The 72089-nt window shown below is 34.4% G+C and overlaps 4 protein-coding genes, 2 long non-coding RNA genes and 2 other non-coding genes across 14 annotated transcripts; 4 read left to right on the top strand and 4 right to left on the bottom strand.

The window, feature by feature from the left end:
• Nucleotides 1–1434: 1434 nt before the first annotated feature.
• LOC102617441 (uncharacterized) lies at nucleotides 1435–2548 on the bottom strand. Its single transcript, XR_008051266.1, has 3 exons — nucleotides 2294–2548; nucleotides 1634–1791; nucleotides 1435–1513 (listed from the first exon to the last, which is right to left on the bottom strand). It is a non-coding gene; the product is annotated as an uncharacterized LOC102617441 (long non-coding RNA).
• Nucleotides 2549–19408: 16860 nt separating this feature from the next.
• Nucleotides 19409–20848, top strand: LOC102626666 (uncharacterized protein At5g39865). The gene has a single exon (XM_006470787.4). The coding sequence runs from the start codon at nucleotides 19716–19718 to the stop codon at nucleotides 20547–20549; it is 834 nt and encodes a 277-aa protein (XP_006470850.2). The 5' UTR covers nucleotides 19409–19715; the 3' UTR covers nucleotides 20550–20848.
• A 754-nt stretch (nucleotides 20849–21602) lies between these two features.
• LOC127899069 (uncharacterized) lies at nucleotides 21603–26921 on the top strand. 2 transcript variants are annotated; one of them, XR_008050865.1, is made up of 3 exons: nucleotides 21605–22120; nucleotides 26128–26280; nucleotides 26356–26921. It is a non-coding gene; the product is annotated as an uncharacterized LOC127899069 (long non-coding RNA). The 2 variants fall into 2 exon arrangements; XR_008050864.1 differs by having other exon boundaries at nucleotides 21603–22120; nucleotides 26128–26921.
• A 2187-nt stretch (nucleotides 26922–29108) lies between these two features.
• LOC102626368 (probable ADP-ribosylation factor GTPase-activating protein AGD11) lies at nucleotides 29109–37151 on the bottom strand. 3 transcript variants are annotated; one of them, XM_052432127.1, is made up of 10 exons: nucleotides 36903–37151; nucleotides 36754–36803; nucleotides 36518–36659; nucleotides 33775–33859; nucleotides 32729–32804; nucleotides 31541–31704; nucleotides 31232–31457; nucleotides 30728–30844; nucleotides 30517–30612; nucleotides 29109–29676 (listed from the first exon to the last, which is right to left on the bottom strand). In XM_052432127.1, exons 3-10 carry the CDS (start codon nucleotides 36558–36560, stop codon nucleotides 29395–29397), a joined length of 1089 nt encoding a protein of 362 aa, XP_052288087.1. In that variant the 5' UTR covers nucleotides 36561–36659; nucleotides 36754–36803; nucleotides 36903–37151; the 3' UTR covers nucleotides 29109–29394. The 3 variants fall into 3 exon arrangements, with proteins under 3 accessions (XP_052288087.1, XP_015383414.2, XP_006470849.2); XM_015527928.3 differs by lacking the exon at nucleotides 36754–36803; XM_006470786.4 differs by lacking the exon at nucleotides 36903–37151 and having other exon boundaries at nucleotides 36752–36896.
• Nucleotides 37152–39597: 2446 nt separating this feature from the next.
• Nucleotides 39598–42050, bottom strand: LOC127899027 (uncharacterized). 4 transcript variants are annotated; one of them, XR_008050799.1, is made up of 4 exons: nucleotides 40969–42047; nucleotides 40135–40193; nucleotides 39949–40030; nucleotides 39598–39874 (listed from the first exon to the last, which is right to left on the bottom strand). XR_008050799.1 is itself a non-coding variant. In XM_052431679.1 (4 exons), the coding sequence occupies exons 1-4, from the start codon at nucleotides 41918–41920 to the stop codon at nucleotides 39870–39872; spliced, it is 360 nt and encodes a 119-aa protein (XP_052287639.1). In that variant the 5' UTR covers nucleotides 41921–42050; the 3' UTR covers nucleotides 39598–39869. The 4 variants fall into 4 exon arrangements, 1 of the variants encoding a protein (XP_052287639.1); XM_052431679.1 differs by having other exon boundaries at nucleotides 39949–40193; nucleotides 40969–41041; nucleotides 41884–42050; XR_008050797.1 differs by having other exon boundaries at nucleotides 40135–42042.
• A 5276-nt stretch (nucleotides 42051–47326) lies between these two features.
• LOC127899487 (small nucleolar RNA R71) lies at nucleotides 47327–47433 on the top strand. The gene has a single exon (XR_008051364.1). It is a non-coding gene; the product is annotated as a small nucleolar RNA R71 (small nucleolar RNA).
• A 6086-nt stretch (nucleotides 47434–53519) lies between these two features.
• Nucleotides 53520–55120, bottom strand: LOC127899373 (uncharacterized). Its single transcript, XM_052432732.1, has 3 exons — nucleotides 54741–55120; nucleotides 54215–54464; nucleotides 53520–54056 (listed from the first exon to the last, which is right to left on the bottom strand). The coding sequence occupies exons 1-3, from the start codon at nucleotides 55118–55120 to the stop codon at nucleotides 53520–53522; spliced, it is 1167 nt and encodes a 388-aa protein (XP_052288692.1).
• A 13236-nt stretch (nucleotides 55121–68356) lies between these two features.
• LOC112497404 (small nucleolar RNA R71) lies at nucleotides 68357–68463 on the top strand. The gene has a single exon (XR_003064200.2). It is a non-coding gene; the product is annotated as a small nucleolar RNA R71 (small nucleolar RNA).
• The last annotated feature ends 3626 nt before the right edge of the window (nucleotides 68464–72089 follow it).

Here is a 72089-nt window from a genome sequence, read left to right as displayed (position 1 = left end):
AAGACATGCATATATAACATAACCATTTACTAGAATATTCATGGAATAATCCATAGTTCTTAAAATTAATATGCTACACTAAGTATATAGTTGATACAGTAAATTATTTTTCAAACTATTACTCATATGCTCATCATCCAAAATCATTTCTTGGAAGCCTTCAAAGTCTTAAACTAGGATGTCAAACTCAAACCATCACAAAACAAGGATGTCAAACTCAAATCAATCGCAAACCATAGAAATCAATAATCGGGCTAATATTTAAGTTAAATTAGTTCAATTAAAAAGAATAGCTAACAAGCTCCTAACTTTCTGGAGTCAGTCTAATTAGCTGGCGACAGCGACTATAGATAATTTGTATGTGTAGTGTTACTCTATAACTACATGACTAAGGATAAAGAAAGGTATAACGCACTAGCTATGCTGACAATTTCACATGAACTAAGGGCTTTTAATACCAGCGTCACTATGGTTAAAAGATTCTCCTTCACACATAAAACTAATTCGGGACTACCACAAGTAGAACAATTCTAACAACAAAATGCTGCACATTACCAGAGTTATTTCTTTGGGTAACAATTTTATAGAATTTATCTGAAAAGTGAAAAAAGTAGAAATATTCATATCGAATTGTGGAGGTGATAGCTATTCATTAATTTACAACTTAATTAATTGATATGTAACAATCACATAAAACTGTATGCATGAAGTGAATGGAATAAAGAGTTAAAAAAATGCATTTTAATTTCAGAGGTAGTTTCAGCATCCTTTTCAAGCACGTTGTGTGCCCCACAAATGAGACATGTTAACTGTCATTTATAATTCAATGGCATAGAAAGAAGCATCATTTCACAATTGCAATACAGTGTGACAATGGAAATAGTGAGTATTAGAACATTGATTAATGTTGGGGGGCTGAATGCTGCATTTTTAATTATATCTTTCCCTTTTATTGGCATTGTAAAATTTGCACTAACTTCACAAAACACCAACTAGATATACGAACTTTGTGCATGATGAAGTATATTAAGCCAATTTTGCCCAACCCCCTACCTGAAAAAAATGAGTATATTAAGCCAATTTTCATACTCTATGGCCTTCTGATCTATCAGCTTTTGTAAGGTAGGTCTTGTGGGTGTCTCAGGAAAAAAAAAAAAATGTAGGTCTTGTGGGTGCATCAGGAGCAAAAAGGTAGATCTTCTGAGCATTTAATTATTTTCCATTAACTCTCACGTTTAAAGGGAATAGGGATAAATTATTAACTGAACACTTACTAAGAAACTGTACTGAACGTTTGAAGAAAAGATAAATAAATAAAACATGTTATTTTGAGCATTCAGTCATAATACCAACTCACAATGAAGTATGATTTCCTTTTGGAAATTAGACCATTCAAAAGTTTTGTCGAACACCCTGAAAAAAGGAGCCAATACACTTATCTAATATTTGAGATACCACATTATTGCCTCTACCTTCATGCATCATAAACTATCATGCTTTCTGGACTTCCTGTCTAAATATAAAAGTACATTTTAAAGAAGAAACCAATTGCTGTCTCCATTTAAGTATCCAGGCCCAGCCACAAAAAGGTGAAATTATCAAACAACCAAAACAACAGAAAAACTCAAAATACCTGAAATTGATAGGCTTTGTGTCAAACTCAAGAGGTTGCCATACATCAGATATCAATCCAAAAGAGCTTAAATCCTATAACGGGGCAGATAAGCTAATCTGGATGCCATTTTTCCCATGGTCATGACTGGACTTTTTCAATATGCGGCAATAGTTCATCTAACAACACAATAAAGCTTGTCAACTTAAAGATATAAGACCTTAATCTTGTTAAAATAAATCGTAAAATAACTACTCTTATAGAAAAAGGGAAAGGGAAATTTCTTGTGGTTGCACTCATGCAAATAGAATGATCTATTAATCGAATTGGAACTTTCCCAATTATAGAGTTACATGTTTGCAAATATTACTTATGGATAATGACCCACAAAGTAAAACTCAAATATTTCCCTTAACAGTTCTTGATTATGGAAGTATATGACCTCCTTTTATTCCGAAATGAATTAACTTTTAATCATTTTAAGACAGTGTTCAATTATAATTATTTTTCAAAGAAAAAACTGGTCCTGAAGAACTCTAAATGACCATTTACTAAGGCCAAGATACCTTCAGATCCTTGATTGATAATGCATCATATATCTTTCCTCAATCATACAACCACCCAGATCAAAGCATCATATGTTGCTTAAATTCCATAAACTCAACAGAACAGATAACTCACCTCCAGGCGGAATAGGTTTGTGGGAAAAACAATCCCAGCTCCAGCAGAACTTCGAGTTGACTCCAAAAACTTTGGCAAAGAGAAATTCCGTATTCATTCTCTATTAACTTGGCAACGTTCCCAGCACATGCAAAAAGATGTCCATGAATTCCTTTTTCTCTAAACCACCTCAATGGAAGATCAAAAGAAAGATCTGCAAAGGCTGAAACAGCAAGGTCTCATCCAAGAAAATCCATTTCAGAAGCATCAGCATTCTCATCAAGGAATCGCCTCTAACTTGCCTTCTTGGCTCTGCAGGGCCCAATCCCCTTATCTTAAACCCCCACAATGTTGATGGCCTCTCTAAACTCAACATTAAAAACAATAAAATACCCCTAAAAAAAAAGCCCTAATTTTTTGAATCTGACTTTCGAACCCTAACTTTGGCCAAGTTCTTCACAACAATTTCTAGGCTTTTTTCCAAGGGTATTTTAGCTCAAGGATGGCGGCTTATTTTGAAGGTTTACAGCAACGACTTGTGAGGTAGACCATTGTTAGAGAGAGAGGTAGAGAGAGAGAGAGAGAGAGAAGAGAGCTTCGGTTCAAAGAAGAAAGTGGCGGTGGGGATAGATTTTTTGCTCGTCAAAATTTTTAGATTTTAGGTTTCCATGTACACCTCATTAAAACGACATAGTTTCTACTTTCTAGATAATTTAATTTAATTTTTAATAATTATTGTTTATTAAGTAAAAATGCAACTTGTGGTTTGGTGGCTTAATGTTTAAAATTAAAAAGCTAAAGTATAGAAGTCTGCGGTTCGACTCCCAGTGGATACAAAATTAAAATTTTATTTTTTTAATTACTAATACCTTAATGTCACATATTTTTTATACTTAATTTACAGACACTATAGTATTGAAAATTTGTGATACTTATCTGTTAAACACGGAAAATACCCCAAACACATGTAATTACTGATACTTTTTAATTAAGTGTCACAAGATAAGTATCAGTAAAGACCATTTTTCTAGTAGTGATAGTTGCCAATAAATTCAGAAGTAATATGTAAACAACATCAAATCATCTCTTCACTCTCATGTTTCTTAGTATGTAATAACTAATTCCCTAATCATGTTTCATTGACCGAATCATGTCAAAATTATAGATAACATGTTAAAGTAGCAGACATTAGTCCAAAGCCTTGAAGCATTGTTGATGGTTATAAAGACATTGATAAAAACTTTTGCTAGTCCCTAAAGAACTTACATATATGTAATTTCATAATAATAGATCATATATCTTATTGTCTTGTAATTCTATATGTCTCATCTCAGCTTGTTTCCATAGCAACTAAGACCTGCTTGTGTAAGAAAGTTGGTCTTAACTTGAAAACATACTCTAATATTTCTGTATGTGACTATGCTAGTTTAAAGGTACTGAAATAAGGACTTTGTAAAGAACATAGTTATATAAGAATATCTCATGATGATATTTGAAAGATTTGCAGCTTCATAGCCTACAAAATCTCAAATATCAAGCTTGAGACAAGATAACATCTCTTGTCATCCTCTATTAGTGAATAGTGATCTATAATATGTTATATATAGATTCATATTCTAAGGCCACTTTTGATTTTAGCTACAACATCTTATACATCGTAATATCTCTACTTTTATAAATTTGTTATGATACAAACTTTTGTTTAGTTATAATAATATCCAATTACTAGTCTCTAGTTACTTGTGACCATCTGAAGATCATTTAAAATATTCCCAAACAAATAGTTTCTTATACTACCACTAAAATATACTCACAATTATAGCTTCAATGAGATAAAGCTATGCATGTTTATTCTCTTACTAGTTCATGTGATGACGTAAATGCTATATTTAGGTGCGTACTTACCTCATTGTAAATTTTCCTTGTCAAGATCGCCACATTTTTTGAAACAAAGGTGCAAATTTTCTTTTTGATAAAAAGAGGTAGTTTACAGTACCTCAGGGGCGTGTTTGGCACCCCTCATAACTCTGTATTAGAGCATTATATTGTATTAAAATATTATAATTATCATGTTTTACTTTACCAACATTGTAGTAAAATAAGATTTTAATGCAGTAACACCTGCATAAACTAAACTCGTGCAGGAGTTTAAGTTTATTTTATACTGGTTTCGCTTGCAATTAAAAAAGAAAAAGAAAAATTAAAAAATTAGTAGACAACGGCTCCCTAGCACCTCTACCCGAACGATTAAACTATCTTCTGTTAGATTAATTTTATATTAATCTAATATATTTGGGGCCACACATGAAATAAATAAAATGTGTGTGCTATTATTTAATAAGCCAAGAATTAAGTAATCTATTTGAAGTTCATTAAATGGTTAAGGGTATAATTATTGTGGATTAAATGCATAGATACCAGAATTTAATCATCACTTTAATAAGGGGCTGAAGTGATTATTATCATAAATACGTGATTGTTGGGTTTTCTAAAAGAAAACCAATAGTCACGATGTCTATATAAAAGGGGTTATGGTCCCCAATCTCTCTAATCCTCTGTAATTCTCTAATCCTCTCAAAGAGAATTCTAAACTCAAGAGAAAAGAGAAGATTGGAAGTCCATCTCCTAAACTCAAGAACTACTACGAATCACCATGGATTCAGGTACGCTTCCGCTTTCGTATTTCTCAGTAATTTAATCTGGATGTTATGAAGATTTAGAGGATAACATCTTCTCCTCCCTAGTACTTTAAAGCAACGATTGAACCAACACATTTATTTTTGGGCAGTAGCGTCGCTAGTTGAGTAGTTGATCACCTTTGTCAACAATCGAGTCATGCCATTGTCAACTTTGTCACGCTAATTGGCAGCAGTCACGCGCCGATAAGAGTTCATTAATCTGATTAGAGTTCATGATGAGGTTGATGATGATGATGAAGCCACAACAATTAAGATAATGAATATGAGAGTGATTGTGATGAAGAAAAAAGTAAAATCTTATCTTATTATTATTGTATTTTTTAACAATAATAAGAACAAATATTATAATAAATAATAATGATAATGACAATTATTATCAGTATCATTAATAATAAATTTTAATAATTAATCACAAGTATTATAATATATAAATAATAATAATAATGAGAATAATTAGTTAGGGTCTTTTAATACTTTGTAACAATTCATTCTAATTATAGTACAAAAAAATACATCAATAGTGCAATACATTACAAAACCAAACATAATACTATAAATTAATACGTTGCAATTTAGCAATAAATATTGTACAATATTATTATAATATAGTGCTAATATAATACAATATAATACAATACATCTACATTAAATAATACAATATAACTATATTAAAATAATACAATACAACATTATACAATGCAGTGTACCAAATGCACCTTAGAGGAATGCTAAGATCTTTTTTTTTATATAGTATTTTAGTGCTATTTATAGGATATGATTGGCGCCTACTTACTAATATGACAACCTATCAAATTATTGAGCTTGTTACACTAGAATGTAAATAAGATTCTCATAAGCATTATTATAAGGAATACCGACCTTATACTATTATTTTACAAAGTCTTTTAGGAATATAAATCTAATAGTTTGTCAATTTCTATAAGCTTACAATTAACTACTCAAGATATTTTTAGAATTTTTCTAGCATAAATATAATACTTGTGACAGAGCCATAAACTTTTTAAAAAAAATCCAATTAAATTTGGAAACTCTTAAGAGCATCACCAAAAGTCTCTTCAAATAAGATTTTATTACTTATTTGAAGAGCCACATCAATATTTAAAACTCCAAAAGACACTTCAATTAAGATTCTTCAAATAAGAATTAATTCTCTCCCTTCAAATTTGGAGAGTTAATTTCTCCATCTTCAATTTATATTTCATTACTTTTCATTGAAGAAAGAGAGAGAAGTGCTTTAATTGCTATTGACTTTTCCTTTAAAAAACTAATTATATGATTAAAATAATATTAACTTATTTCTATTTGAATTGTCTTTTGGAGAATATCATATTTTTTCACCTTTATATTTGCCACATAAGTAAGCAAATAAGTATTTAAATAGTAAAATTTATATAGGCTTTTGGAGATGCTCTAAAGTACAGACAACTTTGTCTATATTTCTTTTTAAAAAAAAACTATTTTTCAATGATCTTGATAAATTCTTCATTTTTTTTTCAATCTAAATACCATCCATGATAAGTGCATATTTTCTATATATTTTGCTATTAATTTCTCTATCTTTTTCTTGTTTTGGTCTTAAATATTCTAGTTATTTTAGTTAATTTTTAATTTAGTAAATTATATTTTATTGTGTTAATTTTTATCTTAGTTTTATTTATTTTGTTATTTTAGGTATATTATGGAATTAAAGAGAAATTAAATCGGAGCATTTAGGAAAGAAATTTGATTGAAGATTGAGAGACAAAAGTGCACAAGAGATCAAGAATTGAAAGGAATTAGAAAATAAATTTAATTAAAGCTTGTATGGGCCAGGCAAAATTAATATTGCACATGGAGCTAAAATTAGAAAATGGAAGTCAAAAAGAAAGCCAAGCCAATTAACAAGCCAAGCCATCACATGAAAGCAAAATTGTAAAACAAAGATTACAAACCAAAAGTGGCCACGTGAAAGGAAAGAGAATAAAGCCTTTTGGCTTTAGAAAATCATTATTGGCTTATTAATTGAAGCATGAAAGTGGCGGTTTTGGGCTTTGAATTTAATTAGTTCCAGGCAAGGATTTAAAAAAAGCCACAATTGAAGCATATAAATAGGATCAAGTGGAAGCAACACTGGAGAAGAGTCGGCAGTAAGAGACTTTGAGATTGCAGCCGCAAGAAGGAAAAAAAAAACAAGGGAGAAATCGAAAAGGAGTTGAAGAAAAAGGCAGCCGCTTGAATTAATCTCCATGATTGGTTTTGTCAATTCTTTTATTCCCGATTCAATTATGTTAGGCTAGATTTTTATTTGGCTGAGGGTGAATTCAAAACCCCGAATATGTCACATGATTAATTTTTAATTTCTATTATTCAATTTATTTAATTGAGATTGTTTATGTTATTCTATAATTAATGTTTATGATTTTATTCTCGTCTTGTTTGAGTGGCCAATTAGATAGGACTTGAATAAATTCTATTGCTAGATTAAAATTCTTGATCCGTAATTGTCTTGATATTTTAATCATTAGTAGCAGGTTGGAATCAGTGATTTTGATTGGAGAACATAACTTAGGTTAAATAATCCGAACTTGTGTGTTTATTGCCTAGATCAACCTAATATCTTTCTCTGTTTAATGCTTCCATTATCTTAAATTTAAAGAGCTTGTTTTAAATTATTTAATGGTTAGAGATTAGGTGAAGAGCTTATTTTGCCTAACGACACACTAAGAAAAGATTGAAACTAACAGAGTTTATTGTTGTCTACGGTTGATAGTTTCAATATAAATTGATGATAAAATTGATATATTATGTGCATGTTTGGTGGTGGTGAATGATCTTTTAACCAAAGTTTTCATCATTATTATTTCTTTCTCCTTTAATTAGAGTTTTTATTAAATTCTTGTTCATAGTTTTAATTTTTTTTTATTTCTTACTATTTAGTTAAAAATTCATAAACCCCCCTTTTATTTATAATTGGCATTTTCTTTAGTTAGATTAATTTATATTATTATTACTCTTATTTTATTTTAAATGTTGCTTTAGAGTTAAGAATAAATATAACTAGCATAGTCTCTGTGGGATCGATCCTTACTCGATCTGTACTAATTATTTATATTAGTGGTAACGTTTTAAATTTGGTGCACCTTAACGACGCTACCAATCCACAAAAAAAAAAAAAAAGTTATCATCATCTTTGACCCTTAATCATGCAAGTAATGGTTTCTCTAATTATCCGAACCTTATAATAAATAACAGTTTGAAGAAATTTAAAATTCCATTTTCTAAGGAGTGGTACAAACAATATATGTTTAGATCTTTTTAAGCATGCATATTATGCACTTCAAACCTTTGGTAGTAATACCAAATAGTTTCTCTCTCTCTCTCTCTCTCTCTCTCTCTCTCTATATTACTTCCAGTTGATGTAATTTAAAGGTCTATATGTGACGTTGACCATAAATAGTTGTATCAAATAAACCTTCAATTAAGTGAAAGTTATTTTAGTCTACACTTCTTGGGCATAGTCTATAACAAGATTTGTATGTATTATACTTGTGCCTGTCACCTTACGTATATAGAATAGACCGTTTATAATGGTTCAACATTAGGTGACAAGTCCTAAATACGGTTGATTTTTTTTTATAGAATTTATTAATTTAACCATTGCCTTAATCCATAATTCCTTAGCACATTGAGTAAAAGCCTTATGGAAATAAACCTAGCTCTTCACCGCAATATGAAGTAATCATGAAATAATTCTCTTCACTCCACGAAGTTATGGTCTCAAGAGCGAGTGGTGCTCACGAGCATTATTCACAATCTTCTTAAAAATTCAACAATCCTTAACCCATGTGTAATGAACTTCAATGGACTATGACTTTCTCTACGTAAATCCAAATTAACATAGTATGTACTTTAGAAAGCTCTTGAAAAGATCTTTATAATGATTCTAAGATAGCTCAAGAGGATAAAATGTATCAGAAAATATGCTCTTCGAAGGACCATAGGTTTTCTACGCTAAGGTTCATGTTATCTAATTCCCCAAGGCAAATTCTCTCACTACGTTCCATAATTAATGTTTATATAATGGAGCTATTATTTCTATAAAATCATGGGAATTATATTACACCATGATCATATTTCTAAAATAATGAAAAAAAGGCTTTCATAGATTTCAAATATATTAGAACAAAAACAACCCTAAGCAAGCTTTGATACTTCATAATTTATAACACGCTCTACGAATTCAAAAAAAGTTAAATGAATCCATATTTGTACCATGCGAAAGAAGAAGTAGAAAAACCAAGATTGAATTGCCATTCAATTTAGTAAGAAAGCAATCATAAAATCGAAAAGCCTTCTCAAATCACAGTATAAGAACCCTGTGAGTGTATTTGACACATTGTCTCGTATTGCATTATAATGTATTAAGCTATAATGTAATACTATATTTGATGTAATATGCACTGAATTATATAAAATAATATTTTTTATTTTTATATAATATTTTTATTTAAATATTTATATTAAATTAATAATTTAAGATTCATTTATATTTTATTATTATATATATTCAAATAGTAATTTAAAAATTTTATAATTAAAATAAATAATTTTCACCGCCGGCCACCATAAGCCTCTGCTGAGCGCCACGCACTACCACTGATTGTTGTACTTTAGTGTCATCTGAGCTATTGAGAAAATTATTGAAGAAATATGTCTCTCATTTTCTTATTTTTTTTTACAATAGGATTACATAATACATATATAGATTTTAAACTACATAACGTGCAAGAGTAGGAAAGTAAACAACTAACTGCAGATCAAGAAACAAGGAAACAAACTCTATTTAAACAAAACTAAAAGTCTATCCCTATCTTTTTCCTTAAAAATAGGATAGAAAACAAGTGACTTTTCCACACTCCCCCTCAAGCTGGTTCGAAGATATCAATCATTCCCAGCTTACTAGTCAGTGACTTAAAACTTGATTTATGAAGTCCTTTAGTAAAAATATCAGCTAGCTGCTTTGTTGTTGGAACAAAGGTCATGCATCATACAACCACTTTCTATTTTCTCCTTGATAAAATGACAATCCACTTCAACATGTTTAGTTCTATCATGATGAACAAGGTTATGACCAATGTTTATTGCTGCCTTGTTGTCACAATACAACTTCATAGGAACATCAATGATAATCTTCAAGTAGCTTCTTTAACCACAAAAGTTCACAAATACCATGTGCTACTGCTTTAAATTCAGCTTTAGCACTGCTTCTTGCAACCACTGATTGATTCTTACTCCTCGAAGTTACCAAGTTTCCTCCCATAAATGTGCAATACCCTGAAGTTGACCTTTTATCAATAACAGATCCTGCCCAATCTGCATCAATATATACTTCAACTTGCAGATTGTTATTTTTCTTGAATAGCAGGCCTTTTCCTGGAATTTTTTTTTTTTCAGATACTTGAGAACCTTGTAAACAACTTCCAAGTGCTCTTTATATGGAGAGTGTATAAATTGACACTTACTGTAAAGGCTATGTCGGGCCTAGTATGAGACAAGTATATCAACTTACCAATCAACCTTTAGTAACTTTCTCTATCCACTGATTTTCCTTCAGTTGCATATCCCAATTTGTGATAAGGATCAATAAAATTGTCTCCAGGTTTGCATCCTAAAATGCTAGTTTCCTTGAGCAAGTCCAAAGTATATTTCCTTTGAGAAACAAAAATGCCTTTACTAGATCTTGCAATTTCCATGCCCAAAACATATCTTAAGGGTCCAAGATCCTTCATCTCGAATTCTCTAGCAAGAACCTTCTTGAGATTTTCCATTTCTATCACATTGCTTCCAGTCAAGATGATATCATCTACATATACAATGACGATCATAACACTGCCATCAATGAAGTGTTTAAAAAACATAGTATGATCTGCTTGACTCTGTAAATATCCAAAGCTACGAACAGATTTGGTAAATCTATCAAACCAAGCTCAGGAGATTGTTTTAAGCCGTAAAGTGATCTCTTCACCTTGCACACTTTTTCAATACCATATTCACTCTCAAAACCTGGTGGTGGATCCATATATACCTCCTCTTTAAGATCTCTATTAAGAAACGCATTCTTAACATCTAATTGTTGTAGTTGCCATCCTAAGCTTGCTGCAAGAGACAACAAAACCCTAATAGAATTTATCTTTGCCATGAGAGCAAATGTTTCTTGGTAGTATGCCATATGTTTGTGTAAAACCATTTCGATGAGCCTAGCTTTGTACAGCTCAAGTGACCCATTTGCTCTGTATTTAACTGTAAAAACCCACTTGCAACCCACTAGTTTTTTTTCCTTTTGGTAATTTTGTTAACATATATGTATATATGTTAACAAATTTGTCTAGTTCCCAAGTTTTGTTTTTTTCTAGAGCTCTCATCTCTACATACACAACATCTTTCCATTCTGGAATAGAAAGAGCATCCTGTACAGATTTTGGAATTGCTATGATAGATAGGTTAGTTGTAAAAGCTTTAAAAAATGGAGATAATCTATGATATGACACATACTTAGAAATTGGATGAAGAGTACAAGACCTAGTTTCTTTCCGTAGTGTAATTGCAACATCTAGATCATTTATAGTTTCTAAAATAAATTTTGAAATAGGATTAGAGTGAATGTTACTTGTAAGTTCCAAGTTGCCTGTGTTTGGATCCGAGTCTTGGCAATGAGGAGAGGAATGAAGATTTGACCTTTTAGAATTCCGTCATGTGGGGACTTGAAGCTTAGGTTCTGGAACTCTTTCTAATGATTTTCATTATTCGCAGTTGATGGCATTGTAGAATGAACAAGGCACAAGACATAATAGGCATTGAAAGAGATAATTCCCAAAAATGATATTCTTAAGTATGATCCTCCCCCATGAAGAAAAGTTTTAGAAAAGAAAGATCTATTTAAAAAAAATGTGACATCCATTGTGACGAAGAAGTTTTTAGACAATGGATCAAAACATTTATACCCCTTTTGAGTAGGATAATAGCCAAGAAATACACATTTTAAAGCCTTATGATCAAGTTTGCTCCTTTTATATATTTGAACGTGAACAAAAGCAATACACCAAAAAATCTTTGGTGGTAAAGATGTGAAAACCTTAGCGGTAGGATAGGATTCTATGAAAACATTTAATGGAGACTAAAAATTAAAAATTCGGGTAGGCATACGATTTATCAAGTATGATGTTGTGAGAATGGCTTCATCCCAAAACTGTTTTGGCACCTCATTTGTGAACATAAGAGAGCGTGCAACTTTTAACAAGTGTCAATTTTGCCATTCAGCAATACCATTTTGTTGAGGAGTATCTACACAAGAGGATTGGTGCACAATGCCATTTTCCATGAAATAATGACCAAGGGAAGTAGAAAAATATTCTCTCCTATTGTCAATTCTAAAGACTTGGATTTTTGCTTGAAATTGTGTTTGAATCATGGTATGAAAGTTTTTAAAAACGGTTGCAGTTTCTGATTTTTCTTTAAGCAAGTACACCTAACAAACACGAGTGTGGTCATCAATAAAAGTTATGAACCATTTAGCCCCCGAAATGTTTGTAACACGAAAGGGTCCCCAAATATCAATGTGTATGAGAGAAAAAAGGTGCAAATTTTTTATATGGTTGTGAAGGAAAAGATGCATGATGATGTTTGGACAATACGCAAATTTCACACCGAAACAAAAAAGGATTTTCAAAGATAAGGATAGATCATTTTCCTGCTACAGAAGATAGTGAACCGTCAGTAATTTTAATTTTTTGACTACCAAAACATGGAATATATGAAGAAAATAATTTAGAATGGTTGGTCATATGATTGGTTGCTCCTGAATCGATAATCCATAAATCTTTTTTCTCATTAACAACTCCTAAAACGGTGAAATTATTACCTTTCTGGGATGAAGAACTAGAGGATGAAGGATTTATGAGAGATTGTGACTGATTGAGAAGCCTATATAGTTGCTCTAATTGCTCTTTAGTGAAAAGTTGAGATTCGAATTCTCCAGTGTTGGTTGTCGGCTGATTCTCCCCTACAACTTGGAAACCACGACTATGTACATTAGAGAATTTATTATTTTTCAAATTTGGAGGTTTTCCATACAGTTTCCAACATGCATCTTTGGTATGTCTTAGCTTATGGCAATAAATACACCAAACTCTGTCCTTCTCATCACTTTTCTTTAGGTTTTTTGTTCCACCAACCAGTGGAGTTTCTAGTGTAACAAAGATCAAGGTTGAGTTCTCTGCTGAAGAACCTCCCATCATCACATTCTTTCTACTTTCTTCTCTTCTTACATAAGAAAACACTTCCCTTGTAGCAGGAAGAGGTTCGTTGCTAAGTACTCACCCAAAGACTTCATCAAGGTCTGAACTCAAACTTGTTAAGAATTCAAATACACGCTCTTTTTCTAATATCTTCTTGTATTTAGCACTATCAATAGCACATTCCCACTCGCAATCATAATATTGATCTAACCCTTGCTATAAGCCCTTCAAAATATTGTAGTATTTAGTCACTCTTTGACTACCTTGTTTGGTTTCTCGAATTCTGGTTTTCAGATCACAAATTTGAGCAGAGTTTCCCAAATCAGAATAGGTCTCAGTGACAGCATCCCACAAATCCTTTGCTGTTGGTAGAAACAAGTAAGTTTGACCTATTTCTGGTTCCATTGAATTCACTAACCATGACATGATCATTGAGTTGTCAGCATCCCAAGTTTGAAACTTTGGGTCTTCTTCAGTTGGTTCTTTAATTGAACCAGTAAGGTAACTAATCTTCTCTTTACGTCTGATAAACATCTTCATAGATTGGGACCATTAAAGAAAATTTTGACCATTCAATTTATGGGTTGTGATATGAAGTGATGGACTATCATTAGAGACATGACTTGATGGTTGTAGATGCCGTTGCGACTGCTATGAAGATAACTCAGAAGTTTCTTGCTCGTTATTCTTTGACATTGGTATTCAAATAGAATTGAAAACTAAACCTAAGAATCAAAAAGCGCCTCTGATACAATGAGAAAATTATTAAAGAAATATGTATCTCATTTTTTATTTATTTTTTACAATAGGATTACATAATACATATATAGATTCTAAACTATATAACATGCAAGAGTAGGAAAGTAAACAACTAATTGCAGACCAAGAAATAAGGAAACAAACTCTATCTTAAAAAACTGAAATTTTATCCCTATCTTTTCCTTAAAAATAGGATAGAAAACAAGTTACTTTTCCACAACTATATTTTGACAGCTTTAAAATTATTATGTCGAGGCTATGCAATGATGTAACTATTGCAGGCAAAAGAATTTTAATTCCTTATAGATTTATGGTTAAAGTTTCAAATTTCAAATTTATGACCATAAATTCATAGCAATCAAAAGCTTTTTTGCTGCCATTGTGTAGGCCTAACAATAAAAATTCTAATGGTACTAAATTTTAGTGCAAAACATGATGTTATATAGGGACGGTCGACGGCCGACCACCGTTGAACTGTTTTCGATAGTTTATCAACAATAGTGGCGGTATATTTGAGTTTTTAATGTTACATATTTTTATTTAGTATTTATAATTTTAACTAAAGAAATTTGAAAAAAAAAAGAGATACGAATAGTGTGGTATTGACAAGCCCAACCCACCCCTTCGTATTGTTCACCTTATGGTGTATCGTAATACACCACAATGTGAACAAGAAGATTTACCAAACATGAGATACAATCCCATATAATGCTGTGTGCTTAACATACCCTATATACAATGGGGCTAGGATTATAGTATTCATTGGGAAACCATTGCCCAATTCTAAAAATACTTTTAATGGGTGTAGTGAAAGTGCTTATCCAAATAAAAATTTATATTATCCTTAAAAGTAAATTACATTAAGATTATTTTAGTAGTATAAAAAATTATTAAAGGTGGGGTTATTTGAACCCATTAAGGGATGAGGCTATTTAAACCCAACAAAATACTCTATAAACCCACTTATTTATAAAATTTCATGTTACAAAAATACGCATAAAGAAATTTCATATCATAAAAATACTCTTAAAGAAAATTACTAATAAATATAAATATGTTTAAAAAAATGATTATTTTTAACACATACTTCATAATAGACCCTAATTCTACATTCCTCTTTTCTCTCATTGGTATCAAAATCTAAATATCTATTTCAAAACATGATTAATTTTTATTTTTGACTTGATAATTGATTATTTGGTTTCATCACCATGTCCTCAATCAACTTCTTCAGGTAATAAGAATCATGAACAAAAGTATATTTTAATTAAAATATAATCTGGCCTATTATTTTTATTTTTTATTATTTATTTTCATTTTTTATGAGATGACAACTACTTTATTCATGTTTAAATTAAATTTGAGGCTAAGTTATACAATCTAAAGATTCAAGTATTTGGTACAATCTATACATTGCTCAAAAATCAAATCCATAAATTAGGATGGGAAAAGAAATTAGATGATAAACATATTTTAGTGGAAATACAATTGTGAACAAGGGTTAGAAAGCAGAATTCAAATATGAACGCAAACAAAGAAATGGAAAATTAACAATGAATGAAGAAATATTAGGACATTTTTGGTAATTTGAGAGTTTAGTAGGGTAAAATTATTAGTTTCAAATTTTAATAATTGATTTATTGAGAAAATGAGTGCAAAAATAAATTTTATATGTTCAAATAGCTCCACTCCCACTAAATTACTTGGAAAACTCATTTTTTAGTTCAAGATTATATACTCAAATGAAACATATCTTTAAATATGTTTTACATAGACTCTTCTTCTTTAAAATTTTCTTCATCACCCCCATTAATCAAAAGAAGATCCAATAGAAAAAGTTGATTCACCTTCCTTGTTTTTGGGATTATATGCTCGTTAAAGTATATTGATTTATTTTAAAAAAAATATTTGTTGATTAATAAATATTTGAGATACTTTTTCACATATCTTAATTGCATAAGTATTTTGAATAAGGTTATTTTAATCATATTATATATATTTTTGTGATTATCATATGGATTCATAGAATACATAAATACAAGCTATTTTATGATTAAATAAATTGAGTTCACAATTGATAAATAGAGTTGGCATCTCTGTTTATGTTTAGACTGTAATAGATTAGTTAAATGATTTGTTTTAATTATGCATGAATTTATTGGCGTAGTTGCATACATTGAACTAGATCACATATGAGATTTAATTAATCTTGAGATAATTGTCAGACTTATTCATAAGCATTGATTTTATTGCAATCTTAATTTTGAGTTAATTATTGTTTCATGATTATAGTTATTAATCCATTTGAGTTACCAGTGGGCGCAACATACATTTGTAGTCAAGATTACATAATATCTTGGTGGGAGTAGTGAAATTATAAATTAACAATATAGAACTTATACACAAATCTCTTGATGTATTTTTAGTGCTTGATCATAACATTCTCTGGGCAGAGTGCATAAACATAATTAGTATGTTGAAAATGATCATTAAAGAAAACCAGTAAGTATCAAGAAACAAGATATAATTAAATTAATTGGATAGTTGAGATATTAATTTAATTAACGATGTGGTATAAATGATTATTCAATAAAGAAATCATTGTAGTATTGGTTAAATTATTATTCGAGAACATTATCCTAGATAATATACAATTATGGAGGTCAGTTCCAATTTTTTATTAGAGTATGTTTGAAATTAAATAATCGGGCTAATTTAATTACAAGCTTAATTATTGCACCTACTATTGTATATAACCACATGATATTCGGGTTAGCTCACTTAATTGACTGCCTAAATATATTATTTGATGGGAGAATCCATTTAATATGCTTGTGTGTGAGGGTCATTATGTTATTTTATAAGGTGGGCTCCTAAAACAAACACAAGTGATACGGTATTTTTTAGCTTTATCTTATCTTTTGATTTAAGTTGATTTTTTTTCATTTAATGGAATTAAAAGAAAAAAGATAAAACAGAGGAGCTAGGTTTCCATTAGAAAATGTAAAATAGGCTCGTTCTTTCACAGATGAATAGAGAATCCATAGAATACGGAATAGGGAAGAAGAAAATTTTCCTCTCTAATGAGAGAAAAGGTTTTCTATTGCTAATTGCTATTAGTAGTGATGAAGGCTTCCATATGTCAAGTGATGGATCATGATTTAATAAAATTAGTGGTGATAAATCGTGATTTGGGAGCATAAATTACTGCAATAATAAAAATAAAGGCACAATTTTTAGATTATACTAATTTTATATGTTGTATGGGAAACATAATCGAAATATTTCAGTTACAAAATGATTTATAACCAAAACCTTCGTCAAGCTCTCTAAATATGAAAATAAAAGAGCCATGCTAATATGGACAATTTTTTATTGCTTAAGTTAGTTTAGCAATTATTGCTCTCCTAAATTTTATTCTGGCAGTGAGTTTAAAATGCATGGAGAATTTAAAAAAAAATGAAAATCGTTAAATATTTGTGGACGTGTCCATAACAAATAAAAGGGTAAAAGAAATTCAGAAAGGGCTATAGAGAAGGACTGAAGGAGAAAGAATTGCTGAAAAAGTTGGAAAAGAAAAGAGGATGCATACTTCTAAAGGTTGAGTTCGACAAGAGTATACTAGCTATTAAGATGAGTTTGTATGGTAATTTTTTTTTTTAATTTAAAAAGTAGGTTTATATAGTATTTGAATTTAATGAGTAGTTTATTTTGTTTAAATCGCTCAACTCTTTATTAAAATACGAGTGTTTAAAGCGGAATTTAAAATATAAATAGCCCACCGTAGTTCTATATAACCAACTAAGATTGAATCAGATTTTATCAACGTCTGGGGCTTCATGATAGATTTGGATTAAATACTGAGTTGACTTGTGATAAACTTTTCATAATTTTCTGCCACATGTATATATATAATAATATACGTTTAAGGTTTAATTAGTTTTATGAAAGGGAATAGCAAGTATTATTCGGAGCCAAGAAAATTTAAAATTAATAATACAATAAAAAATTGTGATTTAGTTGCACATTCTCGTGTAAGAAAATATTAAAAACAAATACCATGTGAAAGAGAATTAAATATAATATTATTTAGAATTCGTCATACCTTTCTCATGGGGGTTTAATTATTTTTCTAAATTCCGTTATTAATTTGTTTTCTTCTAATCATCATCATCATTTTTTTTAAATATCTTTTTGATAGCTATTATCATCATTAAGTAAATGCATCTACCAGCAGTATAAACAATTAGAGATTTGAAAACAATACTCCAGGGTTATTTTTGTCATTTTAATACGTGGCACCCGGCCCCCCTCCATTTTAAAATTTTCAAATTTTAATGTTAATAAAATCTCACAGACTAAAGTCTAAAGAGAAAAACAAATTAATTAATCGGACTTTGGAATGTGAACGTGACTACCTGCAAGTCAATTTGAAAATAAGATGGATGGTTGGATATTGGTGAGTTTGAAAATTTTTAAATTTTTTTTAATTTAAAAATTAAGCATCAGACCTTTCATTTTTACGAATTTTTTAACCATCGAAATTCTTTTGATTTTTAACTGAACATGCGAAGAAAATTCACGCTAATAATCATTTTCGATACTGAAAAGTAAAATATGAAAATAAAAATAAAAACAATCAAATTCAAAGAAAGATAAAACTGCGTCTTTCAAAAAAGGCGGTGAGCGTGACCCACCAACCCCCACCATGTCGTCACTTTCAAACTTTCAATCCGTTTCACTCTTTATATTTTTCCCATCAGGTTAATAACATCTGTATCCCTACTTTTTTATGTTTGTTCAAATAAGCACATAAATAAATGAATTCAATAATAATAATAATGATTACATAAATTTTCTATTCCTTTTAAATAAGTTCTCAATAACTCCACTTGAAATAACTCAATTAAAACTTAAACACACATAAACTCAAGATTTAGTTGTAACGTAATATTTATAATAAAACTTAATAACAGACATTATAAGGAATGACTTGTAAAAACCTTAACTTTACTAAAATTATTAATTTTTAAATTTTTTTTTTTATTTTTTATATCGGTTTAGTTTTAATAAATTTGACTGAATTCCAAACCCGGATGCAGACCAACATACATCTACCGAAACCAACCAAATAATATTTGAAATCCATCCGAATTGATCTTACGTGTCATTTTGAGTAGAATGTTCGGTTTCAAATTCCCCAACCCAAGAAGCTATGCCATAATGCCAGGGATTAATTTGATATAAATGAACAAACTACTGTTTCATTTCGTAAAATACAGAAAAGTAGGGAACCCAATTCTGTTTCGAAAATATTTATCACTTATATATATTATGTTAAAAGTAAAAAATTTAAAAAAAATAATAATTAAAAAAAGGAGAATAGTTAACTTTGTAGGTACGCGTAAGCAAAAGCAAGCAATCGCCTCCAAAAGCAGCTCCTCCACAATTGTCTCTCTCCCTCAACAAAAACAGCTTTTAATCTCCCCACCAAATTCAGTAATCTCAAAAACAGAAAGAACACAATCATCATCATCATCACAACAAACAGATTAAAAAAAAAAACAACAATAACAAATTCTATCCTCAAACAAAAGAAAAAAAAACCACCGCCACCCACCACCCGCCACCGTCCGATCATATTTTGCCGGCCAACATCATCCCCGATCATCGATTTTGTGATCTGGGTCGATGGCGGAATCGGAGAAGAATCTCGAAATTTCAAGCAAAGCGTCATCGTCTTCTTCTTCGATGTTGTTGAATCGGTCGTTTACTATGCACGCAACCGCAGCTGATTCTTCTCTCCCGAAACTCAATTATGCTTCTCTCAATCGGGCCGTTTCGAGCAATAAGTTTTACAATTCGATGGAATCAGTCTTATCTGCTAGCAATTCATTCAAAGGTAAGGTCAAGCAACTTCGTAATTTATTTGAGCCCAAAAAATCATCCAAAAAAATTAATTTAAACGAACCCGAATCCCCGCAACAGCACCACCTCATCAAGTTAACAAAACCCGTGAAATCTTTATCTTTGTGTTATAATAATGAGTCTTCGATTAGATTACCGGGTACTGAGGATCGAATTGTTGTTTATTTAACGAGTCTGAGAGGGATTCGAAGGACTTTTGAGGATTGTTATGCGGTTAGGATGATATTTAGAGGGTTTAGAGTTTGGGTTGACGAGAGAGATGTTTCGATGGATTCCGCGTATAAGAAAGAATTACAGTGTGTATTTGGTGGGAAGAATGTGACTTTGCCGCAGGTTTTTATCCGGGGAAAGCATGTGGGAAATGCTGATGTGTTGAAGAGTATGTATGAAACCGGTGAATTGGCTAGGGTTCTTGATGGGTTCCCTAGACGGCAACCTGGGTTCGTGTGTGGGAGTTGTGGGGATGTGAGGTTCGTCCCTTGTGGGAATTGTAGTGGGAGTCGGAAGGTGTTTGATGAGGCCGATGGTGTGCCTAAACGGTGCTTGGAATGTAACGAGAATGGCTTGATTCGTTGCCCTGATTGCTGCTCCTCGTGATTGTGCTTTCTTTTTGTGTGTCATGATGTTTTCATGATGTGTAATGATGTCGATATATGGTTGTTAATGTATGTATCCAAAATGGCTCTTTGGATTCATTTATGGCTTCTTTCATTTGTGTTCTTCATTTGTCGAATGTCTTGCTGAAAGGCATTATGGAATAATGTTTCTATGTATTTAATAACAGGGAAATGTGTTTCTCATTTGTGGAATGTAAATACTTAGTGTCAATTTACTGTAATGGATTTGTAAACTGTCGCATATGATGTATTGTAATGAGAGAACGGGTTTGTTTTTTATGCCCTATGTTCTACGACTTTTCCTTCATTTAGAAGGGAAGTGTACTACAGTTTATATGATTCTATACTTGTTTGTTGATATGTAATTACTGAACACAGTTAATGGTTTTTATATTGGCTACCAGTTGCATTTTGAACTTTCAGTTAATAATTATTCTTCTATTTAATCCTTTATTCTTCAGGAGTTGTATGTAGATTGATGTCAGTCATTTTGGGTTTTTTTTTTCCCCTGGTAATGCAAAACAAATGGCTGATTGTTAGTTTTCATTGGTTTGTAAGTCGCTCTTCATTTTGCATTTGACTGTTAGGGGACTCTTCATTATCAGAGGCAGTTCATTATAGATTTTTCATAAGCACTAAAGCACCCACTAAATTATTTGCTTATTAGAAGAGAATCATTCAATCTGTAATGTATAATGTTGAATTCCGGATACCTTTTATGGGTTTTATTTATTTATTGCTTTTTTCTTCTTGTTTATGATTTTGGATTTTGGTTTGCTTCACGCATCAGGAAATCCAGTATTCAATATTCATCCATTGAAACTACTTTTTGCAAGGGGGAAAATCAAAAGAATAGTAAAACAAAACTTTAAAACATTCTCATCGAATCTCAATAAGAATCCACGAATTTTTTTTTTAAAGTTTTTTTATGTACATTTGTTGTTTATTTAAATAGTACTGGTTGCTTCTGATCGTGGGAATATAATTCTTTTAAAAAAAATTATATTTGTTGATTTCTGAAGGCTTTGTCATTGGCATAATAAGACAATGTGTTTCTTCCTTTTTTATTTTATTTTATTTATTACATGATATGTGAAAGAAAATATTTAAATTGTTTATACCTGCGGAATGATGAATCATATTCAAACAATATTATTTCTTTTTAAATGAATCTTACATATATTTCAAATGTAAAATTGTTGTAGCCGAAAATTTAGGAAAATTTACAAAATTGATCCTAAAATTTTTCATTTTTCAAATTTAGTTCCTTAAATTTTTTTCCATCATAACTAGCGAAATGAATTTTTTTTCCCCCTAAATTACCCTCCTCATCCAACCACCCAACTCTCTCTAGCCACACTACAAACTATTATCTCTTGAATGGCAAATGGCGAAAGGCGAATGGCGAACGGCGAATGGCGAACAACAACGACAACGACGACGGCAAAGGTGAACGGCGATGACATTGGCGAATTAAAATCCAACCGAATCCACCATAATATATCCAAATAAAAAGCAAATCCAACAAATTGAAAAGAGGTCAAACTCTAGGTAAGCTAACCTCATCATTTTTTTTATGATTTTGGTGAATTTGATTAAGATTCTAGATGACTATAGATTGTTAGAGGGATATAATGAAAGAAAATTGAACCAAAATGATGAGTTATAACTATTGCACATTATATGTTTGATGAAATTCCTCTTAGATAATTTATATTTATTTTTTTATAATAAAGGTATGATGGGGTGTTTGTTGGGTTATGTGGAGTGTTTTTCATATACTAAGTGCCATGGAGACTAAATTTGGTGCTTTAACAAATAACAGCGCATGCATAGAGCATGCGTGCCTAGCTCTTGCGTGCGATAGGCACGCTGTCGCATGTATAGCATGCACACCCCCCTGTCGCATGCACAGCTCGCATGCTTGTCACAAGCGTGTGAGAGGCACGTGCGGTTATAAGATTCTTACATCTCTTGTGGTTATGGCTCAGTTCGTTGCATCGCCCACATTTCACAGTCCTATGATTTTCATCCTCACCGATAGAAGGTATTCTGAACTCTGGACGACGACCAGGTGGTGGTGCTTCGATAAGTTGTTTAACCTTTATTTTCTGGATTTCTGTTGGAACTTGTCAGTCTGCCAGGTCGCCAACCGGCTCTACTGGTTATGCATATGCCATCATCAATGATGCAGCAGAAGTTTAAAATTCAAATATTCTATTGATTTTAGAGAATACCGGAATAAAATAATAACTAAATTCACGTTGATTCAAAAGAATATCGTGAATTTAGGGGTTAAGATTCATTGATTCCGCAGAATACCGAGAATTAACAGAATTCAAATACTCACAAAGAGATTTGAAAATTAAAAATATTATTGAAATCGAACATCTCCTCCAAAAGATACAAAAAAACACTTATTTATACTAACTAAGAGACTTATCCTAATTTGATTAGAAAACCTATTTTAATAAGACTTATACCTAAATTAGAAATATTACTTAAATAATAATACCTAAATAATAAAACTCTACATAGGAAACTAAATTAAATTAGAATACAAATTAATTAAAATATTCCTAAATATTATACATTTAAATCTAAATAGGATTTCTTCAATTTCTTGCTCTGCATCATTCCCGCCAGGCTCGAGAAAATTCGTCCTCGAATTTTGTGTGTTGTAGTCTTCAAGAACAATTTCATGTGCTTAAGGATTAATTTTTAAAACAGAGTTTCAACATAGACGACGAACTTTAAATTTTCCAACTTTCGTAATAACGTCCATCCAATCACTCCAATGGCGTAAAATAAATTCTTCTATCAACAACTTCTCTAATAATATCTTCTCATATTGTTTGTGTCGAACTTCGACATAGTTGAGGAAAAATGATTTCTTCTCATAATCCACTAACTGTTGAAAAATATCACAACTCTTTTTGTCTTCTTTTGGCAAATCAAGAGAACAATAAGAGATTGTATCAACAACTATCTCTCTTTCCTCCACAAGATCAAAAGATGGATGAACAATTACCTCTTCTCGTCCCACAATATCAAGATACTCATCAAATTTCGGCAATTGATCCAAATCAATGTCTTTGTGTTTGAGGATTTGTTGTAGATATGAATGGCCAATTAATATTTTCCTTAGAAGGAATAATATTGTCGAGAGGAACAAAGTTACCATTTTCCTCATTATCTTCATAACAAACATCATCGTGAACAACTTCATCAAATCCATATGCATGCTTTATGTGTAAAGATTTCTATCTCGAATTTTCTCTAAATCTTGAGAAATCAAACGTAAAATCCCCAACATCCTATTTAAAACTTCTTTCAAGACAAAATCTTCGCAGCGATGTTGTCGTTTCATGAATCAATTTTTTTTCTTCTTTTCTATTTCTCTCTCTTTTTTTTTCCTTATGTTTTTTTGGTGTTGTTTGAGTTTTTTTTGGCTTAGATCAGAAAATTAAAGGGTAATACTGAAATAGAAGAAAGTATTGGGCCAAAAGTATAAATAAGTAAAAGGTGGGGTTACCGGCGATGGTGGTTGGAAATAAATGGACAAGGAGTCCCGAATCTAAAAGATTTTAGGTTGGTGTGTATGGTGGTGGTGGTGGTGGTGGTGGTTTGTACGAAAAAATAGTTTTTTTATTGCCGGAAATTGGAGATAAAAGCGGCGGTTTTGTTGTTGGCTTAATATCCGGTGATCGGTGTGTTGATCGGCGGTGTTAACCGGCTAGGAAGGTTGAGCTCGAGGAGAGAAGTTGATTGGTGGTGGTTGTGCTGGCCAAAACGAGGCGGAAACCGGTGAATGATAGCACAGTTGGCGCGGTTGTTTTGGTTGTTTTTTCGGCGATATGTGGCTAATCGACGGTGTCTGATGCTTGGGGTTTGATGGCCGGCTTGCTCTGTCTCCGATGATGGTTGCTGATTGTCTTAACGGCCAAGGAAAAGCAACGACGGCAGCCATGGAAGGGTGGTTGAATGCAGCTGTCGTTTTTGCTGACTATTTTTCCTTTTTTTGATTTTTTTTTAAAGCTAAACGGGAAAATTTAAAAAGGAGAAAAAAAGAAAAGGTTTGGTGGTAGATGGGGTTGAGATGGGATTACCAGGGTTTCGGCTCTGATACCAAGCTGATGCAGTGGAAGTTTCTGTTTTTCAGTTTTTTTTTATAAAGCTAAACGGAAAAATCAAAAAAGTGAAAAAGGAAAGATTTGGTGGTAGATGGAGTTAGATTGGTGATACCAGGTTTTGGCTCTGATACCAAGTTGATGCAGCGAAAGTTTAAAATTCAAATATTTCATTGATTCTAGAGAATACCGGAATAAAATAATAACTAAATTCACGTTGATTCAAAAGAATATCGTGAATTTAGGGGTTAAGACTCGTTGATTCCACAGAATACCGAGAATTAATGGAACTCAAATACTCACAAAGAGATTTGAGAATTAAAAATATTATTGAAATCGAACATCTCCTCCAAAAGATACAAAAAACACTTATTTATACTAACTAAGAGACTTATCCTAATTTTATTAGAAAACCTATTTTAATAAGACTTATACCTAAATTAGAAATATTACTTAAATAAGTAATACCTAAATAATAAAAATCTAAATAGGAAATCAAATTAAATTAGAATACAAATTAATTAAAATATTCCTAAATATTATACATTTAAATCTAAATAGGATTTCTTCAATTTCTTGCTCTGCATCAATCAATGATTCCTTGGAGTAAAAAGTAGAACAAAGACTTATGTAATCCAATCGGACGATCAGACAAGAAGTAATTGCATGCGCACAAACAAGCTAATTAAGTTAGAATACTCTACAGGAGCAAGTCTTATTACACATATCAATTATCCTTTCCTTGATACCCCCACCCAAAACATGGAATCGATGTTGAGACACAGGACGAACAATCATTCTTTCAACCAAAATTATCCTCTTAGCTCCTGTCTCGTCTACGCATGTTGTTAGATGAGTACTCATCTATTCAACTACAATTTTTCTATCATAAAAATATTACTGCAATATTTTTCTAAAGTGATGAACAATATGAGTAATAGGAAATTTTCGCAATTCACTTATGAAAGAATTCACGCTCTCCGTGATGTTGGTGGTAAGTATATTGTACCTTCTACCTTTAAACTCATACCTTACCTAATTACATATAGTTGCATTATTTTATAAGTAATCAGCCGCACCTGAGTGAAGCATCGACAACCCCTCAAGTTGTTTTTTAAATTCTTCGTGTCCATATGTTTTTGCTGCATTTATAAGGGCAACCTTAAATTCATCCCAAACAATTTTAGACATTCTGCATTTTGACTTTATATTACCTTTGACATGGTAAAAACAAACACCATGGGCAGTAATGCGAAATTCTTTCAGAACAGCTTTCTTAATGGCAGTGCATCAATAAGAGATAATTATTAACTTGGGCCTATCGGCAATCACTCTATGTAATTTCGTCATAAACTATTCTCAAGTATCGTTGTTTTTCGAATCTATTACCACAATGGCTAACAAATATAATTGATTATTTCCATCCAGGCATGTTGCCACAAACATGCTTCAATGGTCTAGTCCTTTTAGATGACTACTATCTACAACAATCATTGGCCTGATGCCCTGCACGAGACACTTGATGAAAGATCTAAGATCTACAAAGTAGTATAAGAAATTATCATTTCTGCCCCGTTCGAGGTGAGTAACTGTACCTTTATTTGCTTTGGTAAAAACATGAGAGTATTTAAAAAGTAAGTTGTATGACTTTGCTAGGTTCTCTCGTACTGTTTTAAGACCAACTTCTTTGACCCGATGTGCTTGCTGAGATGTTAACTGGACACTGTATTCTTGCTGCATGTCTGCTCTGATGTCATTCAAAGTATATATCCATTTATCCTGAATAAATTTATCCATGATAATATGACCAACAACCCAACTCTTTACTTAATAAAGATCACTAGACAACACCTCATTAGAACAAGTGTGTACATTGTCAACTCTTCTCACTACCCAAGGAACATTCAGGTAATTCGAATCTCTCATTGCTTGAATATGCCATTTACATGATTCCGAAGAACAATGGGCCTCAAAGCGTATTTAATAATGTTTCTCGTTGCTGAAAGGCATTATGGAATAATGTTTCTATGTATTTAATAACAGGGAAATGTGTTTCTCATTTGTGGAATGTAAATACTTAGTGTCAATTTACTGTAATGGATTTTTAAACTGTTGCATATGATGTATTGTAATGAGAGAACGGGTTTGTTTTATATGCCCTATGTTCTACGACTTTTCCTTCTTTTAGAAGGGAAGTGTACTTCAGTTTATCTGATTTTATATTTCTTTGTTGATATGTAATTACTGAACACTGTTAATGGTTTTTATATGGGCTACCAGTTGAATTTTGAACTTTCAGTTAATAATTATTCTTCTATGTAATCCTTTATTCTTCAGTAGTTGTATGTAGATTGATGTCAGTCATTTTTTTTTTCCTGGTAATGCAAAACAAATGGCTGATTGTTAGTTCTTATCAGTTTTCATCGGTTTGTAAGTCGTTCTTCATATTGCATTTTGACTGATAGGGGATTCTTCATTATCAGAGGCAGTTTATTATAGATTTTTCATAAGCACCTACTAAATTATTTTGTTTATTAGAAGAGAATCATTCAATCTTTAATGTGCAATGTTGAATTTCTGATACCTGTTATGGCTTCTATTTATTTATTACTTTTTTCTTCTTATTTATGATATTAGCTTGCTTCAGGCTTCAGGAAATCCAGTTATTCAATATTCATCTATTGAAACTACTTTTTGCAAGGGGAAAAATCAGAAGAATAACAAAACAAAACTGTAAAACATTCTCATCGAATCTCAATAAGAATCCAGGAATTTTTTTTAATTAATTTTTTATGTCCATTTGTAGTTTATTTAGATAGTACCTTATGGTTGCTTCTGATCGTGGGAATATAATTCTTTTTTTTTTCAAAAAAAAAAATTATATTTGTTGATATTCCGAAGGCTTTGTCATTGGCATAATAAGAAATATAGAAAGGAAACTTGCAGATTGATGAATCATATTCAATCAATATTGTTTCTTCCTTTTTTAATTTATTACATGATATGTGAAAGAGAATATTTAAATTATTTATACTTGCAGAATGATGAATCATATTCAAAGAATATTCTTTCTTTTTGAATGAATTTTACATACACTTAAATTTCAAATGTAAACCCTTATAGTAGCCGAAAATCTACGTCACTGCTACTTGTCTATCTCATATATTTATCGATATATGTATGGTTTTATTGAATGCATTAAACAGGCAAAAAATGTTCAATAATGAATTGCTAGGTTAGATTGAAATACAATATATTTATCAACTCCCATTAATATTGAGGAAGATATTTATTTATATCTATATTTTTTGAAAGGGTGAGACTATTTGTACTCTAAAAGTTATTTTGAACAATTTATTACTGCGAACACCCATCAATTAAATTTAAAAATTTGATTTTATTTTGTATACTCTTTTAGATGTCCAAAAAGCCCTCATCCTATATATATTTAGTAAAATCATCAACTCACCAAAAATAAATATTTAAATTAATTATCTTTATTTACTTTGCAATAATATAATTGTAAAAATACTCAACTCATCAAAACTAAAAAAATAAATAAACAAAACCTTATTCGTATTCAACAAACACACACAAGGTTTTAACTCATTTTCCGGACTAAAAACGAAAAAATTCCAGCCCCAAACTCATTTATCATAATGTTGTACACTGACAAATTTATATATTAAAACTTTCTTTTATATCGAACAATACAAAAGTTGTGGTCAAAATCTTCCAAAATATTGATTTCGTCCTTTATAAACATTTGTTCAACTTATTATTGTTCAGATATTTAAAATAAAATTTGTTATAAGAGAATCGGAAGTTGAATAAGTGTGTTCGATGGGTGCACAAAGTAATTCTTTATATTTACTCATAAATTGTCCTCTGTAAAAAATTAAATCATGAGTATTTTTATAACAAATAATTTTATTAAATTTAAAATATTTAAAATAATTTTTACAATTCAAAAAATCTCACACTTTCTAAAATAAGATTATTAATAAGTCCGTTGGGGCTTGAAATTTTGCTTGACGAGGAATTTATGGATTAACTTTTGAAGATCACGTCCTTAGAGATGGAGTGAGGCTTAGAACATGCGTGGGGTGCGTTTAGAGTTGTTGATTAATTTCATCTCGGGAGTGTGAAACCTTGTTGATCGTTTTGTAGACGAGTTTGGTGAGCCGTAAGCTGTTGCAGTTGCTGTTGCCATCACCTCAACTGCTCCTGGCCTCTCCCAAAATAAATCAAATAGCCTCATCCAAATGCTTCATTACTTTTTCATTTTTTTGAAAGGAGAAAAAAAAAAAAAAAATTAACTCTCCCACACAGGAATTGAACGAACTTTGTTTTGTACCCACACGACATGGGAGAGCCCAAGGATTGATAATGGATTAACCGACGAAAGATGACAATAATGTGTAATCAATATCTGCTACGGAAACTAGCAATTTCTTTTTTACAGTTTCGGATCAGGATCAGATCAGGATCTATGCCGAATCCTGATCCTTACAAAGGATTTACACATCATACAATGAAAATCCTACAGTTTGTTACTTGGTATTCTGTGATTTTTATATTAACGAAGAACAAACATACGGGCAATGTGCTAGTCAGTCTAGGCTACAATTGTTTCCTATAATACAGTTTTGCAAACAATAACCACTTCTATCATTACAACCTATATTCCAGCACCTACTGAGTTAGAGGGACACATTCGAGCTCTATTTCTAGCACCCCCCTCTCGACATTTTGCAGCCGCAGATTGATTTCCTGTTTCACTTTCCCATCTACTAGGGTTATGATGCCATCATTGACTAGAGTGTTATCCTTCCCCGCTACCCATTTCCCAAGTTGCATGGACTCATTGATATTGGATGTTTCACAGGCTCGGGCAGCAGTCACTAAAGGTTGAATGTCAATCTCGGCATCCCCCATAAAGTCATCAGTTGTGAATGTGTCCTTATCATATACAAGCTGCATCATATATTCCCAAAATTTGTTAACGTGGAGCTTATAAACATCATCACAGTGTTGGATGCAATAGATTTCTGAAACAATTAGTAAGCGACCCTGAAGGGGGGGGGGGGGGCGAGGAGAACGAAAAGAAAAAAAAGGATGCCGACACTATTAAGCTACAGGTAATTCTTTTGTTCCGAAGGAAAGATATCCACGGGGCGGTTCGCCCTATTCAGATATTCACGACCAAGAAGAAGAAGTACTGGATTCTCTTTCGGATAGGTCCTGAAAGGAGAAGGAAGGCTGGAATGCCAACAGGCGTCTATTATTGAATTCACCCGACCCGATAGTACCAATTTTGGGAACGTCCAGTGCCAAGGTCACTGGACGGGTAAGTCGCCAATCCCTAAAACGGACTATGTAATGTACTTTATCTGCTGGGTTACAGGCGGGCATTTTACCAGAGGTTTATATTGTATCAATCGTGAAAACAAATCACTTCAATTTACTGCATATTCTCTACGAAAACAGCAGAGTCAATGAATTCAAAGGAGGCAACTGTCCAGGCAATTCCGTTTTGCTCTTAACAATCTTTTAGAGAATTTATCCTGCCCAAAGCTTTATTCAAGTATGGTGACAACATTTCAAACAGCATGCTTTGATGCAGTGAAAAATGGTTGTTGACAGTATGGTTGAGGATTTTTCGAATGAGTATAAGCACAAAAAAGTCATCTACAAGTGACATTCTAGAAATGGCAAAGAATGCTATGACAAAAACTCTCATGTATTTGAAAATATGCTTTCAGTTCTGTAAAAACACAACGCACATCATGTAATCCATAAAAGAGACTATCTTACCACTTTCAGAGGAGGAATGTTTTCTGGAATTGACAACATAAGACTTTCATTCCAAACAGGATTCAGGTTGCTCTTTATTACACGCGTCTTAACCGTCTGAAGCAATAGATGATTAACAGACTATTAGCATAAACGAAAATTACATCTGTTTACCTGCATCAGACAAAGAAAATAAATTTTCCAAGGAGTTCGTAAAGAAAAAGAGTCTCACTTGATGACCCAGAGCAAGGATGACATAGGGATCGCTAGTCATAACATCCCGAACAGCTAGGTTGGTGCCTTTGACCACATTGACCTTAATCAATCCAACAAACTCAACCATAGCTACCTACAAAAAGCATGCTTAAGATAATGAGATTCAATATAGCATACCTTTTGAAAACATTTTCAGTATACAGAAGAGGTAGATAAACTATGACCAAATTCATTAATGCAAATTATTCTTTTTTTCCCCCTGGAAATTGCTTATGATGTTGTGGAGCCAATTTATCTAAAACAGTGTACTTTTAATAAATAATCTGCAATCAGGTGCATGATTCATCTCATTTCTCTTTTGTTCCAATGAATTATTTTTAGGGGGCAGTAATGAGGGTTTCAACCACATCAGTCCAGCCTCCCCATTTTATTCGCTTAATCACTCCCAAGAGAAAACGCTTACCCAAAAGTTATTCATTGACCTAATCGAATTAACATAGATCAAACAGAGAATAATTACCAGTGAGTTGGCCTTCTTAGAGTTCTTACTCTCAGATTCCTTTCTTCCCCAGCTGTTACGAAATGCGATTCCAATACGATGTCTTGTTGCTTGTTTTTCGTAATGTTTCTTATCATGGCTTGAAGAACTAGTGCTGGAGGATGATGAACGTCTATGGGGAGCTGGATATGGGCATAATAACGCCTGTTCATCAAAATTAAAAAATTCTAGCTTCTCGTATTTTCTCCTGAGTATTCAAAAATTAAAATTAGTAATTTTAGAACGGTTTGAGTATCTTGTACCAAAGGCATGATAATAACCTTCCTTTACCTGATAAAATCTGAGCGCTCGTCTATAAACGAATTCGGATTTGGTTTCTTGAGATTGCCAGGAGTGTAAGCTTCATACTTCTTGTTTACTGCAATATTGCCGCCCATTTCTGCCAAAGCATCAACTTGTTCATTTGTCCATTCATCAAGCTTCACTGATAGAACCTGGCAAAATGTTGAATCAAATTGAAACATCCAATTGCAGATAAGTATGAGAAAGAGACTAACAGAATGGGTCCAACAGCATTCCATATTTGACCAGAAAATGGACTGAACTGTTAATGAAATATCAGATCAGATTACTCTCAATATCCATATAACAATGACCATGAACTGATTTCACCTACTGCAGGTCAAACTCTCACAGGAAAAAATCAAGCCTCTTGAGGATCAGCCCAAATTCTCAGGAAAATTAAATTTATCACCACATTCTCAGTTTGATGAACATTCCTCTCTGAAAACACTTCGATGAATTTTGTTTATTTATTGCAATATTTAAATGATAAATACTTAATAAATGAAAACCAGAGCCCTCCCAAATCAGGTTTGAGCCCAACAGTTACAAGTAAACAAGAGATCATGCTTCTAATTATGTTGCCATTTAGTTCATAGACAAACACATCCATTTTTCCATCGTCCTAAAGATATTGCTGTGCCTGTAATATTTCAAACTCTATTTTTATGAGCTTCAAGAATTTTATTCACCCGTGTTGCATGACCAGTTTTGAGGAGAGATGATAAAGTGTGCATGGTAGCAGGGGACTATTTTACGGATTTTCAAAACACTCCAGTGATTAATTGATAAAATGGGTTCTTTTACAAAGCCATGAATAGGCTCCTGGCAGGTTCTTACCCTGATTTTTGGGCTTCTATAAAACTGTTGACATTGATTTACTAAGAGTTGAAATATACTGCATGTGTGAAACTAAATTACCTAAAGCTTTGACAATACGCAACCTCAAGTTGTTGATATTAGATGGCAGATTCAGACCACGTTACCTGCTTAGGTTTGGAAAATCCTATACCATTTGGGTCTTTCTTCCGAGTTCTTTTGAAAATAATAAGCTCTTATAAATAAAATTTAGACATATTTTACTATTAGTCGATGAACAAACAAGGTCACAATAGCAGCAACTGTAAGATTATACTAGATCAGACCAGGTCACAGAGCATAATTCAGTAAGCATACCTTTGATATATGCACTCCAAGGCTTCTATGAATACCAGAACACTTGATACAAATAAACACTCCAGTACTTAATGATCTGATATCCTCCAAAAATAAAATAATATATCAAGAAGAAGCTCAAGTAAAGAAGTGGAACAAATGAGTGACATGTAGAAATAATGCATCAATATAAGCAACTGTCAGCAATTATATGAAAGATATTAACAAATGCTTCCTCTGAAGTTGCAATAAACAAAAGGAAAAAAGAATAGAGAGAATGGTAGGTCGATACAGACCAAGAGAGATTGACAGAGAGAAATAATGCTCTTGAAAGATAGTTAATATAATTCAAGTTGAAGTTGATAATGGGTTCTTAAATAAGAACATAGAAATTTTCAATGGGAAAAGAAGCTCGTAGTAAGTTTCGTGACTCAAAACTGAATCCAAGCCCTTCGAAAAGGTACATCTATTACATAAATAGAAAATAATATTTGTTTGAAAAGTATAGCTCAGTTGACATAAAAACACCAATGGATGGAAATTGTGCTTGTCAACTTGAGGATCAAAGTTCATATCAGATAGAAGACAAGAATCTACCAGTAACATTTGATATAATAGTTCATAGAAAGACATGAGTATGCAAGCATGGAAGGTTTTACTCATTCATTTCATATGTCCCCGCCTCGTAACTCAAATATTTATCGGTTCATACTGAGGAACAATTATGTAAGTTTTCTGCGTTGTCGGGGTTAATTGATCCAATATTCCAAGAATCATAGCTTGCTAATATGTATAATTCCTCAGTAATAGCACAATCTGATATATATATCTAGTTCATATCATCCATCGTGTAAACTTTCGAACTCTGAAGCCAAATCACAATAGCGCAAAACAGAAAATAGAACAAAACAAGAATATCACACCCAGAGATAAACACAAGAAGACTGATAAATGAAGAAGCAATAATGCAAGTATAAACAAAGAAGCAATAATGCAAGTATAACTTCAAATATGGATAAAGTGAACAAGACATAGGATATACTGGCTAAATCTAGAATTATACTCACACCCATTTTGGATCAGGAGATCCACAATCTGCACAATGCCTATTACCGGGTTGCCTCAATAGATTCTCCAGCCTTGCTCGTGGACCTGGTTGATAAGAAATAGGTTAATTAGACTAACAAGATTAATTGAACTCTCTCGGGAGATTTCAGTGAAGAGAAAAAGAGAAACTAAAGCCTCTAAAAGCACTAGACCATTTCTGCTGTAGATGAAAACAGTAATGGAATTTTATTTTCCTCTTCTTTATTAGCAAAAGACCCAAAACTCAACAGAGCTAAGTTCTATTTAGTTTGATGCTCAAAGATCATTTTTAATATGGTAAAGAAATACTATACTGCTATTGAATGCTTACCAGTTTGTTTTATTTTTATCAGATTCTGTGTACATCTAAACAGCCAAATATTGGTATTTCGGTCTTACAAAGGCGCTAAGTATGAAAATTGACAAAATATTTTTTTAGAAGCCAAGTATTTAGTATTTATAACTCAAACTTGGATATTCATTGTCAAAAATCATGTCTGACAATTTGCATTCATCGCATCAATGACTATCCTCCCATTGCTAGATCAATGCAAATTGTGACCGTAACTTATGCATAAAAGTTAAATTTCATGCAACTAAGTTACACATATGCACATCTGCTTAAAAAAATTTCATCAATGAATGACTTCATTGCGGCTTAAAGTGTGGTGACTTTAAATCTACAGCCCATATGAGTGAAATCACAAACTCTCCAGTCTTTAACTGCAATTAATTCACTAAACATTTTAGATGTTGTGCTTACAAAAATTAAGTTGAAATATAGTACCTACAAACTAACCCAGACTTCAGTTCTTGAAAGCACCCAAGAAAAGATTCATAACTTACTTTCTGCAGTTATTGACCTAAGACTAGAGGTAAGGACAATAGAAAAGGTGCAGAAGAATACAATGAAAGCAGTCAATCAGTCAAAATCTTTCATCCTGGTAATACACTTAGCCTTTTATCTGGTAATTAACAGCGTCAAACCATAAAAAAAGATCATAAGGTATGATCACATACCTTTTTTCACATCTCATATATTTCAATTGCAATTTTGCTTGTTTGACTATTTATCCAAGAAGAGCACAAACTTTCCTTTTAAAAAAATTAAAAAATTAAAAATAAAGGTTAAAGGCCAAGATATCAGAAGATATCTGACGATCCCAATGTCCATTCCATCTTGGTGTTTCTGAAATAAAGAGCTCGTACAAGCAAGAACCTGATCCTAAAATTAATTATGACATGCTAATTTAAAATTAACAAAACTCCATTCTAGATTTAGCTTTGGCAATCAATGAAACAATCAAATAGTAAGGTTTCTTATTTTCAGTCAGAAATATGTTTCTAACATCATCAAGTACAACACTATGAATGGATTGGTCAAGAAGCGTCAGGTTGTCTCAAGCAACTCATACCTGAAGATGCTGAAACACCAATATTGTAAAAATCTCAATTGGAATAAATAAATGACCAGTTCTTAAGATGTCATACCCTCCTTGGCCTATAGGTTGACACCTCCTTGCCTCATCTTTGAGGTCAAGGTTTCAAGTCTACCCATGTGGTTGTGGTAGTAGAATTCCTCCTAATTATGGGGTAGGTCTCTCTGTCCTTCTTTGGGGAAGATTTCTGGGTTGGGCTTTAGATGAATTATAACAAGGAAGATCTCAACAGACTTGTAATCGTTATATCCGTAGAATTGCATTGTAATATTAAAAAAAAATGAACTCTTTTCTTTACCCACCTAAGGAAATGAATCACTATCATTCAAAAGTGACAATATATAAGTTTATGAGTGAAAATAGATGAGAGAATCATCATAAGTCATCTCATTGGAGTGAAAATAGACAGAAAAGAAAAGAAAAGATGAATGGACCAGTGAAATAATTTCATATAAAGCCAATAGCCCAATGAGGAGCAGGTAAAAACTAACTAGTGTTTTCATATTTAACCCCAAAAGTTGAAGAATTGCGGTTAACAAATCCAAAGTATTGAAAAATTGAAACATAATCTATTTCTGTTTGGCCTTTAGCAACAATTTCAACCTGAAGCCACTATACAGCAAATTGTAATAGCTAAAACATCTTCAAGCAACGAGCGCATTGACATTTAAAGAACATATAATGGAAAATGAAATTTGAGAATATGGATTGGTTTTAGGATTTGAGTCTCCAAACTTACTGCCATCATGGAGTCCAGAGGAAGTCTTTGCTCGTATAATGATAGCAATATTGAAAGGGGAAACAAAAAGTAAATCCCAGTCAAGAAACAATATCCATTGGTTGAAACATAAGTAACACCGAGAACATCGTCAGTTCTATCAAACTTGACTAAAATCTAGATCCATTCAAAGTTCCATCGATTTTATTGACGTTTAATACGCACAGCATGCTACCTTAAGCCATCTTCACTCAAGCTACTCAAAACTTTGTTTCCCTACACCATCAGAAAATCTAGCTGCAGATTCCACAAGATGTGCACATTTCATTTCCAATATAATTATCACATGTTCAGAAATTCAACTTTTCTGATTATTTAAGCAAAATTAGTGTTAAAAGTAAATTTTTACAACATTTGCGGCAGGCAACAAATAATCTTCAGTTAACATTCCATCCATAACTTTCGTTGAAAGACAAACAAATGAAAAGGGAAAAAAAAAGTAATCCCACATAAATAAATAACATTTCTCATAGACATTTTTTATATGACAAAAGATAAAGAAAATACCAGAAACATTTTTGGGATCAGAATTTGCATGCTGGGTTGCCATCTCCAGCCTCCAAATATAAGACCAGAATCATCAGAACGCTGCTACAATCTCAGCGAAGCCATTTATCATCTCCTTCTTTGTGTTAAAGCAAATGGGTAACTGAAAAGAAAAAAGAAATTAAAATTAAAATTCAATTAACAATCAATTAAGAGCATCATATTGAAGAAACAATAAAGGGGAAAAAAAACTACACATAAAATTGCTTCTCAAAATTAATAAAAAAGGTCCCTATCAGCTTCTCCTCTGCACAATGCACATCCAAATTAAACTTGAAAGTCATAAATGCTTTGAACAAATTGCATTTGGAATAAGCTAAAAGCGAGAATACAAAAGAGTTCTCACAATTTGGACAAATGAATTTGAAGGTGCTAAATTGGGAAAATTCCAAGAATTAATTAATGGGGAAAAAAAGGGAGAATATTTTATGTTTGTTTTTCTGGGGTTAATTCGTTTTCAAACAACAAAAACAAAACACGAAGATTCCACCAACGATTGAAGAGAAGAATTTGCATTTGATTTTATTTAAACAAAAAAACAATTCTAGTTTATGTTTTGCTTTTGAATAATTATTAGAGAAATAATCTTGTCCGTCGCGCGAAGTCAATGTTGGAAAATTTGGATGTTGTGGAGTTGTGTTCGTTATTCTCGTCGTTAATGCTTCCATCATTTCCAATCCCACGCGCGGTATGAGAATTGTGTTACACATTTCAATTTATTTATTTTTAATTAAAAAACAATGCCATCTTTGGTCACCATCCCTTACTCATAGTAAGCTTAAATAGGTACGGGGTAGAAGATTTCCAAAAAAATATATGAATAATCATCTCACTCTCCTATTTCCTATATCCTCTTTACTTTTTAACATATCGCATATGCTATTTAGCTTTAAATGGACATGGAATATAATATTTTAAAATAATCAATATCAAAACAAAAAAATCACAAGTAATAAGGAGCACTTTTAATTTTTGTGTGGGGCTGTGATGGGCTCATGTGTTCCAATTATCATAATTTTACAACAGTATGAACAAAAAAAAAAAATTGTAAAAGAAGATAAAAGTACCTAATGATTGATGATGAATTGATAGTTGATGATTTGTTGAACGAAGTTTATGAATCTCAATTAAAAATCTTCACTAGAATTTTAAATTGTATGATTATCAATTATAATTTGTAATGACCAAAAGATGCTATCCAAAGTCAATTTTTGTGTTTCTATATTCCTTGAAACTTGAAACTTAAACTGCTAATATTTACATTTTAGGATTTTATTGTTTTACTTTAATATTTATTTGATTTATCTGTCATCTTTAACTTAAAAAATAATAATTAGTGGATAGTCAAAGAACTTTTATGTGTGGATATGGATCATTGTGCTTATTTTAACTTAAAAAATAATAATTAATCGATAATCAAAAAGTTTTGATGTGTGGTTATGGATCATTGTGCTTTATACCGATATTCTACATGTCTAATCAATGGGGGTAAAAGATTATAACCACACCCGATCTCATTTAAAAAAGATAAAATTATACCCAATATCCTACCGTAACTTAACAAGTCCCTTGAGCGCTGTATCCAATGCAATTTTTGTCATCCCTAATAATAATATAGCGTTAACAAGGGCCTAAATTTTTTTTTCATTTTGTCCTTAGGAATTTGGCGGATGGCTTGTCAGTCAACGTCTTTTGCTTGGTAGCCCATAATCGAATCTTAGAGGAAATAGGTGTTAAAAATTATTTTGAAATTTACGTAATACTAACTTTATTAAAAAAAAAAAAGGCAAGATGAGTTATCAAATAATAAATTTTTATAGTTTTAAAATAATAACCCACCTAATTTTACTTTAAGCCCAAGTCTAGCTCTGTCTTAGTTCGAGTTTCAATGAGTTTGTGAGTTAATAATAATAATAATAATAATAATAATTACATTGTTAAGAATTAAAATATTTAACTTGAAGTATGTAGTATTTTTTTTATTTGAAGATTACAAGAATGCAATGGAATTATATATATATGTATAATTTAAGAGAAGATATTTATAGTTTAAAAATATTAGCATTTCATTATAATTTTTCCGTTGCTTGCTCATTGTATATTTAGTGGGATCCTCCCATCTGCCCATATTAAAAATTTTCTGCAAGAAAATTCTTCAAAATTACCTAAATATAATTTTATTTAGCTGTTTTGTAATTGAACATTAATCTTTCGTTTCTTTTTCTTTTTAATAAATTTCACATTATTCATTAAAAAAAATAGAGGTTTTGAGTATATTTGAATAGGGGTCATTCTAAAATGCTTTGTTTATTTACAGCATCAATAATGTAACAAAAATATACAGTGTTGCATTTTGATTAATGATGTAAAATATTTGTATTAATGAAAAAATGTAAGTTCTTTAAATTATTGTAGTTAGTTAACAAGTTAGTTAAGAAGATTATTTACAAGTCAGAAGAAAAAAGAGTTATTATTCGGGGTAAATTTAAAATGATATTTGTAGACCAATAAATGAATGACACGTGGACAATTACAAGGGTAAGATAGGTAAGACAGTTGGAGCAATACAAAGATACCATTTAAAAGAATTTACTATGTTAGATGAGCTTGAAATCAATAGGCAAGATTGGAAATTATGGGAAAGGATAAACCTAGTAGGGGTGGGCGTCGGTTCAGTTCGATTCGATTTCGGAATAAATTTTTGGTTTCAAATTGGTTCGGATTCAAAAATTAAAAAAAATTGTTCGGTCTTTATGAAAATAAAATCCGAACCAAAACCGATAGGTCGGTTTAAGTTCGGTTTCGGTTCTCAATTTCGGATCGGTTTTGGTTCTCTTAACAATTTAATTTAAGCAATCGGTTTTTCGATTCATCTTAACGGTTTGATTTTTGGTTTGATTTTTCGAATCATTTTTTATTTCAAATCCTGTGTAATAATCTCCTCATTTCACTACTTGTATAATATATTTGGAGCATGTACAATCTATGATTTCATCAATTAATCTACAATTTCATCAACTACTACTACATCAGCACCACTATGAAATCAATCATCATCACCACCAAATTAACTTAATATGATCCATAACAAAAGTCCATGACAACATAAAAAGAAAAATAAAAAATTCCAACAATGACACAACAAAATAAAAGACTGTCAAAGACCCAACAACATCCAGATAACATCTATAACCATATGAAACTATTACAACATAAAAATTAAAAATCAAGCATAAGAAATGTCATTACTTTACTCCCCTTTCCCACCAACTTCTTCCAACTTTAATAACTTCCAACATCGACACTTCCCAACTTAAACTACACAAATAAAATTGAAATGAGTAAATAAACATAACTATAAAAATAATATATCAAATTCTTCTAAATGATACCTTTTATTGAAATGATTAAAGTAAACATGTCTGAATCGCCAATTGGTCCTTTGCTTTTTATGCTTCTTGTGCTAGCAGTGATCTCACAAATTTTACAAAGAAATAAAATAGATGTATGAAAATCATTATTTATAATATTGAATACTGCAAATAAATTATCAAAAGTCAACAAAATCATTTTATTACCTGCTTCAATAACTTCATAAAATTCAATTTCTTCCTCGGTTGGCTTTATTATGCAATCTCTGAAAAGAGTTGATCGAAGCCAATTCTGAGTGCAATTCAAGGACCAACTGTTTTAGGAGTCAAAGAACTTCTAAATGGGTTGAGAATGTGACCCCTAGTGCGAAATCTCGACTCTAAAGTAAGGGTGGAAACTGGAATTACCAAAATATCTTTGGCAATCTGAGACAAAATTTGGATACCTATGCCAATTGAAACTCCACCATTCAAAATATCAAAATTGTCATTCATCAACTCCGTTTTATCCGACAAGTATCGTTCAACCTCATTTTTCCCACCATAGCCATCTTGTGTAGCTGCTTTTATCTTTTTATATTATGCAAAAGGATCAAGAAAACTAGAACCACTACACTCACTAATCCTACTACTCTGAACCATGCAACTAGTCTTAGCAACACTATTTGGATCACCAGCATTGTAGCTTTGATAAAGCTTCATTAACAACTCTTTAAGGTTATTACACAACTCCTCCACCTTCTTGGTATCATACAAACTACTAAAGCACTATGTAACAAAGTCCATTTGCATTGAGGATCAACTATTGCTGCTAATATCAACAACATGTTGACCTTCTCTAAATTATCGGCCTAATATTTGACAAACTTTGCTATTATAGGTTTGACTATGCAGCTTAACAAAACATAATCACTATCATCAAGAGATTTCAAATGAATTTGAACTTTCCACATCTCATTCAAATAATTACTCGCAATCACAAATTTAGAACTACTAAATTTCAAGGTCACATCATAAAAGATTGATAGAAATTTGACTAACCTTCTTGCGTTGTCCCAATCAGCTTCCCTCAGTGGCCCCAACATGTAATTTTTCATTCTCGTTCTCATCCTCTCTATTAGCTCCGAATCAATTAACATAATGTTCATCTTCATTTTTTAGTCGATCAAATGCTTTTTTAAATTTCAATGCAAATCTCAACATAAAAACTGTTGAATTTCACTTAGTCGGCTGTTGTGAAAGTTTTAATATACTCGCAAGCGCATGAATTCAGAGATAGAATAGTGGTAACGAGATCGATCCCACATGGATTGTTATAAATTGAAATGTCTAATTTAAATCTAAAATTAATATTAATTCTAACCTAGTTGAACAAATTGAGTTTCTAAGAAAATTAAACCAATTAAACTAAGGAAGCAATTAAAATAAAGGAGAATTCAATAAGATAAAAATTACCAAGGTTTCAGAATCCACCACTATTCAACTAGTAATTACCTAATTATTAATTAATCTCCAAATTTAGAGTGACAACTCGAAATCAATCTATGTCATCTCATAAATATCACGATTAAGCCCAAATAAAATTAATCTTGAGTAGGTTCTTTTTCTTCTTAATAGTATGACATCTAAGTATTCCATGTGAACATATTGAATAACAAAGAGTCAAAGTTTCCCTAAACACTCTATGTAAACAATTTAATGAAAGACATAGAATCAAAGATAATCATGTATAAACTTTATAGATCCAAACATAGATTTAATCGAATATTAATCCTAACAATCAACAATGCATGATAGAATTGATGAAATTTTTTAATAACATCCAACTAATCATGTGAAATAAAAACCATAATCATCAAAGAATATATATAGGGAATTAATTAAATAAAAAGATAATTATTTCATTGAATAGGGTTTCATCCTTAACCTCAGTATAAGAAAATTAACTAGACATACTTGAATTGGGAGCAACAAAATAAATAAAATCAGCCATGGGAAAAGTAAACTGCTACAGCTCTTCGTTTTCCTCTCTACCGAATCGCATTTGCTTCCTTTTTCTTCCTCTGGTGGCTGCTCTTCAAAAGTCAAAGCTCGACTTATATAATGTTGCTACCGACCTATTTCATCCAAAGGCTAAAAGGCTTGGCTTTCTAAGCTTTGATTTGATCACGCACATGCTAACAATGGGCCCACTTATGCAAAGCCCAATCAAGCTTCATTTAATCCTCATGTGCTGGCTACTTTTAAAGCTAATATCACTTTCTCTTCTTTGTCCGCATGTGGATGATGAATGCATTTGTTGAGTTCGGTTTCCTTGGCTTGAATTAACATGCATATAAGCATAATTGCTTCCAAGTTAATTAATCTTTAATGATCACAAATTGAACTCCTTTATGCTATTTTTATTCATAATCTCCAATTAATTCCTTATTCAGCAAAACAATTCAATTAATTAAAAATAACAAATAAATATAACTAGCAATTATTTAATTAAGGGTAAAATATGTATATATTATATGCTCATCAAATACCCCCAAACTTAGATTTTGCTAGTTCTCAAGCAAAACTAAAACTTAAAATAAAAGTAACAAAATAAAAAGTAAATCTTAACTAAACCACTTTCGCAGGTAATCGCGATTGCATTTAGCGTATGCAACAAGCCTTTAAACCCTTAGGCGGCCTTAGAGGACGAGTTGTAGTCTCGTGAGGGCTTCAGTGATGATACCCACAAATATCATTTTTAAAAAAATTAAAATAAAAATAAAATGAAAAGAACAACAAGCTTTAAACAAAACATGAAGATTGTAACACCCTAGGCGAATCCCACATCGGCAAAGCACGGGAGAGATGCTGGGTTTATAAGGGGTGATCCACACCTTAATAACAAGGCCCAAAGCGGACAATATCTTGTCAGGTCTGGGTTGGGTCATGACATTGTGGTATCAGAGCGGCTCCGCGTGTCCTTTTGAGCGATGGTGGGGCAAACCTCAGCGAGGACGCTGAGTCCCCAAGGGGGGGTGTATGTAACACTCTAGGCGAATCCCACATCGGCAAAGCACGGGAGAGATGTTGGGTTTATAAGGGGTGATCCACACCTTAATTGGCAAGACACGTTTTGGGGTGTATGGGCGCCCCAAGAACAAATCCGTGCGGGCCTTGTTAAGGCCCAAAGCAGACAATATCTTGTCAGGTCTGGGTTGGGTCATGACATTGTGGTATCAGAGCGGCTCCGCGTGTCCTCTCGAGCGATGATGGGGCAAACCTCAGCGAGGACGCTGAGTCCCCAAGGGGGGGTGTATGTAACACTCTAGGCGAATCCCACATCGGCAAAGCACGGGAGAGATGTTGGGTTTATAAGGGGTGATCCACACCTTAATTGGCAAGACGCGCTTTGGGGTGTATGGGCGCCCCAAGAACAAATCCGTGCGGGCCTTGTTAAGGCCCAAAGCGGACAATATCTTGTCAGGTATGGGTTGGGTCATGACATTGTGGTATCAGAGCAGCTTCGAGTGTCCTCTTGAGCGATGGTGGGGCAAACCTCAGCGAGGACGCTGAGTCCCCAAGGGGGGTGTATGTAACACCCTAGGCGAATCCCACATCGGCAAAGCACGGGAGAGATGCTGGGTTTATAAGGGGTGATCCACACCTTAATTGGCAAGACACGTTTTGGGGTGTATGGGCGCCCCAAGAACAAATCCGTGTGGGCCTTGTTAAGGCCCAAAGCGGATAATATCTTGTTAGGTCTGGGTTGGGTCATGACATTGAAGACGCGTTTTGGGGTGTATGGGCGCCCCAAGAACAAATCCGTGCGGGCCTTGTTAAGGCCCAAAGCGGACAATATCTTGTCAGGTCTGGGTTGGGTCATGACATTGTGGTATCAGAGCGGCTCCGCGTGTCCTCTTGAGCGATGGTGGCGCAAACCTCAGCGAGGACGCTGAGTCCCCAAGGGGGGGTGTATGTAACACTCTAGGCGAATCCCACATCGGCAAAGCACGGGAGAGATGTTGGGTTTATAAGGGGTGATCCACACCTTAATTGGCAAGATGCGTTTTGGGGTGTATGGGCGCCCCAAGAACAAATCCGTGCGGGCCTTGTTAAGGCCCAAAGCGGACAATATCTTGTCAGGTCTGGGTTGGGTCATGACAAAGATAGCCTCAAAGATTGCACAAATTATAAAGGTCAAAGAAAATTTCAAATATTGGCAAAGTTCTAACTTTAATTCAATAGTCAATCCCATCTCTCTTTTGATTCTTGTGGTGTGTGTGTGAAATCAATTCAATCAAATTTATTCCTAAAATCTTCAATATCAACAGCCTTCACCTCAAACAAAGAAAGAATAGGTCGAACTAATCTTATCATCTTGATCTCCAATTTTTTTTTTCACAGGCTTTTATGTGAATTTTCTTTTGATTTTTTTTAGCACATGCACTTAATTTTTTTCATTTTTTTTCTCTCTTTTTTTTTAACCATAGTCAGGAGCTTTTACTCTACTCCTTAAGGTAGCCTTCTTTTCATGGTAGATTATCCTCTACATACTTGTGGTACATAGGCCCAAATTACTCAAGGATAACTTCACTCTTAAGGGTTATATTTAATTATTTCTGACTTTGGCGCCTGTGTATACTATTTTGTATTGTGGAGATAAGAATCAAGACAAACAGTCATTACTCTCTCTAAAATTCTCAACTCAGACTGCGTCAATCTCAAATTTCAAGTCAAAATTAAAAAAAAATTGATATTAGTGCTTATAGTTTAAAGAATCTCAATCAAAATGAACTAACACAAAAATCAAGTATAAACTAAGATAATATTCAACTCTTTCTAAGAACTATATTCATTGTCAATCAAGTTCTTATCATTGGCTTTTCACATAAAAACAAAAAACAACACAATTTTTTTTTTGAATTTTTGAAATATTTTAATTTTTTTTTGGTTTTTTTAATAACAAACAAAGCACACACTATTCCCACCCCCAAACTTATTCGGAACATTGTCCTCAATGTTTCACAAACAAAAGATATGCACGCAAAAATATGAGAAAAAAAATAAAAACATAAATAATAAAAGAAAAAGTTGGAGAAATCACACCTGAATGGGTTGGGGAAGCTTAAAAGAAAATGAAAACTAAAACGAAAACGTTAGAAGAAATATAAATAATAATAAAAAACAAAATAAATAAAATCCTACTAAACTAACTAATTTATTTTAACAACAAATCAACCAGGATCAATAAGGATTTGGTAAAAATCAAAGCAATTATACAGAAAATACCAGAAAACATAATTGACTAAGCACGGGAGCATTTTATCTATAAAAGGATGATGGTAATGAAACTCCTCAATATCACACTGCTTTGATGTCTTTTGTTCCAAGCTTACATGAGAGTTATCTGAAGTAGTATAAAAATCTAACAATTTAAGCACTCTAGATCTTACCACCTTTTTCATGTCAGAATGTGACTTATGTTGCACTTTTTTAGGAAGTAGCTCCAACTTGAATGGTTCAATTTTTTCTTCAGGAGGAAGTGGCTTAATCTTTTCTTTCCACTTAATTAAATCTATGATAAGAGTCAAATCAAGTAAAGCATTAACTTCTTCAATACCACTGTCAACATCAACAGAGAAATCAGAGTTAGTTGTGCATGGTGTTAATAGATTGTCACGGTGGTTAGAAATAAGTGAATCATCAATTGATGCTTCTATCATATCTACTTCAACGACTTCAATCATCTTCTTGTGCCTGCTTAGAAAAATTAAAAATGTTTAATTCCATGGTCATGTTACCAAAAGACAATTGCATGTTTCCAGTCCTGCAACTAATATGAGCATCAGTTGTAGCTAAGAAATGACGACCTAGAATAATTGGGGTGTGTTTCTTATGATCCTATACATGTTGAGTATCAATAACAATAAAATCAATAGGATAATAAAATTTATCAATCTTTATCAGCACATCCTCTATAATACCATGAGGTATTTTCATTGACCTATCAACAAGTTGTAAAATAATAGAAGTTGGCTTTAATTCCCCTAACCCAAGTTGCATGTAAACAGAATAAGGCAAGAGATTAACACTAGCACCTAAATCCAATAATGCTTTATCAAACAATTGGTTCCCCATAACACATGAGATAGTAGGAGAACCAGGATCCTTAAATTTTGGTGGCATTTTACATTGGAGTAAATTGCTAGTTTGGTCAGTTAAAAATGCCTTTTTGGTGACATGCAAATTTCTCTTTTTAGTGCTTAAATCTTTCAAAAACTTGGCATAGGAAGGAACTTGCTTAATAGCATCGAGTAAAGAGATGTTTATACTTACATGTTTGAAGATTTCCACAATCTCACATGTTGAATTCTCTTTTGTTACCTTTGTTAACCTTTGAGGAAAAGGAGCCTTGGGAATGTAAGCTGGCGGGCTACTTTCTTCTGGATCATTTGGTGATGGATCTTGTGATGGAACTGGATCTGAAGAAGTAGGCTCAAATGTCTTTCTTGTTTGAACCTCCACTTTGTTGTCAAACAATTTTCCTCTTCTCAAGGTCATAATAAACTTTGGTTCTTCATGTTGATGGCTTGAACTCGATCCAACTTTATGAACTCCTTTAGGATTGGGAATTGGTTGACTTGGAAATTTTCCTTTTTCTCTCTCAGCTACAGTAGTTGCTAATTGACCCAATTGATGTTCAAGCTTTAGAATAACTTGAATGTTTGACTAAAAAACTTGTTGGGTTGACTGAATGAAACTTTGAAGTGTATCCTCTAAAGAAAGTTTTCTTTGTTGGGGTGCAACAAATTGAGACATAGGCTGTTGGGCCAGAGGATATACTTGGTTAGGAGGGACAAATTGTTGATTGGGCAAGCTAAATTGTTGTCCTTCTTGGTTTGACAAATGTTGATTTTGTTTCCAAAAAAAATTAGGGTGATTCCTCCAATTAAGATTATATGTGGGTGAACATGGATTACTGGAGGTTTTCTCATATGATTGTAAGGTATGTACCGGCTCATAATAAGCCTCTTGATAGGCTGGTAATGATGCACAGTTCTATGCTGTATGAGACAAGTTAGAACAAAGAGCACAAACCTCATTAGCTACACTAGGATGATGATTCATTGATTCGTTCAGAGTTAAGGCATCTACTTTCCTAGAAAGTGTAGCTAGAGTAGATTTCACATCAAAATCATTATTAACTTCATATAACCCCTTTCTAGAAACTTGACATGATTTTTTTCTTTGATTTGAAAAATCCCACTGTTGAAAATTCTCAGAAAGTGAATTAAAGAAATCTCATGCAGTCCCTTCATGTTAGTTCAAAAATCTCCCACCATTCATAGACTCTACCATATGACGATTTGATATAGTTAAACCATTATAAAAGCACTGTATAAGTCTCCATTTCTCAAAACCATGGTGGGGACACTTGAGGAATAAATCATTGAATCTTTCCCAACACTCATAAAATTGCTCACCCTCTCTTTGATAAAAATCACTTATCTCTCTCCTAAGGGCATTTTTTTTAGACATAGAGAAAAATTTGGTGAGGAACTTATTACTCAATTCATCCCACATAGTAATAGACCCAGCAGGAAGTGAATTCAACCAAGCTTTTGCTTTGTCTTTTAATGAGAAATGGAACATACGAAGCCTAATTAACTCATCATTAAAATTTTGAAAACGGAATGTATAGCATATGTCAAGAAATTCCTTAATGTGCAAATATGGGTCCTCTCTTTCTAGCCTACGGAAAGATGGTAAAAGCTGAATGATAGAGGGCTTATGTTCAAAGTGTGTTGCTGTAGTTTGTGGCAACACAATACAAGATGGTTGGTTGGCTGCAAGCGGTGAAAAATATTCTCTAAGGGTTTTCTCTCCTTGCACTGGTGGTAGTACTGACAATATTCTATTTGGGTCATCCATCACTTGAGAAGAACTATCTTGACTACTATCAACTTTCGACTCTTTTTTAACCAAACGATTTGTTGAATCACGTTCCCAAACACTCATAAACTAATTAGACAAAGAAGAAAAATAAAACAACAATAATAAAAATAAACAAAATTAAAATAAAAGAAATCAAACAACTAAACAATAAATTCAAAATAAAAAAATTATATTTTTTTGATTTTTTTAATAAAAATTGAATAAATAAAATAAAAGATAACTTATATTATAACTAGTGGAAGAATCAAACTAACCTAGATTAAACTGACTTTCTAGCACAATCCCCGGCAATAGCACCAAAAACTTGTTGTGAAAGTTTTAATATATTCGCAAGCGCATGAATTCAGAGATAGAATAGTGGTAACGAGATCGATCCCACATGGATTGTTATAAATTGAAATGTCTAATTTAAATCTAAAATTAATATTAATTCTAACCTAGTTGAACAAATTGAGTTTCTAAGAAAATTAAACCAATTAAACTAAGGAAGCAATTAAAATAAAGGAGAATTCAATAAGATAAAAATTACCAAGGTTTCGGAATCCACCACTATTCAACTAGTAATTACCTAATTATTAATTAATCTCCAAATTTAGAGTGACAACTCGAAATCAATCTATGTCATCTCATAAATATCACGATTAAGCCCAAATAAAATTAATCTTGAGTAGGTTCTTTTTCTTCTTAATAGTATGACATCTAAGTATTCCATGTGAACATATTGAATAACAAAGAGTCAAAGTTTCCCTAAACACTCTATGTAAACAATTTAATGAAAGACATAGAATCAAAGATAATCATGTATAAACTTTATAGATCCAAACATAGATTTAATCGAATATTAATCCTAACAATCAACAATGCATGATAGAATTGATGAAATTTTTTAATTACATCTAACTAATCATGTGAAATAAAAACCATAATTATCAAAGAATATATATAAGGAATTAATTAAATAAAAAGATAATTATTTCATTGAATAGGGTTTCATCCTTAACCTCAGTATAAGAAAATTAGCTAGACATACTTGAATTGAGAGCAACAAAAGAAAGAAAATCAGCCATGGGAAAAGTAAACTGTTGCAGCTCTTCCTTTTCCTCTCTGTGAAATCGCATTTGCTTCATTTTTCTTCCTCTGGCGGCTGCTCTTCAAAAGCCGAAGCTCGACTTATATAATGTTGCTACCGACCTATTTTATCCAAAGGCTAAAAGGCTTGGCTTTCTAAGCTTTGATTTGATCATGCACATGCTAACAATGCAAAGCCCAATCAAGATTCATTTAATCCTCATGTGTTGGCTACTTTTAAAGCTAATATCACTTTTTCTTCTTTGTCCGCATGTGGATGATGAATGCATTTGTTGAGTTCGGTTTCCTTGGCTTGAATTAACATGCATATAAGCATAATTGCTTCCAAGTTAATTAATCTTTAATGCTCACAAATTGTTCGGGTACCTTTTTGGCCCTCTTTCTTGCAGAAATGGTAAAAAACATGCTTGTTTTACCATTTGTTTCTAGTTAATATTTTATGAAATAATGCGGATAGAGGTGCATGCTTGCCTACCTAATTTCTTTTAGGCATCCAACTCTTATGATTGCCGTTTTTCTATTCTTTACTTGGCTCAAGTTAAAAAATGGAGGTGTGGGGGTTTGCATACCTTAACGGAGTCTCATGGCGCTAGGGTATGCTGGTTTACCTCGCCCTCGGGTCTTCTCTGACCCTCCCTCTGTAAATTTATTATATTCTTTCTTATTGGCTTTGACCTCGAACAGATCTTCACGATCAAATCGAGTCAGATAGCCTAGGTTCCTTAGATTATCTTGAAATGGAGTAATTATAGTTGAAAGGTGCATACAAGACACGGCATAATAAGATGGAATCACATTAATGGCGAAAGTTTAACCATAATCTTATTCGGTAATCAAAAGGAGAACATTACATAAGACTGGCTCATTGTCCCAATGAAAATAGGAATTTGTATAGATATCCACTCTCTAGGACTCAGGGAATAAAAAATTTCACTTGCACATGTAGGGTACCCTAAGTACCTTTCATGACTCTACCACATTACACATATAGTAAAGAAAATAGGAGATAGATAAAGTGAACGATAGGGTTTAAGACACTGTCCTCATGTTAGTAGTACTTCCTTAGCATTGCGGCGTTCCAGAGATGCTTGACAATTGTTCCATCCATGTGGAGTAGCCTGTACGCCCTCGATCATCTATGCGATATGGGCTTTCTCAATTTGCTTTGAAAAAGCTCTTCGAGGGTGTCCGGATGTTTTGAGTTACCCTTCGTAGGACTAAATCTCTTTTCTTGAATGATCTGGGGCGTACCCTCTTGTCATATAAATATGAAACGCGGTGCTGGTATATTGCAACCTTCAATTCTGCTTTGGCCCTTTTTTCTTTAACAAGATCAAGACTGGATGTTATCAAAGAGGCATTCTCGGCTTCATCGAAGTATGCGGTTCTATGAGAGGGTATCCCGATTTTTGCTGGAATGACCGCATCAGTCCCGAATGCCAGATAAAATGGGGTTTTCCCGGTTGAAGTATTCTGAGTTGTCCGATAGGCCCAAAGAACGTAGGGTAGCTCGTCTACCTAAGCTCCATTCCTTTCCTCTAGCTTCTTCTTTAGGATACCCTTGATGATTTTGTTGATGGCTTCCACCTGTCCATTAGATTGTGGGTGAGCCAGAGAAGCAAGTCGGTTGGCTATCCCGAGCTCCGAGCAAAAATTCTGAAATTTTTAGTTATCGAATTGCTTCCCGTTGTCGCTGACAATTACATTAGGGATACCATATCTGCATATGAAGTTCCTCCAAACAAAATGAGTGGTTTTTCTTTTAGTAATACTTGCCAACGACTCTGCTTCTACCCACTTTGTAAAATAGTCAATGGCTACAATTGCATATTTAGCTTACTCTCTCCCGGTTTGCAATGGGCCAATGAGATCTATACCCCAAACAGCAAATGGCCACGGAGAAGACATGACAGTTAACTTTTCTAGTAGAAGGTGGGGTACCTCGGCAAATCTATGGCACTTGTCATAACTCTTGACCATGTTTTTAACATCCTCCTGCATCGTAGGCCAATAAAATCCTTGACGAAGGGCCTTTTGTGCCAATGATTGTGCTCTATAGTGGTTACCGCAAATTCCTTCATATATCTCTCTCATGACATATTTGGCTTGTTCATCTCCTAAGCACTTTAAGTAAGGGAGGGTGAACCCTCTTCTGTATAAGGTATCCTTGATGAGACAGTATCGTGTAACTTTATACTTCAACCTCTTTGCTTCACTCTTGTCTGAGGGCAGATCCCCACTTCTGAGGTACCTTATGATTAATTGCATCCAGGGTACCCCAGCAGTTATCGACCCCTACTTATTCTGGCTCAGGTAGATTAACACTGGGTATATGTATATACTTAGTAGTGATTAGACCAACCGACTGAGTTGCACCGAAGGAAGCCATTTTGGCGAGGTTATCAGTTTCACAATTTTCTAATCGTGGAACTCTTTCCACCTTGACCTCAGCAAATTGGGACATTAATTCTCTGGTTCTCCCGAGGTACCCTTTTCTATTTTCTTCCTTATCCTGATATTCTGAGTTGATCTGACCGACCATCAATTGAGAATAACTCTTAATGTGGACTCTTTTTGCACCCAAGGCCTTCGACATCCTTAGCCCCGCTATTATAGCTTCGTACTCGGCGTCGTTGTTTGAGGCCTTGAACTTGAATTGTAATGCATATCATAGCTTCACTTTATCCATATCGATAATTATTACTCTCACACTACTTTCGTGCGAGTTGGAGGAACCATCCACATAAAATTTTCAAACATGCTCTTCTTCAATAGCTGGTGTAGTTTCGCTCGGGTACCTTGGGTTCTCCTCACCCCCGGAGTCATTGGAAAATTCTACAATAAAATCGACAATGGTTTAGGCTTTAATAGCTGAGCGTGGCTTGAAGATGATGTCGAACTCACTCAATTCAAGAGACCAGCGAAGAAGTCTTCTAGACATGTCCAACTTCTGGAGGATTTGTCGAAGGGGAAGGTTTGTTACAACGGCAATGGTGTAGGCCTGAAAATGCGATCGGAGTTTCCTTGCAGAGATTATCAAAGCCAAAATCAGCTTCTCTGTGGCAGAGTACCTCTTTTCCGCATCCACCATTGCCCTACTAGTGTAGTATATAGGTCATTGTACCCCATTTTCATCTTCTCTAAGCAACACCGAGCTAGTGGCGTGCTTGAAAACGGCAAGGTACAACAGAAGCACTTCTCAGGGCTTAAGCTTGGCGAGCAACAACAAATTAACGAGGTACTCCTTTAGCTTCTTTCTCCGGGCTTAAAAGCCTCTTCGCACTCGGTGGTCCATTGGAGCTTCTTTCCCTCTTTCAAAGCTTTAAAAAATGGCTTGCACCAGTCGGTGGCCTTGGAGATGAAACGACTCAAGGCGGTTATCCGGCCAGCTAAGCTCTGGACTTCTTTGATGGTACTTGGTGACTTCCTCCCAAGAACCGCCCAAATTTTATCGTGGTTAGCCTCAATTCCTCGCTGTTGCACCATAAATCCAAGGAATTTACCTGAAGTCAGCACGAATGCACATTTATCAAGATTTAGGTGCATCTGATGCTTTCTCAAAATATTGAAGGTGTCTCCGAGGTGCCCAGTGTGATCACTGGCGTACACTGACTTTGTTATCATATCATCGATATACACCTCCATGATACGACCGATTTACTATTTGAAGACCTTGTTTACCAAACACTGATTGGTAGTGCCCGCATTCTTCAAACTAAAAGGCATAACCTTGGAGCAGTACAACCCATGGTTTGTGATGAAGGTCGTTTTATCTTGATCGGGCTCGTACATTAGAATTTGATTCTACCCAAAGAAAGCATCCATGAAACTAAGCATCTCATGTCCCGCCGTAGCATCGACCAGTTGGTCCACCTGGGGAAGCGGGAAGCTATCCTTAGGGCAGGGCTTGTTTAAATCTGTGAAATTTATACACATGCACCATTTCCCATTGGACTTCATAACCAAGACAACATTTGACACCCAGTCGGGGTACAACGCCTCCATAATAAACCCTGCTGTTAGTAATCAGTCCACTTCTTATTCAATGGCGTCATAGCGTTCTTGGTTGAAAGTTCGACATTTCTGCTTGACAGGCCAATGATGTGGATCGACATTGAGCTTGTGACAGGCAACAGAAGGTGGGATACCCGACATGTCCGCGTGAGACCAAGCGAACACATTAAAGTTTTCCTTTAAAAACTCAATAAGTTGCTCTTGGTGTTGGTTAGGAAGGTTGGAGCCTACCTTGACCATCTTGGTTGGGTCATTATTGCAGATCCAAACAGACACAAGATCCTCAACCGATGCTCCTAGCTTTTCATCTTTTGGTATTTGGGGATCCAAGGATACCTCGACCTCTCCCATTGATGCTAAACTGGGACTTTGGGGTACCTGTGGTGTCCTAGGAGCTACTACATCCACTTCCATTGGCTAAACCTCTTGTGGCGCTTGGGATAGCTGGGAATTCATGGACCGTTGAGCTTTCTTATGTGCAGTTCTCTGGCATCTAGCCAGTGCCCGCTTGGATAGGCTGGTAAATGGGCTTGTGCTGACAGGGTACCCCTCTAAGAACATATTAGTAGCAATTTGATAACTCGTCTTTGGGGTGACAGAGTAACACCCTCGAGCTGATTTCTGATCCCTTTGATTGTGATAATTTCCCCGGCAGTTGAAATCTTCATGGCGAGGTAATGCATAGAGATTGCCACTTTAGTTGTTGCTAAAAATGGTCTTCCCAAGATGATATTATAGGCACTGGGATGATCAACAATAAGGAAGTCGATCATATGGACCAGCCGGTGGGGTGCCTTGCCGATTGTAACTGGCAAAGTGATGATACCCTTGGGAATAACCATGTTTCCTGCAAAACCGACGAGTAGCGTGTCACATGGAGTGATCTTTGGCAATTTGATTAACAACTGATCTAGGACGCTTTTAAAGATGATGTCCACGGAACTGCCGGTGTCCACCAGAGTCCTTGCGACCTTACCGGTGGCAACTTTTAGTGTTATAACCAGAGCATCGTCATGAGGGTATGAGACACCTTCCGCACTTTCTCTATAAAGTGAATTGGGACGGGATGGTCGGGTACCTTGGGTACCCTAAAGTGATTTTGACAAGTGAAGTTCACTTCTTTTCTAGGGCGATCCAAAATTGGCGACTTGCTGTAACGTTTGATGGCCCGTCTAGATTCCCCTGCAAAGGTAGGACCTCATGCTATCATTCGAACATAAATGCCTTTTTTAGACCCCTGGGGTACCTCAACTTTAGGATTAAGATTAGCAACTTGTTTACCCTTATCTTGCTTCGAGAACTTCCTAGCCTCCCGCATATCAGCCACAAATTCCTTGAGGTACCCACTCAGAATCAATGACTCAATTTTTTCCCGCAAATGAAAGCATTCGGCGGTGCTATGGCCAAAATCTTCATGAAACTCATAATATTTCAAACTACGCTTCATATTGGGGTATTTCTGAATTGGCTTAGGTGGGCGAAGCATCCCCGTATCCCTAATATAGTAAAAAATATGTTCTAGAGATTGATTTAAATGATGAAAAGAGTCATATCGGGGTTTTTATGGCTCTTCTCGTTGTTCTGGTGGTGGCGCCTTAACATGCTGGGGTACCCGGGTACCCCAGGGTACACCAAGAATATTCAATCCTCTCCCACGTGGGGTTGGGCGAGGTGGGTTGTGTACCCGGGGTGCTCGAGAGGGTACTTGAGGTACCTCGGCTCTCTTGGGTTTCTCATTGCTTTTCACGACTTCGGTTCTGTCTTCCTCCTACTTCAGGTAATACTTCTCGTCCATTTCTATTTGTTGTAGAGTTCGAGAACGAGCTTCCCCATATGAAAGAGGGTGGTGCTTTTGAAATGACCGCCATAACTTCCTTAAACGCAAATTCTTTTCAAAATGAGTGAGAGTATGTTGGTGACCAAACGTATCGATACGCAACACCTCTTGGTGGAAGCGGGTTACGTACTCGGCTAAAGACTCTGATTCCCCTTGCTTGATGAAAGCAAGCTTGGAAGATGCTATATCTTGGGAGGATGCATAGCCAAACTCATAAACAAAATCTTTTAGGAGCTGGTCTAAGGAGGATACACTACCTGCCTTCAACGATCGGAACCATGATTTGGCTGGTCCGTTGAGGGTATGCGGGAACATCTAGCACATAGCATTGTCGCCCACTCCTTTAATTAGCATCTAGACACGATATAACCCAGCATGTTCCACGGGATCCGAGGTACCCAAGTATTGTTGTATTAAAGGCATGGTGAACGCTTCTAGGAGAACCGTTGTCTGAATCTCCATAGTGAATGGTGAGTTATACGCTGCTGGTGCTAGAGCATTGGTGGGGTTTTGTTTTTCAGAAAAAGAGCTTCACTTGAGCTTTGAGGTAATCCATTTTTTCCAGGAATTCGCGAGGTACCCCAGGTGCACCTGAGGATGCCACAATTATTTGGGAAGCTCTTTTGGCGTTCAACTTGTGCCGGAGGTCTTTATGGGCTTTTTGTTTGCGTTTGGTACCTTGGCTACTACGGGAATAGCAAGAAGCAGTGGAACGTTCTTCCCGAGAGCCGCCGGTTTGAAACTTTGAACGGGTGCCTAATGGCCCATGCTTTGGTTTACTTCCCTCCGGTATTTCAGATCTTGGTATGATCTGCTTCTCATCCGGTGGAGGCGGAACATCTTGAGTTACTGGGGAAGTGGCTGCTTCGGGTACCTGAGATTCTACTGCTCTAAGAATCACGTGAGCTAAATCCTCTAAGTGTTTATGAGTAACGGGATTCTCATCGGGTTGAATACCAATTGATTGCTTAATAGATTTTCTTTTCTCTAGGCGGAATGCCCTCTTTATCGAGTCACCCCTATCATCATTGTCGTGGTCCTCCACTCCATCATGACATAGCATTTGGTTATCAGCAAGTACATCGGGTGCCATGGTAGTGCAAGCACACGTACTGACAAGCTTAACACTGTGTGGAGGCTTTTTGTGCGCTCTCCACAAACGACGCCAATTGTTTGTAGCTGATTTTGGGTCAATGAATAAAAAACCACAAAACCAAGCTAAGAACAATAAATTTGTTTTTTGTCGTGGAGCGGGGTGCCTCGCTTGTTCGGCATGTGCGGGCTGTTTAGGCTTTTTGTGGAGTGAAGGAGGATTGAGATGGCGGTGGATATAGCCGGGGCCCGACTTCAGGTGTGGAGAGCTGGCAAAATCATCTTAAACCTACGAAACAACCAAAAAAGAGGTCAGATGTGGAGTTAGGGGTGGCCGGCGACCACACTCCGACGCTTAAATCAGAGTTGGGTTATCTCAGGTTAGAGAGCTTGTAAGCTCTCGGTAATAGAGGTTTTGAGATTGAAAAAACCTTAGTTTTCTTTGGTGTGTGTGTTTACCTACTTGATAAAAATTAAACTTGAGTATTTATATGGTGTACCCAGGTCGCTGTGCCAGTTGGCGTTATATTATTAGCATTCCCTGCTGTCGTGTCAGGAATAATCTTATTTTCATGCGTATGGCAGCTTAGGCGTTTCAAAAATATTCGTGGAGATCAAGTTTGAGGCGTATTCAAATGCTAAGCGTAGTGGAGTGGTCCCGCGTACCTCTGCAATTCCGTTGTAATTTTACAGGTGTGGTAGGAAAATCTGATGGTCCCAACTATCATAATATTCAACTTTTGGCTGATTCACTGGCGTGACAGGCGGCCGTCTCCTCTTTTGTAGCATGAGATTTTCTCACCGATTCTTTATTTTTTGACACGTATTCAAACTATCTTTTTGAGATTCGGGGCCCACATATCCCTTGACATTTTTACAAAGACTTTTTACATCCTTACATGGTGTACTCGAGGTATCCCCGGAGTACCTAGGATACCTGGGGTACCCGAGGTAAGTCAATTTCTTAAATATCGACACATGACGCTTCATTATTGGCCTCGTGTTTCCTTCCGAAACAGTTTGATTTGCTCCTTCAGTTTCGGCTATTGATGATTAAGCTGCGATATTCTAGCCTTTTGTGTTGCTAATCTTAATGGTGAAAAGAAAACAAATTACCATGCTAAAAGGCAGCAAATAAATCAGGAACGTAGTTTGTCAATGATAAATAACAATCTTTAAGTTCATAATTGATGAACAGGAAATAAAAACAATTTATTAATAGTAGCAATGGAGGTTGGATAAAGCATTTGCTGGGCAATTTCTCTTATTTAATTCAATTTACAGAGCAAATATGCCCCGGCCAATTCAAGCAACATTTTAGAATATCTTAAGGTGCCTAATTAAGAAAAGAAATGGGTTCCATGACATGATTGAGAAGAAATCATACTGCTGGTTGCAATCCTTCAAAATAGAAAAATTTCCCTGGCCAAAATACAATAGAGATGAGTCATAATGAGAATTTACACCATTTCTAGATAAACTGTGAGTTCAAAAGATTTCGTTCTAACAATTTTGAAGTAAATGATAAAATTCACATGTTCATTCTAAAAAATCATATGTAATCTTAAAAATTTTCTACATGGTCTTGATCTTTCTCCATTTATTACATGATATTGCAGTGCAAGGGACAATATCCTTTATCGGTTGAGAATGAATATTGGGTTGAGTAATAAAAAGATTGGACAACTCTCAACTATTAATTTTGAATATGAATTACGCTCATGAGCTTGTACATTGTACATCGTGTGGCATAGAGATATGATTAATAATCCTGTTAGGGAGATAATCTCACAGTTTTTTAGATTAGCTAGTTCCTATGCTAAGTAGATTAGCTTAAGGAAACCATTTAAAATCTTAAGCATCACACACATATTACCAAAGAAATTCAGCACGTATGTTAGTCGATCAATCCTTAACAATGCAGTATTGAATGTATATATATTTTTATTTGTTGCAGAAGCACGGGTTGCATGATGATTTATGGGTAGTGGAGACGTTTTGATGGTCATTTGTGTTTTGTACCCGCACAATTTCTCACTGTATCCATAATCCCAGTTGGCCCGTCTTCAAAATGTAATAAGTCTATATATATGTACTGTAAAATTCCAAAAATGACATACGCAAACGGACACATATAGAATAATTTTATAATAAGTGAATTTTATACTTTAACAAGGTAAGGGTTAAAGTAAGGGACAAGTTAAAAAAAAAACATATTTCAATACACTAAGGGTGTGTTTGGTGTTTGGTATTGCATTATATTAAGGGTGGGCCCAACATTAATTTATAACAATCACATGTTTGGGGAATAATTAAGGGTCATTGGGATTGGCATCGGAGGGCGTGCTAATGCGGCAAATACCGCATTAGCTCAAACCCGATTGTGAGACTTACATTATCTTTTATTTTCATTGGAGTTTTTTTTTACCTTTTAAATTGTCTTTTATTTTCTTAAAGTAAGTGATTCTTTTATTGTAAAATTACTGGGTATATGTTGATTGATTTGTATAATCAATTACTACGAATGCCAATGTGCAAGTATACACAATAAGTAATAAAGTGATAAGTATTCAAGATCGTCTCCACATGGATTGATGTTACTTAAAATGCTAAAGCAATCACAATAGTGCAAATTCAACTTAAGACCGAAACAAATAATTGTCAAATAATTTTATCATAATTAATAGTTGCAAGAGATGGAAATAAAACAATACTGTAATAAAATAAACTAATTTAAATGTGTCTAAGATTCAGTTGAGAATATAGTAGCTGAATGATTAAATTCTCCTAATGGGGTGACTGTTGTTTACCAAATTAGCACCAGTTGTTAGAATAAATGTTGCAGCACTGGGCAGAATAAATCAGCATTCTCAGCTATTGCATGTTGGACATACCTTCAAATCTATTAACAATGACCAGTTGTTCATATATTTATGGTACGACATTATATCTTTTAATTTTTTCTACCCTTCAAGGTGAACACCTATGTCTAGAGTGTCACAAATCTTACTTCAAGTATTGCCCTTATGGTATTCAAGATAACCAGATCCAGGAAACTCGACTTAAGAACAAGTAATACTCTAATAATGTCTGCGAAGATGTGCCCTTTTGCTGCTCTATCTTAACTGAAACTATTAAATGGGTGGTTAACCGGAATAACATTTATATTCATAAAAACTACTAGAGTATAATGCTACAGCAAAACCATAACAACATATAAGAACAGTCAAGAACCCATTGGATTATTTGTCACTCAACTACAAGTAAATTTAGTTCATAATCTGGACGAGAAAAATAAACATTATATTGATCTCGGAATACATCAAATCAATTAAAGGAAGAAGATAAATATAAGTTGAGCACGGTGAAAATCAAAGCCAAGTAATTCTGCACGATTCTCCAATGTTGCCAAAACAACAATCTTCAATTATGATCTTCTTCTTCTTCGTTCATTGTAATTAATCCAATGATAATTCCCCTGGCCGCCTTTCTATGTGGTGCATGCCTCCCTTTTATAGTGCAAATTAGGGTTAACACAAGCCCATTAGTGTGCATGCGTTAAATTAAGAAACATGTACTGACCCGCGCCTAAGTTTTCTCCTGCATTGCTCCCAGATTGCTACAGCACAGGTTGCTCTAACATCCTCAACAGCACTGCATTATTCCCGATTGTGCTTTTCTTCTTTTGTGGTCATCTTCATTCCTCCTCTTGCTCATCTGATGTCTCAACATCCCCTCATGAATTAAGACTTTCTAAGAACCTACAATTATGCATTTGTTTTTAGCACAAATTACTATGATTTAAAAAAAACTTATTAATACTCAACTAAAATGAATGTTTAAACAAAATGTAATCAAAATGTAATAAAAACACCTTATTTGTTCTCTAAATGATCTCGATTTAAGTCTAGAATTGATGTAATAACTCTAATTTCCTAGAGTTATCACATCCCCAAACTTAAATCATTACTTTCCCTCAAGTAATAACACATACTAACACTTCCTGCAAACAATTATGCACACAACTTTCGTTCTTTTATCAAATTTGCAAGGATTCTTCCACCTTCAGATCACAATTCCAATCATACAAAATAACCATAGTAAATCAGTTCTAGACTTAAGCTTCTTTCTGTCCATAGTGTGTGTGTGCTTCCTTTGATTGAATTCCAGATATGCTGTAACATCACCAAGGACTGCATGAATTTCAGCAGTGATACACTTCATTCATAAATGGGGTAGCATAAATTTCACGTACTCAAATTGTGATGCTTTTAACATTGATAAACTGGGGAGTAATCAACCTCCTCACTGTAACATTTATCTTTCATGTGAATGTCAATCACTTGTAATGATGACGCTCAATTTCTCAAACCATGCCCAGATCTGAGTTACTGCAGCAACATTTGCTGTATAATCTTATCTAGAGGTATCTTTTACTCAAGGCTGAACATGGGGCTCCTGAACAGATCTGGCTACTCAATGCCTTAGACAAAGGACTTCTTTTTCTCTTTTTTTTTTTACATAGTTGCTACAGCATTGCTCATAACTCGCACTACCTTTGACACAATTCTGCATATAGGGTACATACTCAGATCTGGTTACTCAGTAACTAGAGCCATTGGAGCATAGTTTATTTCATAGATATCACAGTCAATCAACTTGCTTCTCCCCCCAAACTCAAGATTTTTTCTATTCTTTTTGGCTCTGCTCTAGCAGTCTCATACAATTCAACCAAAGTCTAAGTGTTGGGACAGAATTTCACTTCTATCTATAACTGTCTCTACTTGGCATTCTCATAAATATTGACTAACACTCAATTTATCTTCATTAGGCTTTCAAATCCATACACAAATAACAGATAACAGAGCTTCACACAACATAAACATAAACACATGCATTCGAAAACAACCCCCCCAAACTTGAGAGATGCTGTGTCCTCACAAACATACAGAACAAATGCACACAAATTGACAAGGATATGGAAGACCTTAGAAAATACCACACAAATTAACAACCAATTTTTTTTTTTAGAATGGACTAGTAAGGAAAGAGTACTCCCCTGTGGTGGGGACTGTAGCACATTACGGGATGCTCTCAGCGCTTCTTGGATGCACTGCGTAGCTTATCCTTTGGTGAGGCTTTTGGGGAAGCAGCTGGCAATGTCTTTGTCTTTTTCGCTGTGGGGCTAGCAAGAGGAGTTGGGGCTGGGGTTGCCGTAGCAGTACCTGTGGATGTACTGCCTTTTTGTTTGCTGGATTGTCTTGGACTGGTGCGAATAGGCTGGATAAGAGTTTGTTGGGGAGGCTTTGTAGTTAATGCATCAGCGGTCTGGCCCTCAGCTGTGATGGCAACAATAACTGCAAGTAGTTGCTTGCCTTGCTCATGTGTAGGCATAGCTCTGGCTGCTGCAGCAGCCAACTCAGCATCGACTTGTGCCATCTCGTCTTCAGAGGCTGGAGGTGTTGCCATTTTTGCTTTTCCTTTGTCCTTTCTCTTACCCTCAAGGACTGGAATAGACGGCTCCTCTGCAAGGTCTTCCTTCACCTCTTCTTGAATAATGTGCTTTTTTTCTAGTTTTGGGTTGGGTTGGGATGGTTGGTTCCTCACGGTCTTTCTCCGAGTTGTCCTCTTCCTTTGTAGGTGAGCTATCAGTCTCAGACTTGTCACCTTCTGCCTCAGGCTGGTCAGATGGTTCACTATCTTTTGATTCTTCCTCTTCTTGTGGTTCGGTTGCAGCATCTTCTGCTGGTTCCTCTGTGGCAGTGGCCTCTACACTAGCCTTTACGGGTGCATCTGTGGTGTTTGTGTCAAAATTGTACTGTTGGAGCAGGGCATCAGGGAAGTTTCGGTGAGTGTGTTTCATGTACAGGGAAAATTGGTGTAGTTGGTTGTCCAAGTGCTGGAGATAGTTCCAAAACTGATTGTTCTCCCGCTGCTGTGCTTCCGCACATTGAGTTATACTTGTGCCGAGTGCCTGGATGGTCTATTCTAAGCCAATAGCTCGTCTTGCTCCTATCACAGCAGCTAGTTCAACGGTTGTTACAGCACTCTCACCAGCAACTCTTTCAATAGTTCGTGTCGCAAAGGCACCATCATTCTTGACATGGTCATCTCTGGCGTTAAGATGAACACCTGAAACTACACAAATGCTGGTGACAAGTGAGGGAACTAACAAGGCAGCAGTTCGGTGAGTCTTGACTGCACAATCTCGGATTTCTTTTGCAATGATGTTACCCACATCTATGGGAAGCCCACTAACTTTGACATATAACAAGACCAACCTTTCTTGCGAAACTGTAGTAGTGTGAGTGATGGGCATAAGTCTAGATTTCAGAAATTTCACCTACACCTTAGCAATAGGTTTCAAATCGATCCTATTAACTACACGCCCTTCCTCGTTAACCCATGATGCCCCTTCAATTGTAAGAGTTGTAAAGATGGTGTTCCACTTTTTCGGAGTTAATTTATCACGCAACTTGGCATACTCACAATTACTTTCAGCATGTAAGTTATAAAACACATTGATAACACGAGAGTCTAGTGGAACAAGTGTGTTTCTTACCCAAATGTTGTGCTGATCAAGGCTTACCAAATTGGCGTAAAACTCTTTGACTACAGGCAGTACGGGGTCTCGAGGGTGGTTGCAAAACTCTAGCTATCCTCGCTTTGCTACAGCATTATGAATGGTTTACACAATTCCCGTGAGTTGGTCTAGAAATTGAAACTCTTTTTCTTCCAGAATCCTACGCGGCTCTATAAATTCTTCATATTTTTCTTTGGCGTGGTAACTCTGGAATCGTGACAGATCTTTGAGGCGGGTTGCTATTTTCTTATATCTCGGCATTACTGTAGCAGTAACAAATTGAGGCTACTGTTCTTGAGAGTAAAAAGAGAAGGAGAGGTTAAGAATTAGGAGAGTTGGATTTGCGAAGGAGATGAGGAATAGTGGCGTAGAACACTAAGCACAGTGACTCTTTTTTATAGTGGACTTGTAATTGGAGATAAATACGGTAACTAAAGATAAATGAGGGAAGAAAATATTTTTAAATTAATGCACAAATCCTAAAAATATCGGCTAGTAAAATTAGGCATTAATTTCATAATTTTATTTGTGATTGCTATCCACATCCTGGCCTCCAAATGTCACGACTTATCTCCAACGGTAAACTTGAGGCTCCCTCTTTTAATTTACCGTAATGGTAAAATTGGTTGCTGCAACACCCATTTGCTTACTCTAGCAACGGTGACATACTCCATACTGAAGCCTTTGACATATGGCAAGCCTCTGCGCTCTGCCACTATACATCCGTACTTGTCAATATGGAATTCAATTGTCACGTATACTTCCCACAAATTCAAATTAAGTCTAATAAATAAATAGATCAAACAATAGCAAAAGTAAATAATGCAATAATTTGAAAAGATAAAATTAAATAGTTAGAATGAAATAACAAAATTTAAATAAAAATGGTAAAGACGGAGAACTGTCAATAAAACCAAAGGAGATCACAATTGGTTTGCAGTGGCTGTCTCCTCAATTGGCTGCCTCCTATGAAGCGCTTGATTTAAGGTCCTTCAGCATGACCTTCTTTCATTGTTCAATAACTGGGTTCTTTAAGGAGTAACACCTCCTTTGAACATTCTGCTGCTGGATGTATGTAATGCTTAACCCTGTGTCCATTAACTTTGAACTCGTGGCCTGTTTGCTCATCTAGAAGATCAACAGCTCCATGAGGATAAGATTTTATTAGCTTAAACGAGCCAGACCATCGTGACTTGAGCTTTCCCAGAAATAATCTTAGTCTTGTATTGTGGAGCAATATTAATTGACCAGGGTTAAATTTCATGTGTTGAATATGCTTGTCATGCCAGTGTTTGGTCCTTTGTTTATAGATTCTTGCATTTTTATATGAAAATAGCCGTAATTCATCAAGCTCACAGAGTTGAAATTTCCTCTGCTTTGCTGCAGTATTCATATCTCAGTTTAATTACTTTAGTGCCCAATGTGCTTTATGCTCTAGTTCTAGTGGCAAATGAAAAGCTTTGCCATAAACAATTCGGTAAGGACACATGCCAAGTAGAGTTTTGTATGTTGTTCTGTAGGGTCATAGAGAGTCATGCAAGTGTAAAGACCAATCCTTTCTCGTTGGGTTCACCATTTTTTCTAAGATTTTTTTAATTTCTCTGTTAGACACTTCAGCCTAACTATTGGATTGTGGGTGATATGTTGTTGCTATCTTATGTTTGACTCCATATTTCATCATTGCTGCAGCAAAGATTTTGTTGCAAAAATGTGTGCCCTCATCACTAATAATTGCTCTAAGAGTGCCAAACCTGGAAAAAATATTTTTCTGAAGAAAAGCGACCATTGTTTTAGCATCATTGGTAGGTAATGCTGTAGCTTCTACCCAGTTGGAGACATAATCCACATCAACAAGGATATATAAGTTTCCAGAGGATGGTGGGAAGGGTCTCATAAAATTTATTCCCCAGACATCAAAAACTTCCACTTCTAGAATGTTAGTCAATGGCATTTCTTGTCTTTAGTCACGTTCCCTGTCCTTTGGCACCTGTCACAACATTTAACAAATTCATAAGTATCTTTAAAAATAGTAGGCCAGTAATAACCTGATTGCAGAACTTTGGCAGCTGTTCTGTGACTACCAAAATGTCCTTCATATGCTGCGGCATGACATGACTTCAGTATATGAGGGATCTCTCCTACTGCAACACATCTTCTTATTACTTGATCTGAGCACAACTTATACAAATATGGGTCATCCCATTGATAATTTCTAACATCATGAAAAAATTTCTTTTTCTCTTGAAACTTCAGCTCAGGTGGTAGCAACCCACTTACTAAATAGTTAGCAAAATCTGCATACTATGGAGATTCTGACTGTTGCAGCATTCATGCTTGCTGTACTACCAACAGTTGTTCATCAGGAAAAGTTTCAGTGATGTCTTTCCTGGTCAATGTGCTTGTGTCTGCATCCAGCCGTGAAAGGTGATCTGCTACTTGATTCTATGTCCTCTTTCTATCTTTAATTTCCAGATCAAATTCTTGAAGTAATAAGATCCATCTAATTAATCTTGGTTTGGCATCTTTCTTTGAAATTAAGTATTTGATTACTGCATGGTCTGTATATACAATCACTCTAGTGCCTACTAGGTAGGCTCTGAATTTGTCAAAAGCAAATACTGCTGCTAGTAACTCTTTCTCCGTAGTGGTATAATTGATTTGAGTTTGAGTGAGAGTTTTACTTGCATAGTAAATGGAGTGAAAAACTTTATCATTTCTTTGCCCTAATACTGCTCCCACAGAGTGATCACTACCATCACACATCAATTCAAATGGTAGAGTCCAGTCTGGAGATATAACTATTGGAGCAGTTATAAGAGATTTCTTTAATTCTCTAAATGCTTGAAGGCAATTTTTGTCAAAGTGAAATGGTTTGTCATGCTCCAGCAATGAACACAGTGGTTTAGCTACTTTGGAAAAATTCTTAATGAATTTTCTATAGAATCTAGCATGACACAAAAAACTTCTAATACCCTTTACTGAAGTTGGAGGCGGCAGTTTATCTATTACCTTTATCTTGGCTTTTTCTACCTCAATACCATCCTTGGATATCTTGTGACCTAGCACTATTCCTTCTTGCACCATGAAATGACACTTTTCACAATTGAGTACTAAGTTGGTCATCTCACATCTTTTAAGAACTTCTTCCAAGTTGTGTAAACAATCATTGTATGTTTCTCCAAAAACTGCGAAGTCATCCATGAAAATTTCCAAAGTCTGCTCTGCCATATCAGAAAAAATGAACATCATGCATCTCTGAAAGGTTGCTGGAGTATTGCATAGCTCAAATGGCATTCTTCTGAAGGCAAATGTTCTATAGGGACAAGTAAAGGTAGTCTTCTTTTGATCCTCTGGAGCTATAGCAATCTGGTTGTAGCCTGAATACCCATCTAAGAAGCAGTAATACTGTTTTCCAATAAGTCTGTCCAACATCTGATTTATGAATGGAAGTGGGAAATAGTCTTTCCTTGTGGCTTTGTTGAGCTTCCTGTAATCCATACATACTCTCCATCCAGTTACTGTCCTTGTAGGAATAAGTTCATTTTTCTCATTGGCCATTACTGTTATCACTCCTTTCTTTGGAACACATTGAACTGGGCTTACCCATGAACTGTTGATATTAGGTATATGATTCCAGCATCCAACCATTTGATGATTTCCTTCTTTACCGCTTCTTTCATAATAGGGTTCAGCCTTCTCTGATGCTCCACCGAATTGCTAGAACAATCTTCTAACAACATTTTATGCATGCATATTGATGGACTTATTCCCTTTATATCTGCCATGGTCCATCCAAATGCTTTTCTGTATTTTCCCAGCAAATCTACTAGACTCTGTTCTTGACCTGCATCCAAAGTAGAAGAAATGATTACAAGGAGAGTGTTGTTATGACCAAGATAAGCATACTTCAAATGTGAAAGTAATAGTTTTAATTCAAAACTAGGAGGTGATTCAATAGATGGTAAAGTTGTTTTTACTTCCCTGTCTGCAAGATTCAGGTGTTCAATAAACCTGTTGTGCCTATCAGATTGCTATTTGTCCATCCAATATGTCTGGATTGCTGCAACATCTTTCTCTTCGACATCCTCAAAGGTAGTGACTTTGTCAAGTGTATTACTGCAGCATCTGTCCATTCTGTCTGCTACAACAAAATCCACTACACTTAGAAAATTGCAATCTTCTACTTCATCAAGGTTCCTCATAGCCTCTAGTACATTAAAGGTGACTTGCTGATCATTTACTCTCATGGTAAGCTCTCCTTTCTGCACATCTATCAGAGTCTTTCTAGTTGCTAGAAAAGGTCTTCCAAGTATAATGGGTACCTCTTCATCAGCTTCAAAGTCCAGCACAATGAAATCCACTAGGAAGATGAATTTTTCAACCTTCACCAGTACATCCTCTATCTTTCCTTCAGGGTATGCATGAGATCTGTCAGCTAATTGCAGAGTGACTGTTGTTGGTTTGCACTCCCCTACTCCCAACTACTTAAATACAGATAATGGCATCAAATTAATACTAGCTCCCAAATCACAAAGTGCTCTGCCAGCATACATAGTCCATATAGAGCAGGGTATTGTAAAACTTCCTGGATCTTTCAATTTTGTGGGAATTTTACTCTGGAGCATATGACTGCTTTCCTGTGTTAAAGCAACAATTTCAAACTCTCCCACCCTTTTTTTTTCGTACTAAGATATCTTTTAGAAGTTTCACATAATTTGGCATTTGCCCCAAAGCTTCCACAAAAGGTATATTTATGTGCAGTTGCTTCAGCACTTTTAGGAATTTGCTGAACTGCTTGTCTTGTTTTTGCTTCTGGAACCTTTGTGAGAAATGTGGTAGATGTCTAAACTACTGGGTAGCTTCAGGAGATATCAAACTCTGTTTGTTTGGTTTGGTGCAAGTTGTAACTACTGGTGTTGTAACTTCTTTTTCAGCATGTTCTGGTTGAATTTCCTCTGCAGTTACTGTAGCTTGGCCCATGTAACTAGTGTCTTGAAGGGGGGTTGTTGTAACATGCTTTCATTTTGAGGTAATTTTTGTGCTGAATTGAATTCCATCCTATTTTTGGTTATATCGACTGGGATATCAACATTCTTTCCAGACCTCAAATTAATTACCTTGCAGTGTTCTTTGCCCTCTCTCCTAGGGTCTTCTGTGTTGCTAGGTAGGCTTCCTTGAGTTCTGCTGCTCATTGCTGTGACTAGTTGTCCTATTTGGTTTTCCAGGTTTCTCAAGGATATAGCTTGACTCTGCATAATTGCTTCATTCTTTGCAATGTACTCTTTAATCAGTGCTTCCAGTGCAGTGATTGGATCCTGACTGTTATGCTTTTGCCTTGACTTTGCTGATGAAAACCAGGTGGTTGTGTGTTTCTATTTTGTCCATTTAATGCTGCAACATTTCGATTCTGACTGCTCCATGCAAAATTTGGGTGTTGCTTCCAGCCATGGTTGTAAGTATTTGAATATGGGTTATTCTGAGGTTGTCGATTGAAATTACCCACATAGTTTACTGAAGTTGGGTTTTCAGGACAATTATCAAAGTCATGCTCTTTACCACAATATACACAAGAAAGTTCAACAACTTGCTTTACTGTTGCTGGAGCAGATGTCAAGGCCTTTACCATATTAGTCAATGAGGTTACTTGTGCTGATAAGGCTGTAATTGCATCAATGTTATTTACCCCTGCTGATCCTCTTGCTGCTGGTTGTCTGGCTGAAGGCCACTGGTAATTATTATTGGCAATTCTTTCCAGAATTTTATAAGCTTCAATGTAAGATTTGGATAACAGAGCTCCATTTGCTGAAGCATCCACCATTAACCTTGTACTTGGATTCAACCCATTGTAGAAAGTTTCCAATTGAATGCAACAAGGAATACCATGATGAGGACACCTTCTGAGCAATTCCTTGAATCTTTCCCAAGCCTCGTACAAACTTTCATCTTCCAATTGATGGAAGAAAGTAATCTCATTCCGCAACTTTGCATTTTTTGTTGGTGGGAAATATTTTATGGACAATTTATCAGCCAGTTCATTCCATGTAGTGATGGAATCAGATGGTAATGAATTTAACCATGCTCTTGCTCGATCTCTTAAGGAATAAGGAAAGAGCCTCAGCTTTAGGCATCTTGTGTTGCTCTAGAAATCTTGAAAGCATCACTTACTTCCAAGAACAATTTAAGATGGAAATAAGGATCTTCATTTGGCAATCCATTGAATTGCCCAACCGTTTGCAACATTTGAAACATCACTGGCTTTAACTCAAAATTTACCGCGTCTACTTCAGGTCTGATAATGCTATGATGTACAACTTGGGGAGTTAGCACAACATAATCTCTTATAGCTCTGTCTCTGTCATCAGCCATGTAAATAATATTGTTATTTCCTGGCTGTCTCCCGTTAACATGTTTATTATGCTCTTCTTGAATGTTGACTGGTTGCAAGGGCCCATGAGAATTCAAATTCCCTACATCCTATAAATTATTCATGCTTGAAGCAATTTCTGAATTCTTTTATTCTCTTCGTAATCTTCTGTCAGTCCTTTCAATCTCAGGATCGAATTAGAATACCACAAATCTGTCTTTGCGCATGCATGTACCGATCTGCCAACAACTAGAATAAATCAAATCAAATTTGGTGCTATCAAGATTTACTTCACACTTTTAAAAAAAAAATCAATCCCCGGTAACGGCGCCAAAAACTTGTTGATTGATTGGTATAATCAATTACTACCACTGCCAATGTGCAAGTATACACAACAAGTAATAAAGTAATAAGTATTCAAGATTGTCTCCACAGAGATTGATGTTACTTAAAATCCTAAAGCAATCACAATAGTGCAAATTCAACTTAAGACCGAAACAAATAATTGTCAAATAATTCTATCGTAATTAATAATTGCAAGAGATGAAAATAAAACAATACTGTAATGAAATAAACTAAGTTAACTGTGTCTAAGATTCAGTTGAGAATATAGTAGTTGAATGATCAAATTCTCCTAATGGGGTAACTGTTGTTTACTAAATTAGCACCAGTTGTTAGAATAAATGTTGCAGCACTGGGCAGAATAAATCAGCATCCTTAGCTATCGCATGTTGGACATCTCATACCTTTAAATCTATTAACAATGACCAGTTGTTCATAAATTTATGGTACGACATTATATCCTTTAATCTTTCTACCCTACAAAGTGAACACCTATGTGTAGAGTGTCACAAATCTTACTTCAAGTATTGCTCTTATGGTATTCAAGATAACCAGATCCAGGAAACTCAACTTAAGAACAAGTAATACTCTAATAATGTCCGCTAAGACGTGCCCTTTTGCTTCTCTCTCTTAACTGAAACTATTAAATGGGTGGTCAACCGAAATAACAGTTATATTCATAAAAACTACTAGAGTATAATGCTACAGCAAAACCATAACAACATATAAGAACAGTCAAGAACCCATTGGATTATTTGTCACTCAACTACAAGTAAATTTAGTTCATAATTTGGACGAGAAAAATAAACATAAATATATTGATCTCGGAATACATCAAATCAATTAAAGGAAGAAGATAAATATAAGTTGAGCGCAGTGAAAATCAAAGCCAAGTAATTCTGCACGATTCTCTAATGTTACTGAAACAACAATCTTCAATTCTGATCTTCTTCTTCTTCGTTCCTTGTAATTAATCCAATGATAATTCCCCTGGCCGCCTTTCTATGTGGTGCATGCCTCCCTTTTATAGTGCAAATTAGGGTAAACACAAGCCCATTGGCGTGCATGCGTTAAATTAGGAAACATGTGCTGACCCGCAGATTGCTATAGCACAGGTTGCTCTAACATCCTCAACAGCACTGCATTATTCCCGATTGTGCTTTTCTTCTTTTGTGGTCATCTTCATTCCTCCTCTTACTCATCTGATGTTTCAACATCCCCTCATGAATTAACACTTTCTAAGAACCTACAATTATGCATATGTTTTTAGCACAAATTACTATGATTTAAAAAAAACTTATTAATACTCAACTAAAATGAATGTTTAAATAAAATGTAATAAAAATACCTTATTTGTTCTCTAAATGATCTCGATTCAAGTCTAGAATTGATGTAATAACTCTCATTTCCTAGAGTTATCAGTATACATACATATCTCCCAAAGTTTTTACTATAAATTCACATAAATGATGAATTCTAGATTTTTTTTCCTTTTCCCCCCTTAAATTGAAGATGAAATCAAGCTTAGTTCGTAGAGATTTGCAAAGTTGTAAATTCACATAAATGATGAAATCTAGCATTTTTCTTCTTTTCCCCTCTTCAATTCAAGAGGAAATCAAGCTCAGCTCATCATTTAATTATAAATTCACCTACCACTTGGGCTTTAGCCCCGTGGTGAACCATTACCCTTAAATTTAAGCATGACTTTGAGGACAATGGTTCGAGTCCTCATAGACTCAAAAAACCTCCCTCAATTAAGCTTAATTGTCTAGAGATATTTGTAAAGTCTTTCTCCCTTGCGGAATGCGAGTGGAGTGGGGGCACCTTTCCTCAGTGAGGGTCATTCGTCTGGGTATGTATTTCATATAATTAAATGTAATAATGTAAGTCTCAGTTATATATCTGATTGTGAATAAAACACTAATTTTATTGAAGAGAGCTCAAGAACATTCATACACTCACAAATCACTCTTAAAAGATATGTTTTGCTTTTTACGCTGGGTTTCTTCTTACACTTTGATGGATACAGCACAAATGGTATAGGTATTTATAGTGAATGAAATACAAACATAATCATAACAATACATATCACCTAGCATGTTCTACCAAGCTTTCATCATAGGACCAAACATATTCCACTCACATAACATGCTCTAAAGGAATCTTTTAATGACATCCAAAGTGTAAAACTAATCTCTGCTCAATTAGATGCTTCATGGACATAACATTGTAGAACCATCTCTGCTTCAACACCTCACTCCACTTTAAATGAATTATTTTGTAAAACAAGTTCATTGTTTTTAACACTCCCCCTTAAACTTGTTTTACGACACCAAGTATATGTTTGAATATGATAAAATCTTCTGGCTTGAGTGGTTCGGTGAAGATATCAGCTGCTTGATCATTTGACATCACATAATCAACTTGTACATCATTTCTTATTATGCACTCTCTTATGTAATGATAGCGAGTGTCGATATGTTTGCTTCGATCATGGAAGACTGGATTCTTGGATAAAGCAATTACTGACTTGTTATCGACAAAAATCTTGGTTGGCTCTACTTGCGGCAAACCCAACTCCTTCAACAAATTCCTTAGCCAAATTGATTGGATGGCAAACACATGATGTGGCAGTTATGTACTCTGCTTCAGAGGTGGAAAGTATGATAATTGATTGCTTCTTTGACATCCCAGTAAAAGTATTGTCCCATGTAAAGAATACAAATTATGTGGTTCTCTTTCGATCATCTATATCTCCACCCCAATCATTATCATTTTATCCAATAAGCTTGTAGTCATTAGAGAATGAATATAACAAATCAAAATCAATTGTACCATTGATATAGCAAAGGATTTTTTTTTTTTGCAAGCTTAAAATGAGTGATCTTTGGATTTTCCATGTA

Source organism: Citrus sinensis, chromosome 8 (assembly GCF_022201045.2).
Source record: "Citrus sinensis cultivar Valencia sweet orange chromosome 8, DVS_A1.0, whole genome shotgun sequence".
Lineage (NCBI taxonomy): Eukaryota > Viridiplantae > Streptophyta > Magnoliopsida > Sapindales > Rutaceae > Citrus > Citrus sinensis.
This window is presented reverse-complemented; position numbering and strand designations above follow the sequence as displayed.

What these genes read in the sequence shown, in the direction of transcription:
- LOC127899027 (XM_052431679.1), bottom strand. Translation starts at nt 41,920, where the DNA reads ATGGCTGATTTTATTTATTTTGTTGCTCCCAATTCAA. An exon ending in TTTTGTTGCTCCCAATTCAA is followed by an intron (nt 41,042 to 41,883) that starts GTATGTCTAGTT and finishes CGGAGCTAATAG; the next exon opens with AGAGGATGAGAACGAGAATG. An exon ending in GATTGGGACAACGCAAGAAG is followed by an intron (nt 40,194 to 40,968) that starts GTTAGTCAAATT and finishes AACTCTTTTCAG; the next exon opens with AGATTGCATAATAAAGCCAA.
- LOC102626368 (XM_052432127.1), bottom strand. Translation starts at nt 36,560, where the DNA reads ATGGCAACCCAGCATGCAAATTCTGATCCCAAAAATGTTTCTG. An exon ending in GAGCGCTCAGATTTTATCAG is followed by an intron (nt 31,458 to 31,540) that starts GTAAAGGAAGGT and finishes TTGAATACTCAG; the next exon opens with GAGAAAATACGAGAAGCTAG. An exon ending in CTAAGAAGGCCAACTCACTG is followed by an intron (nt 30,845 to 31,231) that starts GTAATTATTCTC and finishes TGCTTTTTGTAG; the next exon opens with GTAGCTATGGTTGAGTTTGT.
- LOC127899373 (XM_052432732.1), bottom strand. Translation starts at nt 55,120, where the DNA reads ATGTTCCCGCATACCCTCAACGGACCAGCCAAATCATGGTTCCGATCG. An exon ending in GACGAGAAGTATTACCTGAA is followed by an intron (nt 54,465 to 54,740) that starts GTAGGAGGAAGA and finishes TTACTATATTAG; the next exon opens with GGATACGGGGATGCTTCGCC. An exon ending in ATCTTAATCCTAAAGTTGAG is followed by an intron (nt 54,057 to 54,214) that starts GTACCCCAGGGG and finishes AAATCACTTTAG; the next exon opens with GGTACCCAAGGTACCCGACC.
- LOC102626666 (XM_006470787.4), top strand. Translation starts at nt 19,716, where the DNA reads ATGGCGGAATCGGAGAAGAATCTCGAAATTTCAAGCAAAGCGTCATCG.